Source organism: Ixodes scapularis, unplaced genomic scaffold (assembly GCF_016920785.2).
Source record: "Ixodes scapularis isolate PalLabHiFi unplaced genomic scaffold, ASM1692078v2 PGA_scaffold3__209_contigs__length_174095766, whole genome shotgun sequence".
Classification (NCBI taxonomy): Eukaryota; Metazoa; Arthropoda; class Arachnida; order Ixodida; family Ixodidae; genus Ixodes; species Ixodes scapularis.
In genome coordinates, this window is record NW_024609868.1 from 43777869 (window position 1) to 43849651 (window position 71783).

At 45.6% G+C, this 71783-nt stretch overlaps 2 protein-coding genes across 2 annotated transcripts in view; one reads left to right on the top strand and one right to left on the bottom strand.

The window, feature by feature from the left end:
- The first annotated feature begins 7442 nt into the window (after positions 1–7442).
- Positions 7443–54221, top strand: LOC8029674 (O-acyltransferase like protein-like). The gene is made up of 15 exons (XM_029993183.2): positions 7443–8737; positions 23999–24225; positions 24804–24915; positions 28916–29006; positions 29489–29583; positions 30505–30675; positions 30911–31007; positions 31179–31256; positions 34043–34208; positions 34822–34901; positions 41205–41324; positions 42795–42915; positions 43786–43969; positions 50358–50500; positions 51403–54221. Exons 1-15 carry the CDS (start codon positions 8437–8439, stop codon positions 51760–51762), a joined length of 2346 nt encoding a protein of 781 aa, XP_029849043.2. The 5' UTR covers positions 7443–8436; the 3' UTR covers positions 51763–54221.
- Positions 54222–56495: 2274 nt separating this feature from the next.
- Positions 56496–71783, bottom strand: part of LOC8029676 (nose resistant to fluoxetine protein 6) — a 67379-nt gene continuing 52091 nt past the window's right edge. The window contains exons 7-15 of the mRNA XM_040219270.3: positions 70373–70466; positions 68192–68290; positions 66182–66347; positions 63557–63636; positions 61392–61514; positions 60556–60676; positions 59743–59929; positions 57977–58119; positions 56496–56831 (exon numbers count right to left, since the gene is read on the bottom strand). Coding sequence (XP_040075204.2) covers positions 56586–56831; positions 57977–58119; positions 59743–59929; positions 60556–60676; positions 61392–61514; positions 63557–63636; positions 66182–66347; positions 68192–68290; positions 70373–70466 — 1259 coding nt within the window. The 3' untranslated portion in view covers positions 56496–56585. The remainder of the gene's footprint in view (positions 56832–57976; positions 58120–59742; positions 59930–60555; positions 60677–61391; positions 61515–63556; positions 63637–66181; positions 66348–68191; positions 68291–70372; positions 70467–71783) is intronic.

Genomic DNA, 71783 nt, shown 5'->3' on the forward strand with positions numbered 1-71783 from the left:
CGCGTCTGCCACTTCCTAATCTCGTCTCTGTTAACCCGTCACGAGAACACGCGTCTTTCTCAGTAACGACTCCCGACTCCGAGGTGATCAGACATTCCCGCGCAAAATGGAGTACGCGTATCCCCGTCTTTTTTCGTGGTTTTGTTCCCGCAGCGTCCAGAGAGTTCTTCGATCAGGGGCATAGACAACGTTCTCGTTTCTGCGGCAGACGACCCAAGAGTACGAAACTAACCCACATAAAGGAAGGCAGCGCCGCCGCACGAATGCAGTTAAAAAAACGTATCTCAGGTGCGGGGTGAGGGACCCGTTTGAGCAAACCGCTCATCGGGTCCCTCGATCTCGAGAAAGAATTCCGCTCGGGCGGCTTGCGACTACTTCTAGCGTCGAGGTCAGTTAACCGGAGACCATGTTTTTTCTTTGCCATCGTTTGACCTTCGTTTGATCTTCGTTTGACCCCGGCTTGACCCTTGCCGCGGATATTGGTCAGGTCAGGCGCGTAAGTAACGCGTTGCAAGCAACTCCTTACCATATTTTTGTTTGTTTGTTTTGCAAACGGGAAGGACAAACGAATTTTAGTTGCGTTTTGACCCAGTAACGATGAAAGATAATTAGTTAACATTTTTTTTTGTTGTTTTTGCGAGGAGCGTGTACAACAACAATCTATCTTCACCCCCATCTCCGATTGTATTTGCATTACGACCCAGAAACATTATATGAGGGCAAACGATGGCATACACATCCTGTTTTGCTTTTAGATCGACAGTGTTTTTTTTTGTTTTTGTTTTTTTTTTTACTTTGTGATGATCACAATGACTTCATTTAATTGTTCTCAATCATTGACCTTCGCAAGTCTGAGAGCAGGCAAACTCAGCGAGGCTTGTTCTTAATTGTCGACCTTTCAGCAATTCATTTCGTTCTACGTACCTTCAAATACTTCAAGTTAAAAAAAAGTAAGGAAAAAAATAGAAAAATAACGGGGAAAGTAACGCGTCACGATTATTTTAAACTAACGCGGTTCTTACAGACTCGGTAACGACTAACGTTGCTATTTAAGCGAGTAACGAGTAAAATTACTTAAATATTTTTCTCGAGTAAGTTCATTTACGCAGCCTGAAGCAAGACAAATCTATTTCTTAATAACAACTCACATTCCCTATAGCCCTCCCTTGAAGGTTCTCTAACAGTCATCGAAACATTGAATTTCCGAGTATGCCGTTTTGTAAGATTCAGCTTAGTCACTCTTCCGGTACTAGTTTATTTTTACGGACATGCTTCTTTTGCATTCGTGCCATATCTTGTAAATTAACTGCGAAAATATTTACCCAGACTTTTTAACTAAAAAACTGCATTTCCCAAGAACACACAGGCTCATTCATATAGCTATATGGCAGTCCCCTATTAAAGCAATCGATATAAACAACCTTCTGGACGTATATATCCTGTTTTGTTAGGAAGCCTCACAATTTACGAGGGTATCGGTTAGGAGGATCAACGGCAAACAAAACGTCTTAAAGGTCGAGCAACAACCTACAATTTCTGCGGAGAAGATCATCCTCTCACTGCTCCCCCTCTCCTAAGCTGCGAAAAGAGCCAAGTTGGAGCAAGGAGAAAAAAATGGACTGGATATAGGAAAGGAGGGGGTAGGCAAAATTGAAAGCGCGAAGTGTACGTTGGCTCTTAAGTTGATCTTCGAGTTGTAAACTTAGAAAGTTAGGAAATGTGCATGTGCATCATTGAAACAAAGCCCACAAATTTTTCTTGAGCCTCATTTTAAACTGAATCCCGAGCAACACGTATGAAGAAACAAAAAGTGTGATATAGCTATTTGTGCCCATTCTAAAGACCATACAAAGCAGACTGATATCAAAACCGCGGTTGCGGCAAAATGCAAGTTACATGTCTGCGCGCTCTTTCATGCCTCTCGCTCGATCCCCCTCTCCCGATTTTCGGATGTCTGCGCTCAAGTGACCCTATTTCCAGAGTCGCCGGCGGCAGGAGGTATGTGCGGCAACGGCGATTCTCGCCGTTTCCTCTTCAGCCCGCCGAGAAGGGGATACAGCGGCCGACCTGAGCAGGCGGAGAGATTTTTTTATGGGTCGGTCCCAATAGGAAAGCATCGCTCGCCGCTTCTCGTCCTTGCTCTGGGATGCCTTCCTCTCTCCCTCTTTGTTTTCACAACCGGCTCCTTCGTCCCTCTCCCCTAATTCATTCTCATCTCACTTTGTTTCAACCGTACCGCGGTTTGCCGCAATGCTGCAGTGCAATGTAAAATACAAGGCCTGCGCCCCCCCCCCCCCCCCCCCCCCCTCTTAACGTCATAACTAGTAGATCCACTCAGCGCCGCTTAGCTCGCGTCAGCGTCGCCGCGAACGCGTCTTGCAGCGTCTCACAACGGGCGAGACGTTAGCACACGGCGACGGCAAGACGGCGCCTTCGCCGCATTGCGGCGACGCTCGTCGAGCTTCGGCGCGTTTGCCGCTCGGGACGGGTCGGAGGTCCACGGACGATGACGTCGTGCGCAGGACTTATCTTATAGGTGGCACTGACTGCTGCGAGAGAGGTTTGCACGAACAGCGGGCGAGCAGATCACTCGCGATAATCCGCGGCGGCGTGTACGAAACCTTGGCCGTGAAGTCTTCGGCCGCATTCGACCCGCGCGCGTGAGCGAGCGTGAAACGGTCGTCTGCTTCCTTTTACGGGAAGTGTGGTTAACTGTTCGGCTATATTTTTTAATATTTTCATTTGAAAGGAATCGAGCGCGCTTATATTGGGTTCCTCCAACCAGTGTGTTCATTTATGGACGTGTATAAAGGCAGAATGACCGCTTTGGTCTCGATCAGTTTTCCAATATTCCACACGTCGTCTGCTCTCCAGATATAGCAGATTATTCTCCTATATATATATTTTTTTTTCTTTCAATTTAAAACCGTGTAGATTTATCTGGTTCTTAAAAGTGGCAGTCGCACCACCAATTCATCATAAAAACGACACGGTGTTGGCTGCAAGCATTACGACAGAATTATCTAAGGACCCGCCTTATGCATGCTCGAAATGTTCTGTATTCATACACACGTATGCTTCGTATACATAATTTGTGTTTGACCACTATGATTGGGACGTAAGAAACTCGACTCAGAGAGCGTCAGCACACTTGTCTTTTATAGAGTGTTTTCGGTAACCCGTTACAAGCAGCGACGTTACCGATAACGCGTTTATTTTTTGGTAACGCGTAACGAACGCGCTACGTTTTTAAAACATTAACGGGTAACGTACTTACGTAGCTTATTTCGAGTAATGGGTAACGGAGTTACGTTACTCGTTAATTTTTCTTCCCAAAACGATAAAAAAAAAAGTTAAATTTAATTTTCTTTTTTTTAAGTGCCAAGCCGTGTTAGTTTTTGAATCTTCTGCGTTTTGTCTTGTGAGTATTTAGGTGAAACCGTAAAAAAAGATAGAGTAATTATGTTCAGTTTCTGCATGGTTGAAATATGGCGCTTATACATACCTCCAACGTCAAAACGGTAAAACCTGTTAATTCACAATTTAAAAAGAAACGCGCGTTACTTTTTATCAGTAATGGTAATGGTAACGCGTTCTTTTTATCTCTAGCTGACGTAGGACGGTAACGCGTTACTTTTATTTGTAAGTAACGGGTAACGTATTTTGTTACTTTTTTTCGGCAACGCCTACAAGACTGTTTTCATGTAATGCTATTAGTAGTGAGACCACGGCTTTGCGATCGCCTGTTATTGAAACTTACGTACATATGCGAAACAACGGGCACATCGCTTGAAATCGGTGAACACATTCAGTTTTGCGTGCCGTCAATGGTCATGTTCCAAAATTTACTCGATCTTACTCCAGGGCAAGGGTTTTTGTACCCTTGGCGTTCTAAAACCTTCCCGCGTCCAGCGCTTTGCAATCTGTGCTGTCACGTGACACGACCCGCCGGAGTAACTCGGATCCATTTCGGTAAGATTTGGAACACAGCCAATGTCTGCTTCCCAAAGAGAGCAGACGATTCTACGTTCGTCGTCTGCTTTTTACCCGTAGGAACCATTTCGCGGAAATCCGGCTCGCACGCGAGTAGGGCTGTATGTACCCTACGTACATTTTTCAGTTCGTGCCCGCCACTTTGCGTATCAAGGTCAGGTGACGCTCAAGGTGACAAACGTTTAAATTCTCATAAAAAAAAAAAAAAGAGGAAGGCTAGGTCAACGCAAATAAGCAGCACTAAAAAGGTACGAACCGGAGACCTCCGAACGGAAAGATGACCATGACGGAGTCAGCTTCACGGTCACTGACACGACAGGAGAGTCTTTGAAATGCTACGTGCGCCGTTTCATTCCCCACGCCTATCTTGAGAGAAAAACGTTCGGCTGAGAAGGCGCGCAGGGTGGTTTCCTAGAGCAGCGCTTTTATGTCCGCTTCGCGGTCCGAACTGATTCGGAAGAAGAACACGGCCGCGTTACGATTGCGAGTTTCATGCCGCGTCCAGGATGTTACGAAAGGACCCGAAAACTGTGTCGCTCTTTGAACCCAAAGTCTCCGCCTCTTTTTTCTTTTTTCTGTTTTCGCGTTGTTTTGAGATAAACCTAGACAGATTTATGTGCTTGTAGTTGCCGTTTTTTTTTTCCTTCTTTTTAGAACTTCGTTCAGGCGGCTCTAAGATGCAAAATGTAAGCACCATATGTAGGGAGGAATTAACTTTTCGCACCCAAAAGGCATAAAGCCAAATGTCTATTTCAAACAAGCTAAAAAAAAAAAGCTGAATAAACTTTAAAGTTATTGGGAAATAAATTACAAGAAAAACAATGGTGTCTGTTGATGAATAATAATTGTGTTGTGTGTATGCTTAGACATTCGGAGGTTAGTCAGCCTCAGCGGGCGTCGAGTGTATCAGCTGTTGATGAGAAATTTAGCCAGTGCGTTACGCAAGCCTGGGGTCTTTAACGTGCATCACTCAGTACTGATAGACGACCTCACGCCAGTATTATGCTCATCCAGATCGAAACGAGCAAGGGTGGGAATTTAACCCAGGATCCCTGGCTTCTGCAACGCGAGCTTGCGCTCCACGTGCTCCGAGCTGTGGTAAGTTGACACAGTCGGCAAAGTCACTTAGGTGCTTCAGTTTTTCATTTATTGCGCGTCTTACGTTACATCGTACAAGTTTTAATTAACGCGCAGATACACACATGTGGAAAAAGTGTCTCACATTCCTTAACTCAAGAGTGCCTCCTCCCCCTCCCCCCCTTCCACTGCAGGTTTTTTTTTTTTTTTTTGCCGCAAAAGTAAACTATGCAGCACCGAATGCTCATTCTCTGGCAAAATGTAGCCCTAGCGGACCGATCTAGATGCCAAAGTTTCATAACTCTCCGTTATCTCAGAACAAAGTTAAGGTCATTTTCTGAACATTTCAATGGGAAACGGGCCCGTTTTCGGCCGTTTCCGGCCGTTTTCGGTAACTGGCGCCATTGAGCAGCATGTATTATAAGAGGTCCGTCGGCCGCCATTTTTCCATTGAAAACTTAATAAAATTAGTATAACTTTTGACTAAAAAAAAACAAAAAAAAAACGATGAGTTCAGAAACTTTGACATCTGGTTCGCACCGCAAGGGCTACACATTTGGGCGGAAAATGAGCGTTCGGTGACGCGTAACTTCATTTTAACAATATTTTTTTTTGGAGGGGGGGGGGGGGGTTGGGGGGTTATTTCTACTCTCGTTTTTGATACTTCAAAAAGCAAAGAAAGCAAAATACTGACTAAAGCCTATTTCATTTCATTTTTTTTTTTTTTTTTTTTTTGTCTCGACTACGTATTTGCGGTCAGCGAAAACCGCCAAGGCGTAAATATAGCGGCGCGGATCGCAGCCTTCCTTTGTTAACGTAACAGAGCTAGCCTCGTCCCACGTTTCCCAGGTTCGCGGACGAAAAGAAAGCGGTCATTTCGTGGAATGCTCTCTTCTTTTTGCTGTCTTTCCGAGGGGGGTTCCTAGGGCCCTCCAACGATCTAGAGAACAGATGCAAACTTAGCTCCAGATCTTTCCAAGAAAGCGTGCCGAGACAACGACGCAAATATAGCCCGAAAACGACGAATTTTTCGCACCATAGTCACCTTTCCCCCTCGCCTCTCCCAAATTCACATTACACGGAGACCCTCCGTGTAATATCACCACAGCCGCCTATTGCCGCCTGCCATTTGGGAACGTATGGATGTGAACGGCATACACTATCGCATTTATATAGAGGTCTCTCTTTCTCTCTCTCTCTCTTTATATATATTTATCTAACGCTCTCACGGGTGTTTCATCGTTGCAATTGAAATAGATTGTAAGGTCATTGCATCTTCTTATCGTGAAATATTATTTATTTTTGTAAAGGAAATCATTCCTACTTTTTGAGGTACATCACGCTCTGCAGTTGTATATTTTTTTTAATAGACAGGAATAATACATTCTGGCCTGATGGAACCCACCTTAAACAAATATATAACCCTCCATAGTAAAAATTTAAACTTTCTGCCAAATATTAGGAAGTATCCGGGGCAGATTGTTTCTAGGGAATATTGTGTATGGGGGTCCCGGTACGTCCTTGTGGACTCTCTTATTTTATGCTCAAATTTGACAAATCATGCTTGCGCAACGATGCATATAAGCGATTTTTGAATCCAGGTGTTTAACAGTTCTTGTGAACACCCTATGTTTCTCGAGTTTAATTTTTATACGTATTCCATACTGGGGTCTAATTTGTTAAAGGGATACTGAACCGAAATTTCGAGCTCACTGAACAAGGCCGGGCGGATAGGCGGGAAGCTGCAAAACCGATAAATATCACTCATACATCGATATATCTAACGGATCGCCGTATTTTTTAAAAAGTGCTCGATTGAACCCAGCCGACGAGGCCGGCGAGACAAGGTACGTCACGATTCCCATTCTCTCTCCTCCGCGCTACGTCCCGTCAAGCTGGTGAACCGAAGCGAGGAGGAGAGAAGCGAGGCCGCTTATCCTCATTCTCAAATTCTCCCGGGGGACAGTTACGTCAAAGAACTCACTTGATCGCGCCCTTTTTTTTCCAAAAGTACGGCCATCGTTTGATATATCAATGTACGAGTGATGTTTTGGAGTTCGTAGCGTCCCGTTCAACACTTCTGCAGCCTAACTTTGCGAAATCCAAATTTCGGTTCAGTATCCCTTTAACGCGAGGCGTTCGGTACTGTCCCCCCTCCCCCCCCCCCCCCTTTCTTTTCACTTTCCCTGAATATAATAAAATTCCTCAGCTGCGAATTTGCGATCGTCCAAATACAATCCTACTCCGTATACAACAAGCACGACCCTGCCCCTTCCCCTCCTTCTTCTTTATCTTACCAACGCGCGTGCTCTCCAAAATTTTTCGAAATCTGCTAAGTTAAAAAAAACAAAAACACAGGCCCTTCAATTTAAAGTTTTTTTTCTAACGTGCGAACAACAAACAATGTCCCCCAGATACAGTCACAATACGGTCATTTTCGCACGCTGATGTCACGCCAATAATCAAGGGTCGCGAGTACATGCGCGCCGAAACGTCGTATCGCCACTCCACAGGCACGGCGCGGTCTCTGCGCCGTTACGGCCTACAGTCCGTCGGTCGTGCAGCGTAACGGCGCTCGAAAAGTAAAAGAAAGAAATATAGAAATCCATCTGCAACACCACCATTAGGAGCGGTGCTCTCCTCAGCCGGTCCGCTTTGGAGCGGGAAAAAAAAAAAATAATCAAAGGCCCCCCTCGAAAACGGCCGCGTCTTGGCGAGGCGCAAGAGCGCGCAAGAGCGAGCGGTGCACGTAGCGAAAGTCCTCCCAGGAACCAGGTCAATAATTGGGGCCACGGCGCCGGTGAGGAGAAGACCAGGACGATGCTTCCAGAGCCGCTCCGGCCGTCGGCGCTCGCTGAACGTCCTGCAGAAACAGGGAGTTGCTCCGCTGTACGGCCCTGTGACACAACGAGCCGGCGTAGTGCACGCCTTCGAGCCGCTGTCTTCGAATGGTCGTTCTGAAGCCGCTTGCCTCAAGCTGCTTGCTCCAAGGCACCGTCTTCAGACTCTCGTCTCCAAGCCTTGTCTCCAAGCTGTAGTGTCATCAAGTGGCTCTCACCAGGCGTCTGGCTTCAGGCCGTAGTTTCGCGCAGGTGTTCTCAGGTTGCTGTCCTCGAGCCACTATCTTCAGACAGTTGTCTTCAAAGCGACATCGGTTCGAACGACAGTCTTGAAGCAGTTCTCTCTCAGGCCTCTTGTTCCAAGTTGGTGTACTCAACTTGCGGTCTTTAAGTTACGGTCTTCAAGCAGGTGTCATTGAGTTGCTGTCCTCAAGCTCCGCCATCTTCGGACGGTTGCCGCCAAGGCACCGTCTTCAAGAGACAACCTTCTCCAAGCCGCTCTGCTGCAGTAGCGGTCGCAGGCGTCATGGCACGAAGGCAACAATTTTTTAACTTGGTCCTTGTGGCGGTAATAGGGTTCGCGTTCCTGCTGGTTTACAGTGACGCAGGGCAGTCGCAGGGGCCCTTTCAAGGTCCTCAGGAGATCAGCAACACAAGCTGGGAGGATCAGGTCAACAAGTCTAAGGTGAACATTGACGCCGTCGCCAACGAGATTTTCCCGTATGTCGTGGAGGGCTCTTCGGAACTGGATGTCTCCGTGGACTGCATGACGGCGTTGCTGAAGACTTTCAAGGCCTTCAGGGATCTGAAAGGATGGGCCGTAAGGCGTGAGTAAACATTTTGTTTTTTGCATGGATGGGGGAGGGGGTGGTTCTTTTGTGTTCTTTTAGCTGGTTGGTGGTGGCTTTCGATCGATTGAACTTCTTTTCCCATCTGTGCTATAATGTTATTCCTGGCGTTCTCGTCACGTACATGCAAACAGGAATACCATAATGCATAACTGCCACGACGTTTTGCTATAGTTAGCACAGTTTCAGGTAATATTATTTTCATTATCAGCAGCTTCACCCAAGTATAAAAATATTACGACATAAAAGAGTAATCATAAGCCAAAGCCTGGACTACCTGGTTCGTCACCAACATATTTGGGTAGTATTACGATTACAGTAATTGAATTACTGCAATTTAATTACTTTTCTTGGTAATTTGTAATTGTAATTAATTGCTTTCTGCTAAAAAGAATTGTAATTTAATTACTTTCTAGCGCGAGTAATTGCACAATTTCCGGCACAATAACAATTACTTTTGTAAAACTTTGAGGCGCCAACAGAACCTCCTTGAAAGCCTCAGCGCTCGCACAAGCGGCCTAGCTCTAGGTGAACAACAAGCATAAAGAAACACACTCACGCACACATGCACAACAGAAATTGTGTCGCATTGCTTTTTTTTTTTTTTTTTTTTTTTTGCTTGCGGGCTGAGAAACAATCCTCTTTGGAGCCTACCTCAACGGCGCCGTGTGGCGCCGTCTGCTGTGCGAGCAGAAAACAATAGCGTAAACATGGCAAAATATTGAAAGGAAAAAAAAATGGAGCTTCAGCTTTCAGCCGAGGTTGGGAATTGTAATTGTATATCAAATTGCTTTTCTATTTCTTGCCAGTTTTTTTACGTCTCTTTTCCAGTACTGTCGCATATTTTAATCTTTTATTATCTTCAAGTTTATTTTTTGTTTGTTCTACTTTGGATATTATTTGCATAACATCCAACATTTAGCATAACATTTGGACACTCACCTCGCACCTGTGAACATTGTCACCAATGATTCGGGAGTCCCGATTCGGTTCTTATGTATTTCTGAGCCATTATAATTTCAACTCAATGTAAATAATTTACGATACCATGATGTTTGTAAGGGAATGCAGTCGTTACAGCGCGTGCGGACTTTATTTTATATAAACACTTGTAAAATATTCATATATAACTAATTGTCGTATTTTATTTGCCTGCATGGCTAACAAAAGTCTGTCAACCCACTTTTTTTTTTTGCGTACTGGCGTTTTTCAGGATTTGAAGTGATTTATTATTATTTATTAAAGATATCAGAATGTAGCATTTCGCTGCCCCAAACTGTCAAATTCCATCATGAACTTAACAAAATGTATAAAAAAAAATATACAACATTTATGCAGCGATGCTTAAGTAAGCCTCCTCAAACATTGGGGCAAGGAATGAACAAATATGTTTCATTCCATGGAAATTGTTTAGTTACATGGCCCAAGTCGGGTCGCTCTCAGAAATAAGTATTTGTAAAGTAATATCATTACTTTTTAAAAGTAATTTGTAATTGTAATAATTACTGTTCACGTAGTAGTAATTGTAATTTTTGATAAACTACTTTTGAAGCAAAGTAATTGTAATTGTAATTAAACTAGTTTTGAAGCAAACTAATTGTAATTGTAATTAAATTACATTTTGAAAGTAATTTACCCATGTATGGTCAACAAGGGCGGAGGGCACATCACACCACAGTGTATAGCGGTTCACAACTTTTCTGGGGCGGAAACCGTCCTGATAGTGGATTCAAGTGGATTTGAACACTTTTGTTGCGAGTTAATTTCTATAGCTTGACTGTGAAGACGTATCGCTACATTGTCATGGCGCCGTAAACACAACTCACCACCTCCATTGTTTAAGCCTTAACAGAACCTATTTTTTTTGTTACTCGGTTATCATTAGTATAAATTGCTCGCACTCTCTAAAGTTCCTACACTTACCGCTCATTCACACTGGAAGCGCGGATCCGCGTTCGCGAAGCGGTTGCGAACGCGGTTGTATAAAGATCCAGTACAATGGCACGCTCACTCGATGACATCGAGTGCGCGTGCAATTGTACTCGACCCTTATACAAACGCGTTCGCAACCGCTTCGCAAACGCGGATCCGCTTCCAGTGTAAATGAGCGGTTATACTGCCTCGTGGTGCGCTTTATACGACAGCAGTCGGTGTTCCTTTCACTCGTGTTGCCAGTGAGGAGGGCGATTGGTATCGCATCCCAATACAAATGGCATCTGAGGGATAAAAAGAAGACGCCCACCGATTTTTCCGCCGATACCGTACGGTCATTGAGGCATATCATTTATGATCAACCCGTCTCTCAGATTAAACTGATCAAAGAAAGACAAACGACACAGTGCCAAGCAAATCCAAATGCAGCATATCAGTACGTTTTCGAACTTCAAAGGCGGTGCCTCGTAACCATGCAATGAAGAAAAACTCAAAACTTACAGGTATTTATTTCGAATAAACTTATAATGTATTACTCTTTTTACGTATTCCTTATACGTATTCCTTCCTCGTATGACAATCCTGTTACATTGGTCAAAGAAGCGCTGTCTGCAGGATGCATGTTCCAAGTATACGTATATCCGAAGCAAACATACTTGGAACGTGCTTGAGGTATATCGGGAAATAATCCTGTCATCTTGTCCGGAGCGAATGCCCCGTGTCTTTGGTATTACGTGCTTGTATAGTGTGTGGGCGGCTTAAGTGAAACAGTTCAGGGACAGATGACATGATTCATCTATATAGAGCTTCGCAAAAATCGCCTTCTGCGTTCTGCAATCTTCGTCTGCTGGGCTGTGGAACGCCTTCTGAGCGTGCACTGTTGCTCTGCTGTGCGGTATATCAGACGCTGCGTACGCGTCTACAGTTCAGTGACTGAGCATTTTTCGCCCGGGTGATATGCGATGCAAAGGTCTGTTCGCCGTTCCAAAGAACACATTCCCGCCTGTATAGCATCGCACCGACGTTAAGAGTCTAAACACCAGCACTTGGCGCGGAGAAGTAGGTCAGTGGATTAGCGCAGGAACCTTGTTGCCGGCGTTGATGATCCGCTGGGCGTGACTTGGGGTCCGCCATCGCGGGACTCTGTAATCATCCCCGACGCCGGCGTCGGCGAGAAGCAGCGATGCCGCCTAGAAGACAAGGCCTGCGCATGACGTCGTCGTCGGTGGATTCCCGACTCGCCGAGCGAAACACGTAACAGCCAGGCTTGTACATAAGGCGCTATTTTGTACCTAATTGCTTTTTCTTTTCTTTTCTTTTTTTTTGTAAGGAAGCAACGATTTGGGCACTTTTTTAAGAGAAAGAACATTTTCGTTACTTTTTGATGAAATAACGTATAATGGTATTTGTTACTATACTGGAGGAGGAGCGTGTACGACACGAGTAGACAACCAAGAGTTCTTACCCCCAGCTCGAAACTGTAAATTTGAACGAAAAGAAAACGCTAGATAGACCGTAAGAAGATGTGCAGGAGGTATATGTCAGTATAGCCACAGCTATTCCCGAATGAACCCGTTAAAAAAACGAGGAATTACGAACAACGACAAATATTGGAAGCCGCTACTTCTTTATAAAAAACGCCGCCTTCGGGGTAACGAAAACCCAACGCGTTAGATCCAAGCTGAGGTAACGCTTTTCTTTTGAATCGCTGTAACGAGTAGCCTATGCTTAGTAGTTACTTTTTTGAGTGAGTAACGTGCAACGGTATTTAGTTACTTTATTTCAGTAACGTGTAGACACCTGGCGACAGCTGTCGGCAGGAGGAGAGTGCTCCGACTATACGTTGTTCGTCTGTCTCGCTCCGACCCGCTGACTGACTCTCTGGAGACGCACGTGCAGCCTTCGCCGTTTGCCGAGTAGTGGGGAAGTGTAGGAGGAGGTCTGGACTTCCCACTCAGGTCGTGGCGACGTAAGGAGACCCATTTGTGCGGTTGCTGTAAGTGCGCCGCTGGTTACCCCCTCACGTTCCAGAAGCCCCCCTGGGCGCATACTGCGCCTACATGCGTCCCTAATGTACCAAGCATCAAAAGTCCTTTGACCGGTTTGATTAGTGAAAAGGGCGAGCGACGTATCGCGCTCCAGTAGGTTCGTACTATTTGTGGCAAAAAACAACAGCATCCGAATGCCTTTATATTTCTAATCGTTTATATTTTACGCAACAAAAGCCGGATCATGCTCGCAGAAATTGAAGAATTCAAGCGTGAAACAGATATTTTCACATGTTCGTATTCTTCACGTACAAGCATGTAAAAAATCAGCCAGCCAGTCATAATGCTTACGCTATTTCGGAATAATTGTTCTGGTTTTATGTTTGCTGAGCCAGCGTCATCATTGAATGATGTTTCTTCTGTCTCTCGGGGATCTAATATATTGTTGGCTACGAACTGATGAAAATAAATGCCGGTGATTGGTTGAAGATAGAGTGAGTAGGCAGGCGAGCTGTTTGATGTTACACATTTTTGAAAAACCGAAGACGTCGGACCACGAAAAAGAGGACATCCCACAAAACGTCTCAATTGAGACGTTTTGTGTGTTGTCCCCTTTTTTGTCGTCGGTCGTCTCCGGTTTTTCAAAAATGCGGTGATTAGTATTTGGAATGCAACACGGAGCGGTATTCTTGCAGTACCATATAAAACGGTATCTCAGTAGTTCACTGAGTACATTTCTTTTTATGCAATTCTCACCAGAATAAATATTACAGAAGAGACAAAGCACAAACACAACTTGCCATAAGGTAACAGCGCAAGATCAATCATACAAAATGGCACAAAGAAGTCCATACAGCTGACTTACAACTCTTTGTATTCTGCTACTTCTTTGTTCTCTTCATTGTGGTAAATCTCGAAGTCTCCATGACCAGCAATGTAGAACGAATACAGGAAACACTTCTAAATAACCTTGTCAGTCCTCATCGCAATTTTCAAGATAAACATTCAACCTTTTCTTGAGACGGTGTTATGGATGGACGACTAACAAACTTGTCATCGAGAAGCGCAATTTTTTTGCTTCCATTATCTCTCTGATCAGTTGGTCCCAATCTCCTTTCAATTACAGAACACCGTTATACAAATGCTCTCTTAATCTATCATTTAAACACCTGCCGGTTTGTCCTACGCATGCAGTGATATACTCTACCTCATGAGAGTGGAATAGAATAGACTACTCCCTCAACGCAAGTAGCAAAGCTGTTCTGGAGCTATTTTGTGCAACCAACTTTACGGTGTACTGACACATTGACCCTTAAGATATGAATCACCAACTCGCCCAACTTCCCATTTCAACAACAATATATATACAGTATATACACTATAAAAAACGCCCGTTTGTTTCCTTTTCCGCACAACACTCGGAGAGCCAATCACCGCAACTTGCGGAGGCAGCTCAGTGAATGACAATGCCCCGAAACATCTGCTTAGACTAAAAAACGCAGTCTGAGTTGTGACATTAAGCAATGCAAGCGTGACGTTTTGCATTGCTTAATGTCACAACTCAGACTGCGTTTTTTGGTCTAAACAGAGGTTTCGGCATCATCATTCGCTGAGCTGCCTCCGTAAGTTGCGCTGATTGGGTCTCCGAGTGTTGTGCGGCAAAGGAGACTCACGGGCTTTTTTTAGAGCGATAAGGCCGGCTCCAGTGTTTGTTCAATGTCAAGGTCGGCTCTCATGGTATCTCTAAAAGTAATTGTGATGTGAGTCTGTATAACCAGCGGGAAGCTAAACAGTTCCAATGGGCGTCTGGTCCTGCTTGCTAGAACAGCGTCTCAGCTGAGACTGGGAGATAAAGCGCAGCAAAAGCTGGGGCGCTCGAGCGTCTTGAGGCGCTTCTTGAGTCCAGCTCAGCTCTTGCGTTTGCTTTGGATGGATGGATGGATAGATAGATAGATGAAAACGTTAATTGAAAGAAAAAAAAATCCAAAAGAAGTATACGATGACCGAAGTCATCGCAATGCGGTGACCTTGTGGCCTGGTGTCGTCTTCTGGGGAAATTAAGGAAGATGCCAGGCTGCCTGTAGAAATATACTCTAGCAGCGATCTGAGCACTCGAGTTGCTTTCTTATCCTTAGTCTCACCTGAGACGCTGTTTCTAGCAAGTCGACCCTGGTGTCTCAACAGTGTTGTTGGCTTTACCGAGAAAAAGTGACGAAATACGTTACTCGTTACTTGCAAAGAAAGGTAAACGCGTCACCGACCTGCGTTACTTTGAAATAAAAGAAACGCGTCACCGTTACCGTAAAAGAGTAACGCACGTTACTTAGGCGTTACTTTCTTAAAGTGTGAATTAACACATTTTATTCTTTTGACGTTACAGGTATGCATAAGCGTCCCATTTCAAGAAACATTATGTTAATTTATGTTCATCCAGGAACTGAACAGAATTACCTTGTCTTTTTTACGATTCCACTTTACAAAACCAAAAAAATAAAAAAAGAAAAAACACCCGCAAAGAACTCAAAAATTTATATGGCTTGGCGTACACTCTAAAAAAAGCCCGTGCGTCTACTTTCACGCACACCACACAGAGACCCAATCACCGCAACTTACGGAGGCAGATCAGCGAATGACGATGCCGAAACATAAGTTTAGACCAAAAAACGCGGTCTGAGTTGTGACATTAAGCAATGCAAGCGTGACGTTTTGCATTGCTTAATGTCACAACTCAGACTGCGTTTTTTAGTCTAAACATATGTTTCCGCATCGTCATTCGCTGAGCTGCCTCCGTAAGTTGCGGTGATTGGCTCTCCGAGTGTTGTGCGGGAAAGTAGACGTAAGGACATTTTTTAGAGTGTATAGAAACAATAAATAAATTCAATGGTAATATTTAAGTCTTGAAAAGAATGTGTAACGATTAACGTAATTACCTTACCCTTTACTCGAAATAAGTAACGTAAGTACGTTACTTATTACCGTCTTAAAAATTCAAGAGTAAATTACACCGTTACCAGATAAAGTAACGTAACGCCGTTACTTCTAACGCTTTACCGCCAAAAGTGCGTCCCAGCTAGGGACGAGACATTTAGCCTGCAGAGAACGACGGCTATAGCCTGTGTCTTTAACGTGCATCACGCAGGAGTGATACACAACAGAACGCCGATACTGTGCTCACTCAGATCTAAATGGGCAGGGGTGAGGGCTAAACTCCGGAGGTTCCTCAGCGCAGGCTTTCACTCCGCTTGCTCCGAGCTGCGATGCGTCGACGCTCTCGGCCACCGACCCCTTTCGTGATATCTCTGTAAACAACGAATCGGTCTCAATTCAGACCTTGTGTCATCTTAATCGTGGACACTCGCTCACGGTCTCATGGGAAGCGAATCGAGTCATCGACGTCGGGTTCTCTCATTATTGGTCAGAGCTATTATGCCGGTCATTACGGCGCAGGGCACTTATTTTCGCGTCGAACTACTTTTCGTGTGCCGACAGCGCTAGAAAAATAGACAGGTTCCGTTCACACGCACCAAGGTGATCTGACACGAGCGAGTGCGGTCGACCTCCTTCTGTGCTTTGATTACGAAGGGATTTATTCGGTGTACATCGTAGAGTCGATACGCGTTAGGATTGCGTATAAGGAAGAATGAGGTGAGATGCTACAATTATTGACGCGAAAAAAAAAAGTAAACGTATAGTAAGATCCCTGTCTCACGAGCATTTAAAGCGGCGCTTACGTCGAAGGATTTACCGTCATTGCTCGAGTAAAGCGCGAAACACATGTACGACGAAACCGTCCGATCCGACGTCCGATCAGGCAATACGACGGTCGGAGGCGAGGGTTTTCAACGCTTTCCGGTGTTAACAAAACCCTCGCCCCCGAAGGTCATTCCGGCAGTTCCCACGTCAGATCGGACGGTTTCGTCGTACATGTGTTTCGCGCTTAATAGCCGCACTGTTTATGAGCAAGGCCCTTGAGTCTGCTTTACCGCAGAGCACATACCCAGCCAATCATCGCGTTGCGCAAAAATAACATAGCGAATAACCAAACAGAGAACACGATTCTCCATACAAATGCATTCTTCATAGACTCCAAAAAAAAAAAAAAAAATCTGTGCGTCTGCTTTTCCGCACAACACTCGGAAAGCCAATCAGCGCAACCGTACCGCGGCAGCTCAGCGAATTACGCTCCGGAAACATATGCTTAGACCAAAAAACGCAATCTGAGTTGTGACATAAAGCAATGCAAAACGTCACGCTTGCATTGCTTAATGTCACAACTCAGACTGCCTTTTTTGGTCTAAACATATGTTTCGGCATCCTCATTCGCTAAACTGCCTTCGTAAGTTGCTATGATTGGCTCTCCGAGTGTTGTGCGGGAAAGTAGACGTATGGGCTTTTTTCAGAGTGTATGCGCTGCTTCGCCGGTCCTCGAAATACCTCCGGCATAAATGCCTTGATTCCTCTTTTTTTATCTTTTCATTCCAAAAAGACACTGAAGACGAATTCAGATATTTCTGTAATTATCGTGTTTCAGGCTTGCCAAAAAAACATTAGAAAAAAAAAAAGCGGCTTGAGTATATTTAAAGGAAAAATAGAATAGCATTTTATAGGATTCTGGGCTGAAAAAGGTGTTCCTAACCGATTATACTGTGACCATCTCATTGACTTGTAAATCTGTTAATGGTTCTGGTGTGGAAGCTTGATCTGATTGCGGAAGTAATGCGATATTAATAATAATATACATAATAGATGTGATGAATAAAGTTGCTTAGTTTCATAAACTTATGCAGAAGCAGTGCGTTTTAATGAAATTGTTCATTTTAATGTCTCGTTTTGTTTTGCTTACAATTAAAATGCCGTGGACTGGTAACAGAAGTACACCGAGGGTCCAGAAAGAAGTTCACTCAAATTTTTACTGAAGTCAAGTTGTCAGCTCCTAAGTACTATTTGAGCGACTGAAAGGTGTTTCTGTGTATGTTTGTACAACCTAAAGCTAGTCTGCTTCAACAGGGGACTTGTCTCTCAGCTGTAGGTGAGCAATTTACCCAGTGCAGTGCAACCGCTAGCCTGGGGTCTTTAACGTGCGCCACACGCAGTATATTTATAGCTACCTATAAAAAAGAAATCCTCATCAAATATTTTTTTTTTTTATTTTTTTGTCAAGGCTAGAGTAGCTTCCAGAGTGTTGCAGCTCAGCACTAGACTATCTGCGAAGGCGACGCCAAGCGAAGCGGCGTGCTCCCGCAAGTGTCTTTGAGAGAGTTACAGCACTGCGGAAGCTGCGCTAGCTTTGACAGCGTAGCGCAAGATAGTTAACGCCAGGCAGCGTTCCGGGCAAATGGCTGCCATACGTTCTTCCTCAATTAGAGTAATCCTGTCCACTTTTGAGCGCAGAAAGAGGGTGATCAGGCTTGAAGTGTTAGTTAAATAAATCATATTCGTGTGCTTTAAGAGCGACATCTAAAGGTACTTCTTGGGGAGTTCGAGTGGAGCGAGAATTGAAGAAAACGATAGGAATGGGTTTCCGTCCGCAGAATGGAATCAGCTGGAACGCTAGGCACTTTTTCCCTCTACGGAAAAGGACAAGTGACTTCGAAGTCTCTCGTAGCCACCGAGATTAAAACCAGCGTTCGCCCTGCTGAAGTGGAAAGAGGTAGAGGAGCTTCCTCTTTACTTTTAACCTGTCACCGACCTAATAGCAAACCGCCCCTGGTGGGAGCAAACACCGACTTGTTTATAAACAGCGCTTTGGATTATAGAATGTTCTCCAGCAGCAGGCGACGGATTGAGCAAGCCACGATGTAGCTTATGGTTCACAGAACTTCTCAAAGCTGCACGCCCTAGTTTTGCATTTTGTCGCATTCACATTTCGACGATGTGACAGTGATATTTTTACTTTCCACATTACTGTTACCGGCACTGTACCTCTAAAGCTTTCTTTGTTGGTTTCTGACGCTATGAAGACCGTCACAGGCTCATGACAGTCAGTAGTTCTTGAATACCGTCAACAAATCTTCCTCTGCAAACTCCAAACTCAAAAAAAGCGCATCAACATGCCATTAAAAAAACAAAAAAAAAAAAAAAAAAAAAAAACAGAAAGTTTAGTACCGAAGTTGTTTGAGCAACATGTGAGTAACAGCCTCAGAGGGGTTATATACTATACAATGCTCTTTTATTGTGTGTTTGTTTCGTTGTACTTTTTAACTGCGCAGACGAACGAGTAAGCGTGCGGAGAAACAGAAAAGAAGAAAGCAGGAACGAGTTGACGACACTTTCCTCTTGGGCATTTTCTTTCCTGTAGCCATTTTCGAGCCCCCCCAAAATCTGGAACGCCATTTTTCTCTTCTTTTTCTTTCTGAGTGGGCAGGCACGAACGTATACCTGCCTGCACGTGTAAGAGGCGACCGACCGCTCGTCGTTCGATGTGCAGAGACGAGCCGCTGCCCCCTAGCGATGACGCAGACTTTGTTTCCTCTTTCCTCCACACTTCTGCCTGTCGTGCTGGGCTTCTCTTTTTTTCTTTTTTTCTTCGTCTTTTCTTTTGCGTCACACACTGCACGGGGCCAGATCACCGGGTGGCAATGACCGCCGGTGGAGCCTACACTCAGAATCTCCTACGTGCACACTGCTCCGCGATACACTATGAACGCCAATCACCTGTCTTTTCTTGCTCGAACTAGTCAACAAGAAAGGCCAACGGTGTTCCCAGCAGTTATAAGACCTAAGTGCCCCCCCCCCCCCTCCCCGATCTCTTTTGTCGCAGCGCTCACGTGGCCAATCATTGGGCATAGATAGATCCAATCACCCTTCTGATTGATTGAGCTGATTACAGAAAGAAGAACTTTTATGTTTGAGCCAATCACGATGAAATATACACTCAGAAACTCGTGACAGTGTTGCATTCTGCCGTTTAACTTCAAAAAATATGTCGCGAAGTTCTATTGGTCTATGCAAAGCGAACAGTGGGAAGTTTGAGTAGATTGTTCTTGTGACTTACATGCATTTGTAGCGCAAAAACTCCCGGATATCAATATATTGTGACTTCAAACACATCGCATAATCACAACGCGGTTGCGCGTACAGGTCCCAAACGGGGCAGGCTTCGATTAACTGATACAGAAAAGGTGTAAAACGAAGTATAGAGAAAAGACAAACACAGACATATGCAACTTTTGTTTATCGTCCAATTTGGTCAGTCTGCGCGTAAAGTTTCCTCAAAAGAAACCGGGATTTAGCCTAAAAGGAAAAAAGGGGAAAGGGGTTGAGATCAAGCGGCAGATCAAACGGTGCTTTACTTACTTTCTTTTTGTTTATATAGCGTGAAAACTTGTTTTTAGAACGTGTTGCAAGTCACCAGCTCGCGATGGTCGTCGAAGACTGGATGCCGACAGCGACGTCTGGGTTCACTGGGTCACTGCAATGGCGTCGCGGAAGAAAACGTCCTCGTCGAGATGCGGAGGAGACGCGATCCTTCGTGCTTTACGGTGGTTCGCCTTCTCGGCGACGAAATGCGGACCTGTGTACGACTGGCTTTTTCTCGTTACTCCTGTTGCTTTCCTCGTTTAAAAGGTTAGAGAATAAAACGTGCAACGCTTAAGCGGATTAGAGGAAACGTCGGCGACGCTTCGAGTCATTGCTCTCGAATTGCCGTTATCATCTTGTTGAAAGAAGCGGTGCAGCACCGAAGGCCAAACTGTAGTGGAGGAAAACAGAAACGGTTAAAGTAGCCGTAAATGTTTTCTGAACGAAACGCAAAGAGGCTCGTCTGAACACTTGTCTTCGCCGACTCCTCTGGTGTCAATGGAAGTGTGAGTGTGTGTGCTTGGGGGGGGGGACGATGAGAATAAACTACAATGAGGTCATTGTAATATATATTAAAAAAGGTGATAGGTGTGGTGCTAGAACTAAAAGGAAACTCCCATTCCTTGCCGTGTCCTCCAATAAACTGCGGCGCAACTAAGACGCTATAAACTCTGCTGCACACAGACTACACACAGTCACGCTGCACACTAACCGTGATGTCACGTGGCGTAATCGTATTACGGGCCGTGACATCATTATGTCAGTCAAGGCATCACGTAATATGAGCGTTACGCGACATCGCAACGGCAGTCAGGACGACCTGACAAGAAAAACACTCCTGGATCCGCTGCGAAACCTCGCCTATAACAAATTTTGCCGTAAAACATTTAAAGACTAGTTGAGAGTCCCGTTCTATAGCCTGTTACAACATAACGTCTGCATTAAAAGATCCGCCTCCAGCGCGTGTTCAGTGCCCTCCGTCGTGCTGGGGATGAGCGTGCGCCGAAGTGTTATCAAAACTGGAAAGCTCGCGTTAGAGGCGCACCTACTGCTGCACATGCTACGTTGCGACAGATTATAGTGAGAAGGAGCATCGCAGCGTCTTTCCACATTCATCCCTCGTGTTTCAGGCACAAAACACTTCATACTAAACGGTGGCGTATCTATTCGTTCCGACGCATAACGTAGAGCTTGCCGCGTGACGATTAATTCCCTGTGGTCTTCGAAGGCATGGTCGCGCTTACAGGCACGGACAAGGGTAAAGAACGAGACGACACACTCCACTTAGTTGGACCGTTTAATCCTCAGATACGGGAATATATGCGCAACGCTATAGCCCCACTCTCCCTATACGGTTCTAGCGAGGCAGTCAGAGCGCCGGAGCAAAACACGTGACAAGACCAAATATGCGCTGAGCGGAACAGCGCGCACACGACAGCGCCGGTATCGGGGATTTTCGCCTGGACAGCTTATTTGCACGCACAATATTTTATTCATGGATGAAGAAAGAATAAAACAATTAAAACAGGGACAACACAACCACATCTTTCATGAAAGATGTGGTTGCGTTGTCCCTGTTTTAATTGTTTTATTCTTTCTTCATTCATGACTTAAACCAACACGCTCTTCTCCCAAGCACAATATTTTAGCGCCTGATCTGTTTCGCATAATGAACGCATTGTACTACACTAATAGGTTTTATGACAGCTTTGAAGTGGCGAGAAAAAATTGCGAAGAACTGCGGATCGCTTATTCGTGCTATCTACGTCACGCCATCCGCGTTCACTCCATCCGTGAAAATCTGTCACGTATAGTGCTAATGCCAAATTATGCTGGAGTAAACTATTGTAGATGGTACGGTTTGCAATTTTATAACATGGTATTAAGAGTCAACCTTGGCCCATATTTTAAAGTCTCAGTTCAAAAATAACTCTAAGATGGCGTAAAATAGGCGTAAAAAAAAATCTGGAGATTATTTTGTCATAAGCGTTAGGATTACGTTGTTTAATTATATTTATTGTTGTAGAATGTTGTGGATGTGTCACAACATTCTACGGAAATTTCATTTTAGCCCTAATGCAGCGCACTTTTGTGTCACTATAAGTTTACTGCAGTATTCGAGACCTTCAAAGGAAAAGACATGTGGCTGTGTGACCAAAAGTACTTGCCTTTTCTTGCGATGTAGCTGTCTTGTGAATTTTGAGGCAAGTGCTCCAAAGGGCCGTCGAGTCGACACGAGTTCCGGCGTAAATGAATACGCTTCTAATTTGCTGTTAGAGACCAACATGTTGACTTCGGTGAACAAAACAGAAAATAATCATCAATATTCTCGCAATCCCGAATGCTCTTCCGCGGTGCAACGCGAGAGAGGCTACAAATACTTGAAAATATTTGGGACATCCTGCCTGCCCTCAAACGCTGCAGGCAGCTTTTCTGGCACAAGATCTCGCCTCACCTTCGAACAAAACATTCTTTATTTTTTTACATAGATTATTATCCTGACCAATAGCAGGACCTGAATACTCTAGCGATAGTGGACCAATAAGAAAACTGCAATCAGGGATTCAGTGCCTTTTTTTTTTTCGCTCGCAAAAATGGCGACAATAATGGGCCACGCATTTGTTGAGCAAACGTGCGAATGACACTTTATTTGGAATGGAGTTGAGAAGAAACTCGTCGTTTCAACGTAATACTAAATCCTACATGAATGTACCCCCAATTAAGGTTTATGTCACTAGCGATGAAGCAAGATTTAATTCCTCACGCACTTTTAAAACATCTTTTTTGTTTTTACTGGCTACAAATGTTTTTACTAACTCTACGCTAATAATCCTACGTTTTTACTAACCCAGCTCTAAGTACGTGTCCTTCTGCTTCTCGTCCCTCGTTGTTTGCGCTGTTTAAACCTTTTAAAGTTTTTATTAACCCCCTTCGAATATTGTGCTCCGGCTTTATTTTATTTTCCGTTCTTCCTGACTCTACCTCGACCGTTCGCCTCCTTTCTTCTCTTGACAATGTTCTTTCAATCTTGCCTTGGCCGCCATTACTAGAGTGTGCTAAAATAGGCAACGCCAACAGATAGTTGAGGTGCCTTACGTGGACACGTAAGGCACAAAACTCCAGTGACGCCAATTTCCGCGTCTACTTGCAGACAGTCATTTTCTTGATGATATCGCACAAATGAGCACACAGCGGCACACGAGGAGAGTATCTTGTTCCTAAGGTACCCTCTATTGAGTAGGACATCAAACTGTCGCGCCACTAGTGGCTAAGTTGAGAATTAAACCTGTGGGGAGACGAAACAACGTGAAACGATGGCTCATGTTTCTGACGCCGCGCTTGGCTGAGTTAGCCGAACGCTGCGCAGGTGTTCGCCTGGTGCTTGTGTTCGGTCAGTAAAGCACCAATTGAACACTATCGTCCCAGCCGAGCGCTGACACAGCACTCGCACCCAATCCGTGCCCAGCGCTCGATCGAGGAAGATAACATAAATTATCCAGTCCACAGGCCTTGTGTCGGGTAAACACCGAGCGCCGTGGAAAGCAAACTGGACAAAGTGCGTCCAATACAGTTTGATGTCCTCGTTAATGCAAAAATTAAATCAGACAATCAATCGAACGATCGATCATTCGATAGATCAATCAATCGACCACTCAATCAGTCAATCGATCAACTTAGCCGATCAATCAGTCGATCGGTCAAGCAACAAATATATAGATTAATCAATAAATCATTAATTTATTAACTTATTTACCTACTTAGGCAATGAACTTGTCGATTGAATTATGAGTCAGTCTATCGACCAATTAATGAATGAATGAATCCATCAATCGATTTACGGCCTTGAAGCCAACGGAGCACCCACAGACAAAAAGCTGCCCGGAGCAACTTTTTGTCTGTAAGTCCGTCTCAAATTTGTGAGCAAAACGTTTATTTTAAGACACAAAAACAAACTGCGAACAAAACGAAAGCCGCGCTGAATAATCGCCCACTTGACTGATCGGCCGTTTCTCGCACGCAGTGATGGACGCGTCGGGCAAGCTTCCCGAGGGCCTGCTCGAAGGCCGCATGGCGTCCATCGGCTCGTACGACGAGTGCATGGACCTGGTGGCCGAGTACAAGACCAAGGAGCTGTACCGGGGCAAGTACTGCACCGTCATGCTCTCCTCGGGACACGACGTCCAGGAGATGTTCAACAACGAGAGCGACGCCGCCGCACACCTGTCCACGCTTCTCAGGCACCCCAAGGTGTGCACACTGCGCTCGACGCTGTTAGCACGAATACATACGGGAAGCCCGCTTACGATGTATCCAGTCCCATTGTGTACGATTGAGCACTGCTGGTGACTCTGGTACAGGGTCGCATCTGACCACCATGACGAGTACCGTCATCGGAAGTTACATCTTTTAAGAATCTAGAGATTTCGATCAAGGGCGTCCCTTCTAAGCGCCTTAAATGATATACCCCTGTTTCTCGGGCAATTTAGATTACTTCGCAACAAACTCGTTAAAGAAAATCTCCGAACCAGCGCCTGTTGAAGGACAGGCGCAGCGTCGATATCGGGAGCTCATATGCTGGTTCTAAATGCATTTAATTTGCTCCTTGGAAACAGGCGTACCAATAATGACTGAGCATTCTTGGTGAATGACTACAAAAACGTGACGATAAGGAGCGCGTTTGAAGAAGAGAAACTATGAGTGTGTGCCATTTAAGATACCTCATAGTTCACACCCTGAGTGGAAAAATAAATAAATAAAAACAAACGTGGACATCACGGGCGCGAATAATCCCATCGCGTGTTGCTTCGTTCTTTGGTGCATCGCAGCGCATGACCAAGATCGTGTACCGGGTGGCTGCGGCAAGCCGCAAGTTCCGGCTAGGCATCTGCGTGCCTTCCGTCTGTTCCCTGGAAGACGTGCAGAACGTCGTCGCACACAGTGAGTGCACCCGAGGTCCGCCGATCGGACTTGCAGAGTGGACACTCACACGTCGACCCGTCTACGTCTGACTCCGCGTAAGCAGAACGACGCTGTGTCTACACTCCCAGATATCTCTGAGTCCGCATCCAGTAACACTTAGCTGGTGCATGGGAGTGAACTTTAGCGAAGAAAAACACTAAAGCATATAAGAGCACTCGGGCATAATTATGTGAACGCAAGATTTAGCTTAGATGTAATGAGACGCGAAAAAGACAAATAATTCGACGCGCTTGTAGTACTAAAGCGCCTATGCATGGAAAAACTCAAAACTATAGCCAAGAGTTGGCTTAGCGTTCGCTTTAGTCAAAAATTGATACTGCATATCTATAAATGAATATATGCTTTTTTCTGCTAGTAGCCAATCATTGCAAATCACAAATAACAAATCACAATTTTTTATGAGTATAACCTTGTCCTTGTATACAAAGCCGCATTAAACAACCCGCATAGCACTCTTCTTTGTCTTTCTTCTTTACACTTTACACTCCACGAGTACTTCATGTGCCATCCGTCATGCCGGTGCCTGGACTCTCCCGCGCTCCAGGACAAGCTACGGGAACCAGACTGTTAAATTCCAGCCCCCAAAGTATTCCGTAGTATGATATCATCGGGTATCAAACTTAGAATAGGCCCAATAAATTCATACGTTATCTCTTCGTCTCGATCCCCAAGGTCATTTTAACAGATTAATTATGTGCGCGAAATATTGTTCTTCTATAGCTGTGGTTTTTAATATTGCTGTAAATAAGATTCGCTGCTGTTGCTGCTGGGGGAGTCTCTGTTAAGCAGTTATTGTACTGCTTTTTCCCCTCCTTCCTCTCTTCTTCTGTAAAGAGAAATAAATAAACTTGAATTTGAATTTGAATTCGAAAGAGTGCACCACCTAGGAAATCGCCAGCGTACGGTTAGACCCGAAAATATAATATACACGGAGACAGTGAGCAAATAGAACATCATGCTCAGTGTCAATGCACACATCTCGATTTTCACGTCTAATAGTGTTCCGAGCTTTCGGATTCGCTCGTTTCGTTGTAAACGGTGATATACTGCCGGTTCTGCGGGAAAGTGGGTACAAATGCTCTAGAGTATATTGTTGTATTGTACCGTAAAATGAACCGACAGTTATTAGCCTAGTCACTGTGCGTGACGTACCTCTTTTATTTGATCTCTACTTCTTCCTCCTTTTCTCCCGCCCAATCCATCCAGTCCTAACTTCTTCTGTCTCAGTCAACACGACATACTCCCCCACAAGGTAAAATTATATGTTACGGAGAGTAACGATCTGGTGGCCGCTTATTTCTCTTAGGCCTGGACCGGATGGATGCTTCATCTTCCGGTATAATTGTTGTTGCAGCGGGAACAGTTGGTGCAACAGCTTTTGTTAACTTAGAAGCGTTCCAGCAGTTTCCTTCTTCTGTTAGAAAGGTTGCAGGTCCGAGGGACTCCTTAATCCTCACTGCAGAACTGAACGATGAAGAACCTCTTGTTGCGTGTCCCGGAAGTCGGACACGTACGTAGTCTCCTCCTCTGAACTTTGGATTCTTTACCCCTCGGCGTTGGTCAGCGTAGTTTTTGAAGTTATCCTGATATTTCTTCACCCTGTCACGAAGTTCATTTATCGCGCTCCTAGCATCTTCTGAAATATCTGGATGCGGGAGCCCCAGAATGTCCAGTCTCGTTCGCATTGGTCGTCCATGTGGTAACATTGAGGGTGACAGAGTTGTAGCTGCTTTCGGTGTACACCGATAAACTCCCAAAAAGTCTACCAGGTCAGTCTGGATGTTGCCTTTCTGTAACAAGATGCTTTTTATGTAGTCTTTGAGCACCCTGTTGAAACGCTCTACTTGTCCATTCGCCTGTGGGTAGTAGATAGACGATTTTGAGTGTATGATTCCTCTGTCTTGCCTGAAGTTTTTGAACTGCGAGTACATGAACTGTGAACCGTGGTCGGACACCAGCACTTCGGGGTAGCCTTCCCTACTGAAGATTTTTTGTAGGAAGCTTATCACGGCATCTGTCGTTGGGTGTGTACAGAATTCGGCCTCCAGCCACTTGCTGGATTAATCGACAGCGGTGATGGCGTATCGCCAGTTTCCTGGGAAACTAGTAAATGGCCCGACGAAGTCTAATCCTGTCTGCTTCTATGCACCTGTTGGAAAACGTACTGGCTGCATCGGAGCAGGTGCGGTTTTTACGGTCTTGTCATGTTGTTGGCTGACCATGCAGCTTGTGATGTAGTCATTGACCTCACCGTTCATTCTCGGCCACCAATAGTGGTCTCGGAGTCTCTGCATTGTTCGTACAATCCCAGGATGAGATTCGTGCGCGATGTCCGTGATGCGACGACGAAGTGTGGTCGGTGGGATGATCTTCTGTTCACGCAAAACCAGGCCTTGCACCATAGAGAGTTCGTCCTTAAGTTTGTAGAAGGGTAACAAGGTAGGTTGTGCCTGTAACTCAGAAGGGTTTGAAGAAGTGATGATATCGCTCACTTTTGTTAGTGTAGCATCTTTCAAAGTCTCCTTCTGAAGCTCATCCAAGGTGACGCTTCGCAGGTGGGCTCGAACTGCGCATATTATTTCGGCATCCTCTGCGTCGCTTGACGCGTCTTGTTTGGTGACAACCGGAAGTCTCGAAAGTGCATCCGCAATCACATTCTCTTCGCCCCGCCGGTACTGCACTTCGTAGTTAAACTGCAGTAGCGTTGCAGACCAGCGGGCGACGCGCATGGGTTGCCTTCCCGATCCTTGTGTGGCAAGTAATGTTACAAGGGCCTGGTGATCTGTACGTAGTATGAAACGTCTTCCGAGAAGGAATGTTGTTCACTTTTCACAAGCCCAAAGGCAAGCCAGAGCTTCTCGTTCTCCTACGGGGTACCTTCGTTCGGTCTCAGGCAATGTCCTTGACGCGAACGCCACTGTCCTGACGCCTTCTCGATGGAGCTGCTGTAGGACAGCTCCTAGTCCGTAGTTGGAAACATTTGTCGTCACCATCGTTTGTAGCGCAGGATCGAAAATGGCTAGAGTAGCACAGTTCTCTATCAGACTCTTCACCTCTTTCAATGCATGTTCATGTTCAGCTGTCCACAAAAAAGCAACACCTTTGCGTAGCAAGGCACGGAGCGGATCAACCACTGTTGCGTAGTGTGGAACAAACTTAAAGTAATACGATGCAAGTCCGAGGAAGGAATGCTAAGACTTGACATCTGTAGGGGATGGCGCTTTGCTGATAGCGTCGAGCGTTCCTTCAGCTGGTTTTATACCTTCTTTGGATATTTGGTGTCCAAGATATCCCAACTCCGTGACCGAAAAGGTGCACTTTTGCTTGTTGAGCGTCAACCCACTTTTCTCTAGGCGTGCTAGAACTCGCTTTAAGTTTTCATAGAGGTCTTTTTGAGATGACCCTGCGACAAGGATGTCATCAAGGTAGTGAGCTGTGCCTTGGCATCCCTTCAGCACTGTTGACAGCATCTTTTGAAAGGCTGCAGCTGCCGAAGCTAGTCCAAAGCAAACCCTCTTGTAACGGTAAAGACCTTCATGCGTCATAAACGCTGTAATGTCTCTGCTCTGCTCTGCCAGTTCAATTTGGCGGTAAGCTGATGAGAGGTCCAGCTTGGAGAAGATCGTCATACCTGTCAGCCGGTGAAATATTTCTTCCGGATGTGGAAGCGGATGACCGTCAATGACGATTGCTTCGTTACTCTCCGTAACACATAATTTTACCTTGTAGGGGAGTATGTCGTGTTGACTGAGAAAGAAGAAATTAGGACTGGATGGATTTGGCGGGAGAAAAGGAGGAAGAAGTAGAGATAGAATAAAAGATGTACATCACGCACAGTGACTGGGCTAATCACTGTCGGTTCATTTTACGGTACAATACAACATATATCCAAGCCGCACTATGGTCCAGTACCAATTATTTGTTTTCATGTGTCTCGTTTGTTTTTCTTCCTCTTTAGCATCTGCCAAGTCCATCGGCGCGAGGACCCAGGTGACACGCTGTGAGGTCAAGCAGGCCGCCCACGTGTCCGGTCTGCAGGGCTTTCTTATGTGAGTTGGCGCTTCGTTGGGATTTCATAGTGTGAGCACGCGGGTGACAGCAATGCCATACTGAAAAAAGTCCAAGATGATGTGTAAAACACCGGCCGCCGAGATTATTCATACTGTCTAGTGAAGACACTGCTGTCGCTCCACCAAAGTGCTCTTGATCGTTCTGCTACGTTTGTAAGTGGAAAAGCACGCGGTGAACCTCAAGAAGCATGAGGTGAATCCCAGAAAGCTCGCGGAGAACCCTCGGTGGTTTGCCGAGTAGCGAAGTAGCGTTAATAATTTGCATCAACTCACTGATAAGCTCAGTTGTCCAAACGTGTCTGATTAAGAAAATATAATTTCATTAACCCCTGATGTATTTAATCAGGTGGCTTGCATCCCAATAAAAGTACGGAGGATCCAGTTGCGGAATAGAATGACCTCAGAATGAACCCTGTTCGGCTAAATTGAATAGTATTGTTTTTCTTTCTTGGTTCGTCCAGATTTTCGCTGTGCCTGCTCGTCTGTTTGGTCCTGGTAGCGACCGTGCTTGACGTGAGATCGGAAGACAACGCCCAGAAGGCGCTGCCCGGAGCCGGTATGATAAATTGCTTCAGTTACTCGTTGAAGTCGAATATTGAAACTCCTGTTACGTTCGTTCATTAAGTGAAACGATTTTTGAGCAGGAATCGTAAATGTACCATTGAGCATACTCATACATCGTCTCTCAGCAAAAGCTTAACATTTTAAACCCGATTCGAAAAAAAACGAATATATGCCTAATTTCCCCTCTAACATAATCCCAAAATTATGATTGTGCTGCAAATGTTATGTAAACTTCAGGGTGCGTCCGTAAGGACCAGCACATTTGGCGCGCTTTGTAAACATCTAATATTAATCGTACGTACCTGAAATTGGGCACACAAACTTCATTTCACGAAAACGTTTTGTCACTATTTTTAGAGCTCAACTCAGGCTGATATAAGACAGAAAATAGACGGCCGCCGCTTTTGCTTTATTTTCAACGTTTACTGCTTCTAAGTTGAGCTCTAAAAGAAAAATAAATATAAAACCTTTTACAAAACGACGTTCGCGTGCACAGTTTTGGGTAAGTATGTTTAAAATTTGAATTTTGCGAGGCGTGCCAAGCATGCTGGTCCTTACGGCCGCGCCCTGTATACCATGCACGTAACCACTGTAGCTGAGTTTGTTGCTTTTGAACGCGTGCTGACGGCGAGCATTCACAACATACCTGTAATGTTAATTCCATACCATCGAGATTGTTCTGGTCGAATCAGAGCCCGGTATAAGAAAGTTCAAGAAACATCAACTCGGGCATTTGACGAATACCACGAGAGATACGTGGTCCTTCGTGTCCGGAACAATTAGCAGCTTCGGCGGTGCGGATAGAATATATGGCGTAAACTCGTTGTCGCCACGGGCAACTCGCACAACCTTCGCGGTCAGTGAACATTCCCCGAAAGTGGATATCGACGCGAATACTTTCGACCGTCCCCAGGTTTCCTGACCAACTGCCTGCTGTCCTTCTCGTTCACAAGAAACCTGGGTCGTTTGACGTCTCCCCAGGAGCCCGAGGCCCTGGGGGCGGCCCAAGGGGTGCAGGCCATCAGCATGGCCTGGCTCATCTGTGGCCACACCTACTTCCTCACCGAGAACACGCACATGTTCAGTAAGCGCATCACGCCCCCCCTCCCCATTCCAATCGATTACCTTACGACACCGCCTCCGTTGCACTTTCTGACTTTATGAACTTCTGAGACGAACCACTGTAGATTACAGCGTTTCTGAAAGCGGATCATAAGACTTTCAGGAAGTCTCGAAGTAAGTCTTGCGCGGGCGAATCTGCGTTAGAAGAGTCGTATCGGAGACATTAACCTTATTTTTTCTGCTTCTTTTCTTTTCAGGCGGGTTGTTGAGGGCTTACGACAGCATCTCCGGTGACATCCTTTTTTCCCCTTTTGTCAACTTCACCCTGGCTGCGAACACCTTTTTCTTGACAGCGTACGTGACAGCGTTTGGCACAGCGTGTCATATTCTATTGTGAAGTATGACGATTTGTTCAAAAAGCATGAGGGGCGAATTAATATCGAACGTTTCGTATACCATATATGCCTCCGAAGAAGTATGACGGCGGGCAAGAATGATTTTTATGTCTTCTGCTTTCTTTTTCAGTGGGCTCTTTATAGCCTACAAAGCCGAACTGAGCTCGTACATGTCTGTCGCCGCTTTTCTAGTGCAAAAGTATTTCAGGTGAGGAAAGGTTTCTTTCTTTCCACTCTTTGTGCTTCGTTTTCGTCATTTATATGTCTTTTCGTGTTTCTTTCTATTTAATCTCAGCGTTTTGTTTCTTTTTTTAGTACACACAAAAGGGTTCGGTTTTCTAGATGCATTTTACGTGCAGCTAGCCAGAGTGATTGTCAAACTATGAAACGAATTAGCAAAAACGTGCACTTGCTGCATTTTATAATTAACGCTTAATCTTCCGCTATGACTTTTGTCTTTCCAATTGCATTTCCACACTACACAATACAAGTTTAAAATATTCCGGTTCATTAATCACAGCTATAAAAATCTTTTGATGCACATTTGGCGATGTCTCCTACGAAGTAAATGTTATTTTGCTCTCGTCATAGTGGCCATTGGGGTATTTGAGCTGCATTTTGGAAAGTGTCCGAGTGTATATACTGATTTGTTTAAATCAGATTAGACGAACAGAAGAGCGACCGATATCTCACATCCAATAATCATGTATTCTCGGTGGAAAAAGGGCGACCACCAGACCACCCCTCTTCGCAGCTGAAACCACGACAGTGTTAAAGGCATAACACCATTTGTCCTTATTTTCAGAACAAATAAAATCAACGAAAAAGAAACTATGACACACGTTTTAGCGGATTGTGGTGCAGTTTATCAAATAACACAAACACGCAAGTATTCAGAGCGTAGACCTACATTACGCATTGCGATAATCAATAATGCCTACTCGTGCCTTTTGAGATACAGTGTACGCACATTTTTGGCGACTTCCGGTTTTCTCTCATCCGGGCACCTCGTTGCCTAAATAATTTCCGGTTTCGGAATGAACGCGTTCTTGCTTATGTGATTTTACTCTTGTGTCAGAATGCTTTTGGTGCTGCTGCGCGTACGTAAATTCCGCCGAAACGCCTGGTAATGTGTTTATGGAAGCACTTTGCGATTGCGAGAAGTTGTAAACCAAGCCTCGAAAGTAAATTCGTTTTTTTTTTTTTTTTTTTTTTCTGGAAGGCCAAGAGGTTTTTATTAGCACGCGAAAGGTATTTACTTCTTTAACATAAGAACTTATCAGGTAATAACCGCCTTGTTGTCTTTTTCAAGGAGATATGCGCGCATTATAATCCTATTCAATCATAAATTACGACAAAAAAAAATATACTCTTCGAAAGTTAACTAACCCTGCACCGGCTTACGGGGTATGTAGTGCCCGGAAAGGACAGGGCAGCAGACCGGCCAGTGTTTCACAAACATTAAAATACCCTATACGTCTCATTCTCTCTTTCTGTCCTGCATGTAGTTACGCGACCTGAAAACACTCGCTGGCTCCACCCGTTTCTCGGCTAGCACACCTCAACTCACACAGTGTGTCTGAACTTTGACTACGTGTGATAACGTTACGTCGAGACAATATACCGGGACATCCGTGCTTCGTATGTCGCGTGACAAACGAATCACTGAATTCGTTGTTGTGTCCCTGCTGCTTAGCATGAATTTAGGCGCGGCAATTAGTTCGAGGAGCGGCCTCGCGCGCGATAGGCGATCCACACGTGCTTCGCGAACTCGCTATCGTTACCTGTTACAGCGCAGTCAAGCGGAACTGTATGAATCTGTGTTCACTCGCGGTCGTGTCGATGTAGATAGCTCGTCTCAGGTCAGGTCACTTACGGGTACACACGTCGCTCTTCGTTCATTCAGCATTCCTGAAGTCGTTGGGTCGAACGTTGCAAACGGGTCGATGAGCGTTGACACATTAACTTTTGCTCGTAAAAAGCTTGATCGTTCGGAGCCAAAAATAAAATAATACGCGCTCATCATTGCGCGAGCCCCATTACAAAAACACACACAACACCCGGCAACCGGAAATGGATATGGCTAGGGTGCCTTCATGTGTGCTTTGCTTAGGGTGGTGGCATCTCGCCATTTTGTCCCACAAGTTTACTTTATTTTATTTTATTTTTATTTATTTTTTTTCTGAAGCGCGTGAAAGATCGCGTCCCTGCACGCGTTTGTGGCACTGACTTTGCTATGGCGACATTTTGTTTTTTTGATTTCTTCGTATTTTCCCCGTGAGCGCGTACTCTCGGCATCGGGTACTACAAAAGGTGGCATCACCCTAAACAGGAGGACTCTATAGGGCACCCTAGATATGGTAACAGGAAGCCGACGTCTTGTTTGTTATCGTTTACCTTGTAAATGGGTGCATAGTTTGCAATGCGAGCCCCGATGAATTAAAACAAAATGATGCAGGGCGTGGTGAGTTCTGTGCATCTTATTATGGCTCCGCTGCCAATGAGACTGCGTGCGGTAATTGCCGGTAAAAGCAACCAAGAACAACTCACGAACCGAGATGCATGATTATAATATTTGGCCACACCCTCCGGTTCTTAAGCTTCCAGGGACTACACACTTACTGATTACCAGCTGAACGTTAGGAAAGCGACGAAGAGAGAAAGAAACACACTGCTGGACTATCAACCCTTTTTTTATATACACTTCCTTTTCCTCAGCTGGTAATCAGTAAGCATGGATAACCAACCGGCTCAGCTACAGGCCATCACTACACACTTATTCGTAGCATGTTTTATCTTTTTTACTGCTGTTTTATTCCTTTTTTTATTGCATTCCTACATTGCACCCCTGAGAAAGGGAATTGCCCGTATTGTCCTCGAAGGTGATAATCTGAGGTCCTTGAAGAAGCGACGGGGAAACTGAAACGTGTACATGTCTTCTCGAATTCTTTGTGTGGCCCTTCCCACTCGGCCGTCGCCATTGCGCGGCGTCAGGATGACTCCTCCGTTCCTGCTGGTGCTGAGCCTGCTGCTGCTGGTGCCGCTGACGAGCGACGGCCCCTTCTGGAAGGACTACGCGGGAGTGGAGATCGAGCGCTGCTCGTCCGTCTGGTGGACGAACCTCTTCTACGTCAGCAACTTCTGGAGCGCCGAGCAGATGGTGCGTGGGCGCAGAGTTGGTCCCCTCAGCGGCGTATCGCGTTCGGTTTCTACTGCCACGCCGTTATGGCCTTTGAGGTCTCCGGTGCGCGATTCTTTTTTCATCGTTAATCTCGGAGGTCGCGTGCTTTAACCTTAGTTGTGAAGCAGCCTACGCAGTTTCAGAGAACGATTTGTAAAAGATGCTATTCTGTAGACACTTGTGCGGTTGGAACGGGCTTTCCTCGCTCGCCGCAATGTCAAGCTCACCCTGCTCCCCCTGCTGAACGTTCTGTAAGCAGTAGCTTGCGACCAGCTTTTAGTATGAGCGCCTTTTTACGACGATCTTTAAGTACACTCTGCAACGCACCATACCCTAAGACATTTAGGACGGTCTGTTTGGGCAGACAATAAGTGGGAGCTGTACTGCGCATATAATGTGAAAAAAACGCGGTCAAATATGACGGCGCTGACGATTCCCACCAGGCAGGTTATAAACATCGTCTGTGATGAGGAATGCCATAAAAGCATTTACTTGCCATCACATACCAGTTATACCTTTCTCTCACTGTCTTTTTCTCAGACCATCTATACTAAACGAAAGTAACCAACCACACACGCAATTCGCTTTGCAGTGCCTGTTCGTGACCTGGTTCCCCTCTACCGTGATGCAGTACTCCGTTGTGGGGCTGCTCTTGCTCATCCTCATCAAGAAGTAAGCGCTCGGGTTGGGAAGATGCCAAGCATAAACCTAAATAACCCTGTTAGTGTGCAACTGGGCGAATGTTTCACTGTCAGATATATAGAAGGGTATACACTGTTTCGTGTTGGGAATTCTTGAGAACCTAACACGCAGTGCCTTTCTGTGTGAACGCAAGCAACATACTCCTGTAGGAACACACGTATCAGATACGCACTGTAAGCAGACGACGGTTGGTACCCAATTTCGGGAATCTCTGCGTGTGTACTGCACCGTCTGCATCGTAAGGAAGTATATAGTCTACACGCAGGAGCTTCTAAAATCGTACGAGCTAGCATTTTGGAATAACGAGGGGCGACTATAGTACTAAAAACGAAGTTGGATAACTGCTTCATATTAGGGAGTTTTAGCGAGTCGTTTTTCAAGCACACGGTTCTGAAATCACGAACGTTACTGCTGGTCCGTTCCGTGAAACCGTACGTCAAATTTGACATACCTTAGCGGATCGTGAAAGTGGCGCGACCGTGTAAACGATGATGATGATCGTGCTTAACGGTGGCGCCATCTTCTAGTACACATGTGAAACATTCTGCGACGTGTAAACGCGTGGCGACGGTGGCGGACACTGTGGTGGCGGCTCGTGTTTCCGGCGTACGACTGATGTAAACAAGACGGCCGACGTAACATTTGCCGGTCGGAATTTCAAGAACTGCGAAGGTAGATAGAGTAAAAAAAATGAAAGTCGTTTACAATTCCCTGTAACGCCGGTTAGAGCGCAGCTCTTGAGGAGGAAGATGGAAGCGTACAGAGGGATAGGTGACTCCTTGAGGTGACGTAACCTCAGGGGGTCACGTGACCTCAGGGGCACGTGACCTTTGGGGGTCACGTGACCCGAAGCGGTCACATGACCTTAGGGGGTCACGTGACCTAGGGGTGTCACGTGACCTGGGTGGGTCACGTGACCCCCTGAGGTCACGTGACCAGGGTGGGTCGCGTGACCTCGCGGTTACGCCGACGGCGACGCCGACGCCGCTCAAGCCGGAAACGGGCCCCTAAGAGCTGCGCTCTAAAAGTGTCTGAACGACCGTAAAGGTATGAGGTCTGTCTCCGCCATCGTGAACTTGAACGATTGTTCACGTTGTGTGCCGTCGAACCAAATCATTTCGTCTGCTCGCGCTCGCCACGGCAGCTAGTCTGCCCGCAGATCGCAAAAATTTACTAGCATCAATCAATCAATCAATCATTTTATTTTTTCAAGTCAAATACAAATTCGACTTGAACGGTCCGCTGGCACAAAAGGCAAACAGGTTGCCTGACGAGGTGCCAGCGGCCGGCAGGGGACGGCAAAATCCAGTGGCAAATACAAAAAAAAAAGCAAAAAGCAAAAAACAAAAAAAAAAGAGAATCCGTGCATGCAGAAACCCACAGTAACACAACATCGTGATAACACCCAGACATCATACAAAGCAAAAAAAATACATATGCGTACAAACAACATCAGGAAGCACAATAAATCAACACCGCCCGCCATTAGACATTGTTAGGGAGTGATAGAGAAGAAACACAATATGTAAATAAGACAGAAAAAAAAAAGGCCTATAAAATATACTATGTAAAAATAAGTATACGCATGAATTACATAGTACAAAGTGCATAGTGTAAAAAATAAGTATAATGCTTGTGTATGGAAAGCATTCCACGATTAAAAAGTACCATATATTTTACGGTCGTCAGTCAAAAAGACAATCTAAAACAGTAACAAATAAAAAATGGTCAGGAAAAAAACTCCTTTCCCATAATTCACCTTTAAAACAATAAAAACATATGCAGGCAAAAGTAAAAACCATTAGTATATTTATATTTACACAATACGTATCTCATGTTCGACCAAGAAGGAGCGAAGCTGCTTTTTAAATGCCCCTGTGGTGCCGGCAAGCAATACGTTGTTGCCTAGAGCGTTTAAGAGTTGGGGTATCTGGAAGTTGATCTTTTGGTTGCCGTAATTCGTCCTAGTTCGTGGGAGTTTGTAAGCTGACTTTGCCCTTAGGTTATAGTCCGTTAGATGTGAGGGAATTAAATCAAAGCTATTTATTCCTTTTGCATGAACTAGCTGTCCAAGTTTATAGTGGTATAGCCTATTGAGCGGTAAGATGTTAAGTTTTCCAAGTAATTCATTAGCATTGCTATCGTATTTTGCGCTGGCTACAATTCGTATTATGCGTTGTTGTAAACGAATGAGCCCATTATAGTTTGTTTTGCAAGTGGTACCCCATACTAGAAAGCAATAATACAGTTTTTGATAAAACAAAGTATAATATAGTTGTACTTTTAGCCAGGTAGGCAAGATATCCCTTGTTTTATAAATGGCTCCTATAGCTCTAGATAACTCTTTCTTGATGTTCATGATCTGTGTAGTCCAAGATAATTGGTCATTGAACCATACACCTAAAAACTTGCAGTCAGATATTTGTTCTATAGTGCAGTCATTTATTTTCAAGCGCGTTTGTCTGGCAATCTTTTTATTTTTTGCCCTGAATAGCATATATTTTGTCTTCTTAGTGTTTAGTTGCATTTTATTTGCCTCCAGCCAGCTGTTTAAAGTTCGTAAATAATTATATGCATCGCGTTCAATGACGTCAACAGTAGTGCCAGAAAAAAGGAGACTGGTATCATCTGCGTACATAATTAAACTTGGAGAGTTTGCGATGTTGACTATGTCGTTAAGGTAGATAATAAAAAGTAACGGTCCTAAAATGGAACCCTGCGGAACCCCATACTTAAGTGTCATGTGGTCGGAACAAATACCATTGTTTTGTACATATTGTTCGCGATTTCGCAGAAAGCTACTTATTAGATCTAGGGCCTTTCCCCTAATGCCATAGTGAGGCAGTTTGTGTAATAAGACGTCATGATTGATGCTATCGAACGCTTTTCGGAAATCCAAGTATACTCCAAGTGTAAGCAACTTGTTTTCAAAATTATTTAGAATCTTATCTTTGATGTGCAATAGTGCATGCTCAGTTGATTTGCCTTTTTGAAACCCGTATTGTGCTGGCGAGAGTGCCGAGAAAGATGTTAGAAAATTTCGTACTCTGTTATTTATTAGATTTTCAAAAACCTTGGATAGAATTGGGAGTATAGAAATCGGACGATAGTTACTGATGTTATCTTTGTCGCCACTTTTATGTATTACAGTTACTCTCGCAGTTTTTAACGGACTTGGGAAAGTACCACTTTCAAACATAAGGTTTGCTATGTGTTCTAGTGGCTTACTTATCAAGGAAGACACGTGTTTAATTGGTGCAACTTTTATATTATCATCTCCACAGGAGCCCTTATTTTTCAAAGTCCTTATTATCGCTTCAACTTCAGTGGAAGTAACAGGATAGAGCATAATTGTATGCTTCAGGTGCGTTTGCACGAAGGTCTCAGGTCCGGTAGTATTTTTACCATTGTGGGCACCAACGTTTATAAAATATTCATTTATTGCATTAGCCATGTCACGTCCTCTGTAGACATCGGTCCCCATTCGCAGTTCATTTATAGTGGCAGACTTAGAATTTGGCATTATAATAGATTTTAGGGCACTCCAGGTACGTTTTGGATCATTTCGAAGATTGTCGAATTTACTAATATGATACTGCGCTTTCGCCTTCTTAATGTCACGGTTCAGTGCATTCCTGTACTGCTTATATTCTTTAAATATGCTGTTATCGCGAGTCTTCTGAAATTTTTGAAAGATCCTATTTTTTTTTATTTATACGTTTTACCAAGTCACTCGACAACCATGGTTTTCTGCATTTTTTGCGTCCTACTCTAAATTTCTGTAAAGGAAATGCTGCGTCATAGCACTTTTGCAGTTCTGCAAAGAAAACAGCATAAGATTCTTCGACATTTTGACAAGACATCACGTCTTCCCAGTTTACTTCAGATATTAGATTATAAAAAGTTTCTAAACTGTGGTGATCAATTTTTTGAAAAAAATTAATACTTGATTGCGGTAAACTGCGGGAGGGTTTAAGGTGCGAAAGGAAGCAGAACAAAGGGAAATGGTCACTCATATCCGCCAAGAACACCCCAGGAACGGCGTCCAGTGGGTTTATATTTGTAATGCAGACATCGATAAGGGTGCTACTCCGTGACGTCACTCTTGTTGGAATATTTATCAAGTTCGCACAGCCGTAGGACTGTATTAGGTCGTGAAATTGCTGCTGATTAGTTGTATCACAAAGTAGATCGATGTTGATGTCTCCCATTATTACAATATTTTCGTTTTTATACAAGAGGTTCGTTAGTATAGATTCAAGGTAGGAGCAAAACTTTCCGAAATTTCCGGATGGGGGGCGGTATAACACTACAAAAAAAGTGTCACGGTGCTGGGCAACAAGGCATTCAACATCAGTAGTTATTACCGAGCAACTCTCGATTACAGTCATTGAAAGTGCATATTTGTGATAGATAGCTACGCCACCTCCAGATTTGCTAGTTCTATCAATATGCAAGCACGTATATTCTGGAAATTTTATGGGTGATGCCTTGGCTGAATACCATGTTTCTGTGAACATTAACACATCAAATTTTGTGTTTAAAGGTGTAAGAAATATTTCTATGTCATCTATTTTATTTTGCAGGCTCCTTGCGTTCATATGAAAAACCGAAAAGCCAGGTTTGGCAACCACATCAAGTTTGTTAAAGGTATCAGCGGTATAATAGTCGCAGGAAACCTCCGGTTCAGGAATGGTGAACTGTGTTTCTGCCATGATAGTTTACACGATTTTTTCTATGTCTGACATGTTTTGTATGTTTACGACCCTAGAGTTTTCGGTTTTCCTGGCGTACACTTTTCCATTCTTCGTCCACACAAACTTCCAACTTTTGCCTTTCTTTGCCTTGATTGTTTCACTTAGGAGCAGCTTGTTCGCCAGGGTGAGATGCTCATTAACAAATATAGGAGACGTTTGTCCGGGGATGCCGATCATTCCAGTGGTTAGTCGCTTCTTCTTGGCCGCGTACAAGACCGCGTCTCTCTTTTGGCGTGTTGTAAACTGCACAACAATGTGCTGTTGACTGGGCTGTTTAGTCGGTACCCTATGACAAACGTCTACGTCTTGCATCTCGAGAGGAACCGACAGTGTTTCGGTTATCTGTTTTATGACATCCTGCACGTTTTCGTTGGTGTTGACAGGGACGCCCTTTATTTCTAAGTTCTTTAGCCTGCTGTATTGTTCCAATTCAGCAATTCGGTTCACTGAATTTTCTAGGCTGCTGCGCAGTTCTTTATTCTCACTCCTCAACTGCTCATTTGCAGCATTCAGTTGGCCTAGTTGTGCCTTGAAATGTTTTAACTCGTTCAGGGCAGTCTTGAACTCGTCGACTGACTTCGAACAGAAATCTGTGCTCTCTTTTAGCTCAGCAATTTCAGATTTTAGTTCCTTCTTTAGTTCTTCAATAGCGGACAGTACCGGGAGCGTGTCCATTTTTAGGTTTCGCCTATAATGCCCTCTCCGACTACGAACTACAACAAATATGCATAAACAAGTAATGAAAAGAAAACAACAATAGTAAAACAGTTTGCTGTAGTTGTGCAGTCCAGCGGTTACATAAATAAGGCCATAGAACATTCATGCCACTTCTACATACCTGACAAAAAAAGTGCAGTGTTAGCGCTGCTGCGCGGGCCGCTGGACTGCGCCGTTCCGTCGCTGGGTAGCCGCTTATATGCCTTGAATGTCAGCAGATGTCGTTGCGGTGGGTCACATGGGTGTTGGCCGTGCCCTCCATAATCGGCGAGTCACGCTGTGTTGGCAGAGATGGGCCACGTCAGCTCTTGCCTGTGACGATCAGACAGGAACGGGCCGTGCTTTGTGTCCTGACAAAAAAAGTGCAGTGTTAGCGCTGCTGCGCGGGCCGCTGGACTGCGCCGTTCCGTCGCTGGGTAGCCGCTTATATGCCTTGAGTTTACAGCATTCACGATCGTTTACCATTGTGAGCAGTCCTCGAAATGGTTTGGTTCAACTTTTCAAATGAAGCAGACTAATAGGACGGCAAATCGCCTCCCACTGTCCTAAGCATAACGCTCGGTTCGGCCGCCATCTTTTTTTTACCCGAGTCGTGAACGGTGCTGGCTGCGTTGCGGTGACGACTCCAGCGGCCGGAATGGGAGAAACGAACGAGAAGAGCCTCCCGACTCCCCGAACGACTCGCGCACGCATGCGCAGTGGCGTCGCGGATGCGTTCGAGGCCGAACCGTTTGTGTGGATTGCGGAAACGACCTGCTAAAACTCCCTATTATATTCGGTTCTTTCTTCGAACCCCCAGAAACTTCAAGGTGGGCTACGCGAGCTTGCTTGGCTTTGCGGTCGCCGGGTGCGTCGTCACGGGAGCCGTCACTTTCGCCAAGGACCTTCCGCCGGGGAGCATCTTCGAGCCAAACTACAGGTACGTTTGGGTAGACCGGTGGAAAGAAGCGCGCGCCTCGATCAATAGCGGGGTACCTTCCTCTGTCTCTTCGTAAGGGTATACATCAGGCAATGTAAGTATACGTAGATTTCGAGTAATCGGTAATCTTTCTGACTAATTTGACAACACTGTTGGGCAATGAGCTCTGCTCCTGTCGCGTTTCAATATACAAAAAGGAATACAGCCAGTTCCGATATTCGCGTGCCATGATTTCCGATTTCAAGTATTTCACCTTTTTTTTTTCTTTTTAACGTGAATGAATTAGTTATATATCGATTTTTCTCGTTTGGCGATTAGAAGACTATATACTACCTGCCATCAACTTCCTCAAAGATGGCAGAAGAAGCAACAGCCAGTGCCTCGACTTCATCACCGCCAAAAAAGAAATGAGCTAGTCGCACATTTTAGGAACTATTATATCTCCGAGATGTTTCGATGGCGTCCTCTTATGATTTCTGTTCGTGACGTCACGACTAGTATTTGCCCCATTGTGATTGGCAGGTATTGTTTCGCCGTGAATCGGCGATTGAGCAGGCATTATCATTATACAGGAAGCTATGGTTTGGCCATTCGCGAATGCCGACTACGGCGACGCTTTTGATCGCGCACGTCGCTAAGAGGAGTTGAGCGACGGCGCCTGTCTCTTAACCCCAGCGTCCGCTGTCTTTGTGAGCTGGAAAGAAGTACTATCTTGGTCATTTTGGCCGGTCCAGTATTTTCGAAAAAGATTGCCAAGCTGGTCATAATAAGCGTCTCAAGTAGAGCAAAGATAATAGGGCCACTGCTCTGGAAACTGGCTAGGAAACACCTTCTGCAAGCGCCGATAGATGGCGGCTGGGTGCATATTTCGAGAGGATAGGCGATAGGACGCCTAGTACGCGAAAACGTTTGCTTCTATTGGCTAATATAAAAAAAAAAGAAAAGAAGAAGACAAGTTTGTTGCGTTGAAACACCAGTCTCGTTGGCCCCTTAGTATAACTCGCTTCAAAATCGTGATATTGCTCGAGAACGAGCAGAGCACCGATTGTCCAAACTATAGTCAACTCACGGCTTAAGAAACGCGATGCGACGATTCTAGTTCCGAACATCTCATTATCGCTGCGCAGCCAATAAAATTAGGACATAAGCCGATAACAATTTTAAAGGACAAATCATGGAGCAAAGAACGTGAACTTAATAAGCCCCTCTCGGCGTTTTTGAAGACCCAGTCGCGCTGCTCCAACATCGTAAAAAAGACACGCAGTTCACTCCAAACATGGTAAGAAAATTACTTGCGGACAAGACTCGAGCGAGTCCGCAAACTGTCCGCAGGCAGTGTCCGCAGATGGTCTTTTGTATTATGTGTTAGCAGTGTCACTGTGGTCAGTTACTGTACGCCCTCCACTTTGTGCAAACGCTCTCTGTGTGCACATGAATGGGTGTCGGTTGATATGATTCCGGTGCGTGCAGCGAAGTGGAGCGGCTGTCGACCTGGGTGTACCACAAGCCTTACACCCACCTGGGCTCCTTCTGCGTCGGCATCGGGCTCGGCTGCGCGCTCGCTCAGTTCGGAAAGAGCAGACTCTCCAAGGTAAGCAGTCGGCGAACCCACGAAGCTTTCAACCGCGTCGTCAAGACAGCGAAGCCCGACTGTCAGAGCGAACGAACGTTTTAATCTTTTGTCTTTCTGCTATACTTTTGTGTGTGTTTTTGGTGTGTGTGTGGCTGAAAAAAAAAAAAAAAAAAACTGAATCATGTATCTGCGTCACTTGCAGTTAAGATCGACGAAAACTGATGTTCTACCCAAGTGTATAAAACTATAGCGGTTGGGGCTAAAGATACCAAAGTTTAAAATTTTCATGTTATAAACACTAATGTAAGAATTGTCTTCGACTTCAGCCATCTTATTGCTTAGAGTTGTTGCTACCGGCCATCTAAAGTTGAGTCTGCAGTCGCAGGAAACAATTGTTTGTCCTCCAGCAACGGTAGAACAGACCCGCTACAGAGAAAAGAGATATCGCCTAAGCTCCGTGACAGAGTAGAGAGTTTTAGGGAGCCGTTTTTGCACGTCCGATACTATACAACGGGCCCTCCGGTACGAATTGCGTATGTGCGAGAGGCTGCTGCAGTAGCAAATGCGCAGTTCGTACCGGAGGACCCATCGTACGCCGTATCGGATGTGAGAAAACGGTCCCCTAAAACTCCCTTGCCTAAAGCTCAGTATGCCGCATTTACCAAAAATCGCCAATTTCGCTCGCTCTGCACTCGGCAACAAAATGGCCGCGTCTACAAGAACACCGTGTTTAGTGGCTCTAGGAATAACCACCCACGTACCGTACGAGCCATGCATTTACATAAAATTGAAGGTGCCTATAAATCTTCGCCTCTCAATACGTTTATTGCTGTGGTGTGTAGTTATAATTTCTCGAGTCTACTAGGTCACGTGCCTCTCCCCTTGCAGCTGGCGTACGTGCTGGGCTGGGTGGCGTGCGTGACGACCACGAGCGTGCTCTTCCACTGCGGCTTCGGCTGGAGCCTGGACCATGCCAGTCCGGCCGGGGCCGCCCTCTACGCCGCCCTGCATAGGACCCTGTGGGCGCTGGCCGTGGCCTGGGTACTCTACGCGTGCGCCACGAGGCACGCCCGTAAGGAACGCTGCCCCCTCCTTTCGACGTTTCCCGTTTCTGCGGAAGTATCTCCCTTTTTTATATTTTGTCGCAAATACATTTTTATTTCTGACCCCCTTTTTGCGGCGTTAGCCCATAAGAAATCCGAAGGACAAACCACGAGGCAAGAATCATGAACGCAAAAACGTTACGCCCTGCGTTTCTTAAATTGTAAATTACTCAAAGTCATCGTAATCATGATCATCTTCGTCGTCATCATCCTTACGATCATCATCACCAAAAAGACGACTTTCTTATAGGCTGATGTCGCAGTCTCGCTGGTTGCGAAGCGACATTCAGATGCTTTGAAGTGCCCGCCATGTCCAGCGTTTCTTGTATTGCAATTTAAAAAAAAAAAGCCTGTGCGTCTACTTTCACCCACAACAGTCGGAGAATCAATCAGCACAACTTACGGAGGCAATTCAGCGAATGACAATGCAGAAACATATGTTTCGACCAAAAAACGCAGACCGAGCTGTGATATTAAGCAATGCAAGCGTGATGTTTTGCATTGCTTAATGTCACAACTCAGACTGCGTTTTTGAGTCTAAACATATGTTTCGGCATCGTCGTTCGCTGAGCTGCCTCCACAAGTTCACTCTACAAAATGTTTGTGCGTCTACTTTCACGCACATTACTCGGAGAGCCAATCGCCGCAACTTACGGAGGCAGCTCAGCGAATGACGATGCCGAAACGTATGTTTAGACCAAAAAACGCAGTCTGAGTTGTGACATTAAGCAATGCAAAACGTCACGCTTGAATTGCTTAATGTTACAACTCAGACTGCGCTTTTTGGTCTAAACATTTGTTTCGGCATCGTCATTCGCTGAGCTGCCTCCGTAAGTTGCGGTGATTGGCTCTCCGAGTGCTGTGCGGGAAAGCAGACTCACGGGCTTTTTTTAGAGTGTTGCGCTGATTGGCTCTCCGAGTGTTGCGTGTGAAAGTAGACGCACAGTCTTTTTCTGAGTGTGGGAGCGATTATAGTGTGAACGACAGTCAGGGGTGCGAATACCGTACCGCAATTCAACGCAATAAACTCCCTGGTACTACACTCAGTTCAGCCAGTAAGAATTGCAATCTGTATCGTAAGCCAGCGGCAATGCGGTTCGAGGGACACACAAGGTGGACTCCCTTTTTGTCCTTACGACTACATGGCAATGGAATACGCCGTACCTCTCTCGCCTGTTTTTATTGGTCAAGCTGATAATCTGCCAAGGAGACGGCCGCCTGGGGCCCTAAACTCGTGAAACACGAAGTTGGGGCCGAAGTTGAGGGAGCGCACCAATTGGACTATAACGACGATGACTCGGCGTTTTTGTCGCCAACATCCAATCGGCGCGCTCCGCCAACTTTCGGCTCCAACTTTGTGTTTCACGAGTTTAGGACCCCTGGGGCCCTAAACTCGTCAAATACAAAGTTGGAGGCAAAGTTGACGGAGCGCGCCGATTGGACAATCACGACAATGACTTCGCGTTTTTCTCGTCGACATCCAATCGGCGCGCTCTGCGAACTTTCGGCTACAACTTTGTATTTGACGAGTTTAGGGCCCCAGGTATACAAGTGGAAGCTTTTCGGGCATATTTCGCTCGCACAGCTTCGATCGAGTTTTCGTTCTTTTTTATTATTATTACGGATATAAGAATTTGGGCGTGGGGCTTTACGTAGAAGATACGGGTGCTTCAGAGTTTTCCTAGATATTTTCATACCCCAAAGGACAGTGTTTGTGCCTCTTGCCTCGTTCATTTGGCATTACACGTCGTCTTAATTGCAAACTACACGTGATAAAAATAGAAAACGAATGTTTTTTTTTTAAATATTTTTCGGACTTATTCTATAAACTCGCTATGTAAGCATTTTAAGAAAAATATACTAAATAAATAGTACGTCCCACTTTAATGAGAACAAAAATACACTTGACGTATACTTTGTAGAGTGCACTAAAAGTTGGTGTCATTATCCGTAAAGATATTTTTTATGTGTCTACTACACTTTTAGTTCGAAGATGTATGGTTTATTCATTCCCAGGACGCTCTTCGCAACCCGCTACGATATCTGCAAATCTGCAGTCAAGGCCAGTGACGCGCATGCCAGTTAGCGGCGTCTGCGCATGCGCGCCGCCAGCCTTGTCTGCATAGTTCAAGGTCTTGTGGCGGATTACGGAGCTCTATCCGGGTGCTTAACGGGCTGCGAGAACGGTCTACTACAATTTCCGTTCCTACGGAAACTCTCCACTGTTTTATTGAGGAGGAGGCCCAGTGTAACTAAGCTTCGTTTGCACGCGAAAAGATTTCCATGTAGTTGAAATTATTCCTCAGTCCGTCGCTGCAGGGGCATGCCAGGCACGTAAACCATAACATTTACTTTAACTGCGCGCCCGCTCTCCGATCCCGTTTACAGCCGGCAAGGTCTACATCCACGCTTAGATTTCTGGCAAAGTTAAACGCAGCCGCAAAATGTATTTCTTATTAAGAAAGTGTAGTCAACCAAGCAAATTATTAGAACGTAAAATTAAAAAAAAAAAAAAAAAAAAAAAACTTCAGCAGTGGTTTGGCGCGTGTTCAGGCCCTCCAGAGGCTGCTTCCAACTACTTCCATCAGGTCGCTTTCGCAAAACTCTCCGTGATGTAACGAAATCTAAAAGAATCATACCTGACCAATTCGTTTCGAGCCTCGAACACACTTAAAAGGTATGTAAAGTATGCTTTGCCTGGGTTTTTGTTCGATAAAAGCGTGCAGTTAATTTACATAGAATGCACCGTGTTTTCCCCAAGAGATTGGTACGCATCTTGTAATTGGACACCGCATCCCACAACTATCGTAAAACGCGATATCGGTGCTTTTTAGAAGTTTACACGGACAAGGTGTTTCCGATCGCTGATTTTTACTGCCGAAGCCAGTGCTTCGAATACAGCATTTTCACCACACCACGCTTCATTCCACGCGTGGGGCCGTAGCCGAAGCTACGAACCGACGGATCAAATCAAGCAGTACGAAAAGTGCATCGTCACGGTGCTTCTCGTCTTTGCGCGTTTGCAATCGTGTATGTTTGTAATCAAATGAACCCTGCAATTGCGCGCGATTACATAAATTTTGGTATTGTACTATACGTTACGGGATCCTTCTAGGAGGGTGCGTCCGATGGCTCACGACTTCGCAAAGGGATATCCTGCTTCTTAAAAAGAGTTTGAGCTATGGCCACACAAATTCCGGGAACGCTTATTCCAAAAAACCTTGCCAAGTGATTCATCAAGATACGGCCACGTCTCACCGCCAGGCACCACAGCGCTCCGCGAAATTGCAGCGAGGCTTTTTATAGCGCTGCATATGCGACGCTTTTCCTGGAGTTTGAGCTAGCGTCAGTGTTCGCGGTTTATTATAACCCAAATATTCTTGCCTCAATTTATACGTTGGCGTTTTCTTTAGAGACGCTAAATCATCCTCACCTTTTTTTTTTTTTTTTTTTTTGTCTTTTTGTTTTGAGACGCAGAAAGGCAAAACAGGAACAATGGTGGCACATACAGGCTATGCACGTGCAAAAAGTACAAGAACTCTGCAATCGTTTAACGTCTCGCTATCTGTCTTCTTCAACGTAATGTTTTTTTTTTTTTTTTGCAACTGATCAACCTCTCTGGAGCGTGTCTTCTCGCAAACAAAAGATTTCGAATCATCTGATGATGCTTAAAGGGGCGGTGCAACAATTTGCGGACTTTGGCTAATTAATTGCGGGAATTGATCCCGGCCACATATAAAACGAAGGACAAAAACTATTCTTTTCTGCTTGCCCTAGTTTTCATTAAAAAAAATAAAAGAAATTGGTATCTCTGGCACTCCTCAACTTAACATTGAAGCGGCACCAGCTTCGCCTGTGACGTCATTCGGAGTGGCGTTGGTTTCCGGTTGGGTTCTTCTGGCTTCCGTTTCCCCAGCGCTCGCCGGCTCGCCCGGCTCGCCGCTCTCCCGCTCTCCCGCTCTCCCGCCGATTCCCGACCAACATGGCGGCATGGGCGGACGGCCTGAGCGACGTCGAGCGCATGATGCTTGCGTATAGTAAGTCAGTTGGACTTGTGCGGCGGGCAGTGGAAGTCGAGGTCGAGACACCAGGAACAATAATGGTACCACGATACTACGGACCATGACCAACGCACTCCGTCGAGCGAGGGAAAGACAAAATGTCCGGGTTGCTCGTGTAGCCGCCGTAGGCGCCTCGGGCGTCGACGGATGACGGCGACGGCAGGTTTGGTTGACTTGCAGTAGATGGCGCCACAAATATTTTAGCGCCAATATTAGGCTTTTGAAGCGTTTCTGCATGCCTAAACAACAAGCTTTTTTAAACTTAACCTTAATTCAAGCTTACAATTGCCTAACACTGTCACTTACAAAAACCACTCCGAATGACGTCACACCACAGGTTCCATATGCGGCCACTATGTGGCCGCAGGTTGTGAAAAAAAGCGTTTTTTATTTTGCGATTACGCAGCGAAATAGAGGTATTTTGGGGTAGGATGGCACTTTTTCTCTTACTTTTGCCGAAGTAAACAATATAAAAAATACAAGCTGCACATTCGTTCAGTGTTAAAATCATTGCACCGCCCCTTTAAACACGGTCGCGTGCCCTTGGATTTTTTTTTTTTTTTGCTTTTGTTGTCGTTTAGCTGTTCATAACTTACTTAAATCACGCCGTTCTAAAGTTAATTATTTAAAAGATAAGATATTTTCAAATGCAAACAAAAGAAAACAACGGTGTTGCGTTTTTTGTTGGTGTTTTTCGTAATATGTTTGCAGTGGTACTAGAGGTAAACCAAACTTCAGTCACTCTAAGAGTCTAGGTAAAGTTCTTTTGTTCTGAAATCGCGAAACGTCTATTAAGGCTGCGAGACGGAGCACTTACTCTGGTTCCAAAATTTTGTAATCCTTTTATTTCAAGCCTGCTAAAAGAAAACTCGTTTTTAATTTTGGACACAAAACAATGATATAAATGTGCACGCCACTTTCTTTTTTTTTTTTTTTTTTTGCGAACCTCGCGTTCTTGGCACAAAGTTGCGGTCACACTGCTAACATATCATACAATACACGGCCTGCAGACAGCGTCTGAGACGTATTTCTTTAGCACAATAATTCGTTGGCCTAGTCGGTTAAGCAACACGAAAATAGAAAGCGCGGAAGACAAGGACAACTGCAATACTACCCAGGGCAAGTGCTGGACCCGTGTTATCTTCCACTTGTCCTTGTCTTTCGCGCTTTCTATTCTCGTGACGTGTTTCTTCCTCGCATGGCGGGTCTCGCCATATTGGTCGTACAAAATCTATCCTGAAGGCACGTTCGAAGCACACATGTGTAGGAAGCATACCTGCGTCGAACAGGCTTGAGATGCGTTCAATGTTCGCTTTCGTCATGATGACTGAAGCGAACAGCGTACGTCTTTTGCCAGTGTGACGGCAGTTTACATCTGATCGTGCTTCTGCGAGGCTCGTGGACTCTCCTTTGACGTCGCGTCCGCAGTCGTCATTGGCCAGTCCGGCCGGAGAGCTGCAGACACCTGCACATTACTGAAATAGAGTAACTAAATGCCCTTACTCATTACTCACTCAAAAAAGTAACCAAGTATGTTACTCGTTACTGCGATTCAAAAGGGAACTCGTTACCTCAATTTGAGACTAACGCCCTTATATTGTATTTACTTTGAATGTGTCGTTTTTATGAAGCAACAGCGGATCTTAATATTTGTCGTCGTTAATAATTCCTCGCTTTTAAATGCTTTCATTCGGGAACAACTGGTTATACTTACATACCTCGTGCACATCCTTGTATGGTCTTTATATCTAAAGGCTACAATCTTGCATTTTCTCGTCGTGGAAATTACAGCCGCGAGCTGGAGTGAGAACTAGGTTAAGTACTTGTGTTGCACTCGTTCTCCTCCAGAAATAACTAAATATCGGTTATGAACTGGTTACTTCATCAAAGAGTAAAGAAAATATACGTTACTTGTTCATTCCCTCAAAAGAGTAACTAGGTCGTTTCTTCGTTACCAGAAAATAAGTAACTGTACTTCGTCTCACCTTACGTCAAGAGGCAGCCGGCGTTACGAGCCGATCGGACCAATCAAACGGGCGTCAAAAATACAACGTCATGGTGTTCGTCAAGTGTCGTGCGTGTAGCATCGTCGCTGAACCAATCGTGTACAGGAAAGACTTAGTGACTTGCACTTTTCGCGATGTTTTGATTGGTCCCATCAACTCGTAGCGTCCGCTACGTCTGGACTAAAAGTAAATCAAAGTATAGGTACAAGTGATGCGTTACTTGTAACGCGCTATGTACCAGTCCGGGGAGCTGCTACCACGTTCCCGATAGCTTTGAGTGTCCCACTCAGGCTTGCTGAACGACTGGCTGTCGTGGGGACCCCTGAAGGTCGTCGGCCGCCTGAGCTACTCCATGCTGCTCGTCCACCCGCTGGTCATCATCTCCCAGAAGGCTCAGAACCGCCACATCACCTTCTTCTCGCACTTTGATATGGTGAGTGGGGGAGGGGTGGGGACCGCTTGCCCCTGGGACATTACGCCACGCAATGGTTCCTTCTTTTCTGCGCACTGTGACCCGTAAAAACGAGTCTTCAGTCTAAAGTTAGAAACTTTGACCGGTGCTTTCCCTCCATGTTGACAGATGATCTGTATTGTTTTTAAATGCCTAAAGGGTCGCATTTTGTCCGAATCGGATACAAACCAGTTTTGTGACACTTATGTGCGGCGTAACAATGATTGGGGCGTTGTGAAATTTTTACTTCACAAATAAACATTGAGATAAATACAATAATAAGCCTAGTTAATCATAAGTCGTCGTCCTGTTGTCGATAGCTTTTCGTGCGACTTTTTGCACGTGACCGCTCGTTTCTCCGCCAGTGATCCAGAACTTGGGCGTCCAAACTCGGTTTAGAGAACGAGTCAATAAAGCAGCAGACCGTCTGTTTCTGTCTTCGATCAGTAACAGTGCCAAATCAAAATTTGACCGATCAGCGTTATCTTTACAACGTTAAGCCCCAGTAAATGTGCGTTTATACTTCAACATAACGTTGACAGGCGCGGCCTATAGCGCAGCGCACACTGATACTGATTGGTCGCAGATATCGAGTTCCTGGTCGCCGGCAAATGAAAGGCGCGCGTTTTGCGCTACGCTGCGTTTACTGCGCTCAACCTCGGAGTATAATAACACTGCTCGTACGTCACACAAAAGACATGGTGTTCGCCACAGATTTGATGACAGAATTACCAAGCCTCAAGAAGTTTCGAAGTATGTTTTCTTTATACATATATGTACGCGACGAACATGTCTAAATATAGTCTTTGTCAAATGTACCAAATCAAGAGCGACTCTGGCTATTCGGCAGAACCGAACCCCACTTGTCCCGTCCTCCCACGCAGATGCACCTGTTCTTCGGCCACTACAGCATCTCCCTGGTTCTCTCGTTCTTCGTCTACCTGGCCGTAGAGGAACCGTTCGCGCAGCTGGGCGAGATCTTCAGCTCGTGCGAGCTGTGCTGCCCGCCCAGGCTGAAGCAGCTCACGCAAGACGTGTACGCCGGCATCGCTTCCCGCCTGCCGGTCAAGAAGGAAAACGCAGACCCGGTCAAGGCCAAGGCCGACGGGAGGGACCCGGAGAACGGCGTCATCGAAGACGTGCGACAGGAGCCGGCCGTGACGACCACGACTCCGGCGACGACCGAAGATCGGGACAGGGCCGAAAAGGACCACCGTAACGATGCTCAGGAGGCTCGCGTCTGAGCCGAACTTGGCTGATGTAACGTGGACCACACTCGGAAGTTGTATACACCTTTTCCGGCGCTTATCGTCCGGGCAAAAGATGCGGACTCACGGTGTTCTGGACGCATGCGCGGCATATGGTATTTCGCGGAAGAGAGCTACCGCGCATGCTCGGAACCTGTTCCACAGCCCAGTCGAAAAAGATGGCGGCGCGCAAAAAGCGGTGATTGGAGTGGTGCATGCCCCTACCCACAGACAGAGTACGTGGCGGGAGAGAAGAGTAAATTAAGGTGCAAGTTAAACTCCGTTCTCTGTTAAACTGCGACTACACTTCTCGTACATCATACAAAGGACACGGTGCTCGCCGCTGACACGACGACGGAGTAGGCTGTCTCCAAAAATCTGTGCATGCAACACTGTGCTCGCTGCATCAGGGAACCTGGTTGGCCATGGAAGGAGTGGCGTAGTTTCGGTTTCGATCGCCCCGCTGACAAAGTGTAGTGTATCTCGGCACTGCACAAAAATTAGTTCGGCGCTCCTTCGCATCGCACCCATTCACCTTGGTAAAAGCATCACCTAAGACACTGACCACCAGCGGCCGTAAGGGCATGCCTTGGGCTTAGCGAGGAGTCCGGTCGCGTCCCATCTCTCTCTGGCGGCCTGGCAACCACTCCAGAGTTGCGGCACGTCCCTCTCCGTTTCACGGATAATTTAAGAAGTCCAGGGTACCGAGGAGCCGATGATACAGGATGACCGGCACAGTATACTTCTTCCATGTGCCATCTTCAATCTGTGTTTACCTACGTATACAAGCTCCGGCACGTTGGAAGCCCATAAAAATGCACCCCAGTCTTCCATCGGTATCGGTAGGGTAACGCCTCAGATATTATAAATTTTAAAGGAAAGTCGCACAGTTGAAAATGCAAGCGCTGTATTTGGTCTTGACGTGACGTCGTGAAGTGACCTTTGCCAATCGAAATCGAAACCTAGTGGCTCAACGGGTTCCCAAAATCTTTTTGCGCGGCATTTCGCCGCTAGTACCAAATTCTGTTCAAGAATGAGTATTTGATCTGTGGACACGGTCTCGAGCATTTTCGAAGCATGTTAGCGTCATACATATTTATGCATCAAACACGACTGCGGACGGTTTTTTGCATGATGTGTCAGCAATGTGACCATGACTTTCAGTTGACAGGACGGTGGGACCAACGGATCTGTTGAACCTAACGCTCCTCAATGAAACCCAAGCTGAACGTTTCTTAGAAGTCCCGACAACTAGGGTTGCGCGAAAAAGCGAGACTCGTGCCAGGAGTGAGTCCTCGGCCGCAATTTTTTTTGCTTCCGAGAGTGGCTCGTTTCAGTGCTGCGCCGCCATTTGCTTCCCAGGGTGGTATACGAGGCACGTACCTGGTGTGCGTTCGCGTATCTGTATACCTGAGAGACAAGCACGAGCGCGTCGATAGGCTTTAGTTGGACCAGTCAGCCGCCAGTTTTCACCTGGTCAGGCTTTATGGGCACACTCATGCGGAGAGAGTGGGGACGGACGATAAAAGACGGGCGATTGTTTGGTACGGCAAGCACCTATATAGCTTCGACCGTTTTGTCGGCTTAGCCTTAAACCGAGTGTGGCTGGTGAAACGTCGTAACGCGTTTCCCGAGTTTAAAGTTGTTTCCACGTTGAGAGATACGAGTCAAGGCTGAGGGCGTTGGACTTAAAATGCCTTCGGGAAAGGCTCTGAATGTAGTTTTGTCTGAAATCCGAGAGCTCAAAACTATAGCATCGCTGGGAAGATCAAAATACCGGAGGAACTTCTGCTGGCAGGGATTTCAAACAAGAACGAGCACGGAACAAAGGTCCCGAAGTGACGATTTAGAAGCTTCGGTTGCATTTCCTAATAGAGGATTTGCCTAGCCGTAACTTGCCGCTTGTTGATTTTTTTTTTCTTTTTTTAAGCAAGAAGGCTTCATTACGACGTTTATTGATAACCTGACGAATGATAATACTTTCTTTCAGAAAATATCAGTGCATCGTAGTGGCCGTTCTTAGGGAAGAAATGGCACTCTGTTCCCTCTCGCGAGGTTTGTCACGTTTGCGGGTAATGATTGGGCAAGATGGCCGACTTTCGAGCCTTCTTTTTTTCTTTTTCTGTGAAGTGTGTTTTATATGATATCGTCGTTAGAGCTTGCACTATAAAGAAATCTGGAGCCCCGTCATTTGCAGAGCGCCCTCTGCAGATCGCCGAGATTGGATCTCCCGAATGCTTCGCGGGAGAGCACAAGCTCCAGATTACATAGAACGGGGTACGCGTGTACGCGTGCAAAACCACAAATCGTATGGCGGACAGAAAGAATGTTCACGAGGTAAAGAACACTTTTATTCTTCCACTGTATGATACTGTACATATCGGTCTGTACTCTTTGAAGGTGATATTTGTGTAAATAAAGCATGATATATACTTTGCAAATTCAAAGTCGGCGAAGAATGTTTCCGATTTCTTTTCTTTTAATGAATGCACGCGTTTTGATGCACGGTCACACAATTCGCGCTGAACATTGTTGGTGTAAATTGCTGTCCAGTAAGAACAAAAAAGATCACTTAATACTTTTTTTTTTCAACATTTGAGCGTTTAAATTTTTTTGATTCTAAATTACTATTTTAATACTACAAAACCTTTCAGTTCAGGAGTTTTTTTGTCACTAATCGTCTTTTTAGGGTTATATAGATTATAAGCTTAACTAACATTTAGGAGCTGTATTGTTAGGAAGAAATCTACAATGAAAATCTCTCGGTTCTATTTATTCTGATGGATATCGTGAAGACAAAATATACAAAAAAAGTGTTGCTACAACGACCAAGAGGCAATTTTTCATTATTTATACACAGTAAACAAGTAGACGGATTGATTAGCACGCAAAAATGTACATTTGGCAATTCATCTAACTGACCTCGAAGTGTCTACAATATGGCTCCACACAAAGCGCTTCACTGTTGTTTCACGTCATTCAAACGTCCGCATTCCGACAGGTTGCAGCTGGCAACACACCTTGTCTTTCAGGCGGTCTTCATCTGACTGAGTGGGGACACGGCAAATCTGCCCAGTCGATGCGCCGCGTCACTGTGACGTTTGTGAATTTGCGCTGACGCCATCATGGTGGGTATACATTAACACACTGTTTACATACAAGTCCCCGTTTGCCCACACCGGGTGTGGGCATTGCGCGTGTGCAGAAACTAGATCTGCGTGAGGCGAAGCATCTGCGCACACGCAGTGCCAACAGCAGCGCCACCGCAGTGCAGTGACGTCAGAGAGCTGACCGAACTTTGTTTGCAGCATGGTGTTATCGTAATGCCGTTACCATGACGGCCACCGGAAGCGTACCACGAAGGAAACGTTATGAGCCTACCATTAAGCTACACCGCCCTGACAAAAAAAAAAAAAAAAGCATGATGACGTTAAAAGTTACCGCGGTACGTTCTTGGCCTGGATCTGGCATGGCAGTAACGGTAGCGGTATTACGGCAACGCTAGGCTGAAACGTTTTAAAGAACATGAGCAAATACTTCGTTTCACCTTATGTCCGGACGAAGCCGAGATTACAAGCCCTGATGGAACCCAATATACAGACTCAAAAGCACAACGTCATGATGTTCATCACTCTCCTGTATGCGTCCTATCATTGCTAAACCAATCATGTACAGGAGAGGCCCAGTGACTTGCGTTTTTGGTAAGTGTGCTTGTGGTTGTATGTGCTCCTGGCTTCGACTGCGCTCCGACATAGTATGAAACGAAGTATACCTTTCTTTTTCTCCATGGGCCCTAAACTCGTCAAACACAAAGTTGGAGCCGAAAGTTTGCGGGGCGCGCCGATTGGGCGCCGGCCAAAAAAGAGCGAAGTCATCATCGTGATAGGCCAATCGGTGTGCTCCGTGAACTTCGGCCCCAACTTTGTGTTTGACGAGTTTAGAGCCCCAGAGATGATGATAGCCGTTACAGGGTTTCGCAGCTGGTCAAACTAGATCCCGAGACTTTCTCGAACTATTTTTTTTAGGAATCCTAGACCTCCCGTACAGTGCAGGCTCGAAATGGCGGCAAGTGGCATCATAGAAGCTGCCGATTAATGTGACGGATTGTCCCGACCTCGGAGATTGGTTGTAGAAGAATGGGCGAAACAAAAAGAACGACCGGAAGGCATTGATGTCATTGTGGCGTCCCAACCCGTGAATGCCGGAGTTTCCATCGACTGAACGGCCGCAGAGCGAGCTCCAGCCGAACAGACGTCTGCCAGCTCCACCTCCGCTCCTGTGACACCTCCAAGATCGCGGCGAACCGTAGCATTACAAAGTCGCGACATCGTCAGGCCTAAATTGGGAGGTCACAATAAAAATGCAGTGAACACACTTGTCTTAAACACGTTCCAGAGACCATGGTTCTCACTTTTTTTACGGCAAAGTTTTTCAGAACACTGGTCCATCTCGTCACTTAGCTCTATGCGAAATGTTACATGTTGCGACTCTCTAACCGCGTATTACTTCTCGTATGTAACCTCTTAAATCCTGTTGAAATATTTTGGTACTTTTTTCTGCCCACCAAGCTGACAAATGTAGGTGACAGGGGCTCTGTCAGGCTGTATCACTCCAGCTTTTTACTCCTGATTCCTTACCCCCCTTTTGTACACTGAATGTAAAACATAATTGAAATTGAAATTGACTTATACCGATCCCACCGCGGCGCAAAAATTAATCACTAATGTGGATCACTCCACGGGCATTTTTATCGTCACACTCTGAGGTACAATTTGACTCAGTCCCGGTGTGCGGAAAAACACGAGCTTCCCTTTTCCTTTTCAAAGTCGACTGGACTCGTTAAGTTTGGCCTGAGTCGGCGCACTCAGCGCCGGGCCTCTGGAAGCGGCGGCACCGTTCCTCTTGAGCTCTTCCTTGCACAGGCTCAATGGCAGCGCGGGCTTGGACGTCTCGGCCGGGGACGACGTCAGAATAGCCTCGAGGGACGCGAAGGGCAGCTCGACAGTCACGTAGGCCAGGTACGCCAGTATGATGGACGTCGTCAGAATGCCCAGGTAGAGGGTGCACTGACAGAAACCGGAAGAAACACACTGGTTGGCGAATGCGTTCTCAGCAGCAGTACACGTATATATTCATTAAAACTTTGGTTTGGGCTAGTTGGTCCATGGTAGGTATAAGGTTTAAAAGCGCAAACAGACAGGGACAATAAAAAATAACACAAACGACAGGGACAAGGTACTCTCCTTGTCCCTGTCGTTTGTGTTATTTTCTATTCTCTCTGTCTGTTTGCGCTTTTAAACCTTATACGTATATATTGTTACGAAGCTGCCATGGTGCGGAGCCAAAGCAGGCACGTGCAAGTAACCTAGAGGCTGATTTAATGGGGAAGGGACCGCGCCCCTAAACACTGCAAAACCTTTTTTTAACGGTATACATTAGTTTTTTATATGAGAAAATATTTAGGTTTTGTAGAAATAACATATATTAGGTCAACAAGATAGGCCTGGAGATCCCGTCACCCGTAATGTCAAATCTCTTTCAATAACCCTTCCCTCCTTCTTCACCCTCGGCCTGACTCATAAGTCCGCCCCTGAAGGGATCTTACTGAACAAAAATGCTGCATGCAATTTAAGCAGCTGGTTCAGGTGGACAATACAAAAAATCCTCGTTCCTGTCGCTTTCCTCATATCTTTGAATAAAACCCGCAGGCGGTTGTCGAAGCTAGTAGAACGAACTTAGAAAGGAATCCGCTGGAGGCTTCACGGTGGCAGCCGGTGTTACGCTATGAAACTTGGCTTCTTCTGGGCCTTTGTCGACTGCCAGGAGACTTGACACGCATGGGACTACGCAATCATCGCGTACCAATCGTTGTAGAAGCGACGTGGCATCATGAAGAAGCCAAGTCTCTTAGCAAACGTCGGCTGCCACTCGAGGCTTCCGGAAGACACAAGTACAAGCTCACTACGTAGTCGTCGCGCACGTGTAGGGTAATCACGTAATCATCGCACAAATCACCGCAGAAGAGACGTTTGGCGATACGCCGGCTGGCCTACTGAGGTTTCCAAAAGACTTTTCACGCGTGTGGTTTAGTTTTTCTACGTCATCAATATCCGCGTGTTGCGCAGGAACCCAGGGCTCCAGGGCGCTAACTCCAGGCACTCGTAATAATAACTCGGCCGGCTTCTAGTAATTCGCCCGACCAGAAGCGTACCATGTAGTAGTGGTCGAGCTGGAAGGCCTCCTTCGTCGACGCCACGTGGACGTAGATGGGGATGGGATGGAGCAGGTACGTCAGGTAGCTCAGCCTGCTCAGCGGCGTCAGTGAGCTTGACGACAGCGCCGAACCGACCAGTCCTACAACATGGAGAAGGCGGCGGATCTACAACACCGTCGCAAACTTTTTTCTATTGCTGAGTATTCGCCGAGTCTTGCAACTTGCAAGAGTATACTCGAGCGGAGCTGAGGGCTGCGATGAAGTTTAGAATAGGCGGTGTCTTAGCAGCAATATTATCGGTCTATAATATTATATATAGAGAGAGAAAGAGCGAGTGAGAGAGAGAGAGAGTCATGTTGGCTCGGAGGCCGAAGGCGTAGAAGACAGAGATGCAGGTTACAAACCAGGAGGATTTTATTCGACTTTTCGACCTGAAGAAGGTCCTCTTCAGGAATCATTCCTAACGATGACCTGCCTCAGGTCGAAACGTCGAATAAAATCTTCCTCCTTCTTTCCTTTTCCCCCTCTAAAGCTTCCCTCCTCCTCCTCCTTCTTTCCTTTTCCACCTCCTTTCCCTCCTCCTCCCCCATACCCTCCCCTCCTCCCAGTTCCCCCCTAAGTTTAGCTGAAAAATTGACATTACGTGAATTCAACACCCAACTCAGTTTCCCCGCTAAATATAGCGGGGAAAATTACGTCACATGAGTTGGTGTGACGTCACCTATGAACAAATTCAGTTCCTCCGCTAGATTCAGCGGGAAAATTCACGTCACGTGACCTCAACACCAGTTCCATTCCCCTCTAAATTTAGCGGGAAAATTCAGTTTCTCAGCTAGATTTAGCGGGAAAATTAACGCCGTGTGACCACAACACCAATTAAATTCTCCGAATTTAGCCGGGAATTTTCCCGCTATATCTAGCGGAGAAACTGAATTTGTCCAATAAATCTAGTAGAGAAACTGAATTTTCTCGCTAAATTTAGCGAGAATGTGGATTGGTGTTGAAGTCACGTGACCTCAATTTTCCCGCTAAATTTAGCGTGGTTACACCGACGCCTACACCGCGAAACACGCTTAAGAGCTGCGCTCTAAAACAGTTTCGGTTCACACTGATATTTAAATATCACAAATATAAAGCTCTGATATTTTAAACGATGAGAAAATGACAGCCTCAAGAATATGCACTGGAAGAACGTCACGTCACAAAACTGCACTGGAAGAACGTCCCTTTTCAGAAAATACGCACACAAAAAAGAAATAGTCACTAAGAGCGCGCTTTATCTTTTTAAATTAAATTTAACAATACTTGTTCTTGAGTGTAGTCACGGTGTCTGGAATGCGCCTCGGACTGAAGCACCCCCCCCCCCCTCCCCCCCCCTAAATGGCAGCGTGATACGTCATTGAAACCGCCGGGTAATGCATGAACTGCCGCAATCCTGACAGTTTATCGCTGAAGAGCCGCGCACATGGGTCCGAGCAGACGAGAGTGTCGCTGCCGTCGCGGTGACCCCACTTGTGGCTGCTGGGACCTCCGTCAATTGACTGGCTGCGAGGCAAACTACAACAACGGTACAATAAGCATCCGCCGCGTCCACTTCCTGTGCTGTGCACCGTCAGAATCGCAACAATTCTCAGCGTTCCACAGTTGTGACGTCGAGGAGACCATATAAAGAAATGCGAGACAAACCAGTCGGAGACGCGTTCCAGGCACCATATGTACTGATGCGCACTTCTCCCCGAGGCATCGGAGAGCAGATATCTCACCGGCCTGGTTGCTGCTGCAGAGGAGGGTCAACCAGGCGACCCCTAGCGTCCACAGCGTCCGGTGGCAGCCCGCGTAGACGGCTGAGAAGACCGGACTGAAGGCGTCTCCCTTACGGAACGGGTACGGGGCGAACAGAGAAGCCCCCAGCATCGACAGCGAGGTCAGCCAACCGGCCACCAGCGTTGCCTGCGACCATGGGCACCACCTCAATGGCGCACTTTTCTTGTACTCGAGTGCCTTCATTATAGAAAATGAACCTTTTGCAAGTCGCAGACTGGCAGCAGACATTCCGAACTCTTCGGGGACCCCGAAGAAAATATCCCTTTACGAAACGTTGACGGACAGTCTAAGGCTGCCAGGAAATACAGTTTCTGAGGGCTCTGAAGAGGCTAATCGTCTAAGCTAAACGCCCGCTGCCTTCTTAATGCCCTATAGGAGCTAAGACAGCTTTTTGAGGCTTTTGAAGGAGCCAAGAACGAAACGTCATTTGTACCTCTGAAGCTTTCAGGTTTCTTTTCGAGTTCTTCCCACCAGTCTTGAATACCTTCGTGCTTTTGTTTCTTTGCACTCTTTGTTATGTATGAAAAACGCTGCACGCATGCGAGCAGACTATTGACAAGAAAAATGACAGCGACGACAGACGGGGAAGATACAGGCAGCATCTAGGCGTCTTGATATGTCCGTCTCACCCCTACCTGTCGTCTTTTTCTAGTAACATTATTGCATCAATATTTTTTTTTATTTGTGGCTAGTATTCCGGAACTTCAGATTAGTTTGCGCCAGGGTAAGTCTTATGGTGTGAAAAGACGTACCGTGCCAAACCTGGGTGCTTTCTTGACGGAAAGGATGTAGCCGAGGCAGAGCCCCACAGCGAACGGGCCAAAGTGCGTGAACGGCTGGTAGTAGACCATGTTGAGGTTCTGCTTCGCCTTGCTTTAAGAGAAAAAAGAAAAAAAAAATGAAAGCCGTTTACAACTCCCTCTAACGCCGGATTAGAGCGCAGCTCTTGAGGAGGAGGATAGAAGGGTAATGAGGGGTAGGTGACTTCCTGAGGTCACGTGGCCTCAGGGGGGTCACGTGGCCTCAGGGAGGGGTCACGTGACCTCAAGGGCCGTCACGTGACTCATGGGGGTCACGTGACCTCATGGGGGGTCACGTGACCTCAGGGGGGGGGGGGGGGGGGGCGTGAGGGTAACTCTTATAATCCTCGTGACCCTCGTGAGAGTAGCTCTCGTTACCCTCGTGAGGGTAACCCTTTTAAGGGTAACTAACCCTCGCAACCCTCGGGAGGGTAACCCTCGTAACCCTCGTGAGAGTAACCCTCGTAACGCACGTAACCCTCACGGCGGTAACCCTCGTGACATCATTATGGGAAACTTGCCATAATGCAACGCGCGGTTACGCCGACGCCGAAGGCGACGCCACTCAAGCCGGAAACGGGCGCCTAAGAGCTGCGCTCTAAAAAAAAATGCAGCATTTTCTATTTATTTAGGTAGTCAAGGCTTGAAACTTAATTAAGGCGTAAGTCTACTTGCAGATCAATGCACTATGGTGGAGTGTCCGGCAATGTGAGGCTGATTTGTATGGTGCACAAAACAAGGTTTCCTTTTTTTCTGCGAAACATGCTCGTATTTTTAATTTTTCTCACCTCCAGTCCGAGGTCATCATGAGCATGGTAGGGGGCAAGTTGTTGAGGTAGGCCACCGTGCTCGTGGCCGCGGAACATGCTAAGGTCAGGGCTAGGATGACGACGGACGTCGCTCCCGGGTTTCTGGAAGGACGGAGCCCACACAACCATGGGGTGAGTAGGAAGTCTTAGCTAGGGTTACCAAATTTTCCCAGAAAGTGCCGCATTTATAGCGCCTGCTTGAAGTGGAGAAACAAGAAAATTGAGCTTTCTGGTTGACTGATGTGAATATGTTAACGTCGGTATAAAAAAAAGAACTGTAAAATCTGTTTTTACGGCATTTCTAAAAGCGATCAGAAGTAGCAGATGTGTCGATTTTTACCATGGTCTTCTACATACACCAAGTAGTTCATAATGAATGGGGTGTTTTGGAGAAAAGGTCTGTAACCCTGTTGTTTGTTTACCAGAAAACACACACTACGCTTTCCCGAACGCTGACACTTCCAGACCTCTTAGACGAGATGCCAGCGTTTGAGAACCTACAAAAATCCATCTAAAATATTATAGGCGATTTTTACTGCGTTAGCATTAGAACGCTCGTTTTGACGAAATTTCGGCGGAGTCTTTCGTCTGTCAGTTGTCGCGTGCGACGCTCCCAGTGGTGCGAAGCGCTGACGTGAGCACGCGTCAACCTCTCCCTCTCTTCCCGGCGTCGACAAACTGACAGACACCACTAGGTTTTCGTCATACGAGCCCTTTCGTTTTCGGCGAAGTCACGTGCACAGCTGGCGCGGAGCCAGAAAGGAAAAGGCGCCGCGCAACACTTCCTAGATAAAAGAGCTTTAGTGCTGAATGAAATGGCTGAAACAGAGAAGGTCAACGCTGGACACAGATTGGAAGCGAGTGCTGCGCCAGCGCTCGGCTTCGAGTCCACTTTGAGCCTAACGTTGACGCAATCGTCGAGTCCAATCCGTGTCCAATGTTGGCCTTTTCTGATGACGCCATCTCAATTAGTGCTACGGCTTTGTTATCTAAGAGGTGTTGCACCGCGGCATGGTGGAATGCGAGCGAGCTCAGTTGCCGCTCTGCTTTCGCTGGTTGTTGTTCGCTCTGGGCTTCTGTAGTAGCGGTGCGTGGGCTGTGATGAGTGTGTGGTTAAAAGGATAGATACGGTTTGCTCCACGAGAGATATGGATGATCGTATGCAAGGGCGTCGACGTACTTTGACTGGGTTCCTGGGGAATCCGTTAGAATGACCCTTGGGAAACTCCACACACGTCGCCCATTGGAAAACCCTAACGCTGACCCGTAGCGATGCCGAAAAGAGGCAGCAAGAAAATAGGGGAAGCAAAAGCCAAAAGGAAAAAAGTGAAGGGGTCAACGTTGGCGTTCCCCAAAGTGGGATGTGTGGGGCGTTTCCAAGGGTCATCTAACGGATTCCCGAAGAATCCACCAAAAAATATTCCTGTATTTTTTTTTAAATTTCTAATGAAGAAATGATGTTTGTTTCCCACACGTAAACGCCATTTGCCTTGATGTATTTATTTATTTATTTTTATTTATTTATTTTATTTTACGTGCCCAAAAACAACCATGCAGGTCTCCTCTATGGTGCGCAAAAATATAAATATGAACAGCAAAAAACAAAACAAAAACACAATCGCAGGTTTCAACACACAACATTCAAAGTTCGGCAACAAGCACTTTCACTTGTTGCCGAACTTTAAACGCCAACTTGTTCGCGGGCTTAGTTAGTCGACACTTTCTCCCTAAAAATTACCGAAAGTTATTTTCTATTTTTTGAATGAGATAACGGTTATTTTTCTTTAAATTTTGATTGCAATCCCAATCATTAGCCCTAAATGTGGGCGAAACTTGAGGATTCAACGAAACTTTTTTTTAATGTTTGTTTTATTCTAAACAGGGAATTTTATTTCTCTTCTTACAACCCGTAGTTAGCTAAAAGAAAATTTCGGCTTGTAGATGCTTCAGGGTTCGGCTGTCTTGCTCTGATTCGAATCCATATCGTAGCATCGTACCAATCAATTCCAGCGTTGCGACGCGTCTTTGAAACAAAACTTGCAAGTTCCAGCAATCTGGAAGCGTTCAGTGTAATTATGCGGGAACTTACGTATCTATGTCAGCGTGCATTTGAACGGGAGGTGGCATCCGACGAACGCACTTACCGGAACAGCATTAGTGTGAGTGGAATGCCGATAATGAAGTACTGCATGTTCAGCGACAGGAACCAAGAGTGCAGCATACACTGGAATACATGATGCAAAAAGGAATGCCACAGTTAATACTGAAATGCGCGGTGCGACCGACTTCGTGCTGCATATGTGCACAACTGACAGATTCGTGCCTCTATCCACAGGATATTGTATAGGGCGACGCGCCCATGTTGACTCTCGCCGTTTGAGACTAAAGGCACATTAAAAGCGGACGTCTGCCGTTCTGTGTCCTTACTCAAATGTTTGCTGTGGGACTTCATTCTTCGCCTCAACATGGCCTCTATGAGTATATTCTCACAAGAACCTAAGGCACATTTCTTTTTTTATAATTACCCCTCAATGCATAGATACGTTCGAGGATAAAGGCTGGTTCACATACTTGCGCATGCTTACGACGGAGTGCGTCAAAACCTCTTGGGATATGTCACGAAGAGGTAACATACTGGCGCCGTCTATTGGGTAGCAGTGAAACACTCGTTTTTCTGTTTATTTACTACTTTTTTCGTGCGTCATTCCTTTTTTATTGGTTTAAAAAAACTGAGCAGTTCTCATGATTGTACGTACACATTTGACCTTGCATATACCGCAAGACCTTCGTTCTAGTGAACTGCAGTTCCAGGGTCACCTCATAGATGGCGCAAGCGCACCAGTGTGTTCTCTCGTAGTAAGAAATCCCGAGAGCTTGGTCGTGAGCAAAGGCAAGAGTGTAAGCCAGCCAGCCTGAGGCGAGCGCCTTCAAGTGTGGCCTGAAGTGAATATCAAGTCTGCAGTTAACGGTGACCATTTTGATTGATGATGTCGTCCCCGGAACAGCTGCATGCGACCCAGACGTCCTTCAAAGTATCCGAAACCAGCAAAACATGTCAGTAAAGTACCGGTAGGGACTACCCCTAATGGTGGGATGTGCAATGAAAACGCTTGTGTGGACACAGCCTGAATGTGGAAACAAAGATGTATAGCGTGAGAGAAATTCTGTCGAACGAGCAGACGCAAATCTCCACCCTAGAGAAGTGCACGGGACAGGGGAAACTGGAATTACCGCAAACCCTATCAACAAATAAGAAGCAACACATATACGTCCACAGTTTTTTCTGTTTTTTAAGAATAATTATGTTATCGTTTTGATCATTGTCGCATGTCCAAAATACGTAAGTTGTAAAACATTGTTTGGTAAAGACGTTAATAAGTTGCTTTAACTTATCAGACGTTGAGCGTATGACAAGGACACTGGACGCGTTCAATGTCCCTTTAACTAATTTCAAGTTCACGACAAACGTTTTTTGCGGTGCGCAACAGGGAATAACAGTGCGTTCTGTTTCGTTTGGTAGAGCACGCCGGTTTTAATGGGATAGTGTTCATAAGCTCGCATCGCAGAAAAGCCGGCGTCGGCGTCGGTGGCGTTGGGACCGGAAAATCCAGGATCGGTCGATAGGGTCATGGCGTCACATCCACATGACGTCGCGCGGGAATTTCAAACAACCCACAACGCTTACGTGAAACGTGACGTTGCACGTGGAATGACAGTGATTAAAAAGCATGACATGCGATTTGAATTAGGGCGCAGCTCTTGAGGACGAGGATGGGAGGGGGGGTATGTCCCTGCTCCCCCTTCGTACCCTCCCCTCCTTCTCTCCCGCTCCCCTCCCATTTAGCGGGAAATTTTCTCTAAATTTCCCGCTAAATTAAGCTAGAATGTTCTCGCTAAATTTAGCGGGAAATATTTCCGCTATATTTAGCGGGAAATTTACCAACATTTTCCCGTGATATTTATCGGCAAACGTAGCGAAAATTTCCCCGCTATATTTAGTGGGGAAACTGAATTGTTGTTGACGTCACGTGACGTCAATTTCCCCGCTAAGTTTAGCGGGTAAAACTTCCCCTGCTAAGTTTAGCGGGGGAAGTTTTTCGGAATATTCATCGGAAAATTTTGGCTAAATTTAGCGTGACGTCGAGTAACTTCACGAGGGTAAAATTTTCCCGCTAAATTTAGCGAAAAATTGCCCTACTAAATTTAGTGGAAAAATTCCAGCGGGCTAGGATTATCACATTCACGCTGATCACCAGGTCATCATGGACACGTACAATGCTGGCAGCGAGTGCGGTTTCGATGCTGATATATGCGAAAGGTGAGAGCCGAAACGGAAGAATCTAACGAAGAGCAGACGATGAAAGAGCGGAAAATCCGGCGGGAGGCGTGCGCGCTATCGCAAGAGCCAGTGCTGTCAGTCAGGTGACGCTCTCAAAACGGAGACAAATGTGGACTCCTCGCGTTGGGACGCCAGAACATGCGACGGCGTTCATGCAAGTTTGGTCAGGCCTTAAGAGCTGGGCTCTAAAAACGTCGCCGCATATCTCAAATCATTTCACATTATAGAGTAATTCATTCCCCTGATATGATTATTTTAGGCGGGACTCGAAGCCACGACCATGCGGTTGCGAGCCAGACACGTTACTGACTGGGCCATGCCCGCCGATACTGGCAGGAAGGATATGAGAAAGGAATGAGAAGGCGATGCAGACATGCGGCCACTCTTAAAAGCGGAGCTTAAACGTCCTCCAAATTTTTTGCGAGTGTACCATCTTGGTGTAGGACATGTAGTTGCTGAAGTAGAGCAGGTTGGACCACCAGTGAAGTCGGCAGTTCTCCGAGGGCGTGCCGAGCACCTCCCACCACATGGGACCGCTTCCGAGCGTCGGCACCAGGACGAAGAGCGCCATGGTCAGGGCGAATGGTGGTGTCATCCTTGACAAAAAAAGAAATTATAAAATTAAAGCCGGAAATGTCTCAAAACACAGCACCCACACAAATATTGAACTAGTGTGCACCCTGAAGTTACTTTATTTATCATCGCATTTAATACATTAAAAAAAAAAACATAAAGTTGTAATAAACGAGGGGAACTGCGTCTCAATAGTACCTTTCTTTGTCTGAACTAAACGTCATTTCCCTTTCTTTGACTACAACAAATCAAAATACGTTGTGGCGTTCGATAGTCGGTCTCTACACAATAGAAATTGACGTTATACGTATGTATATTAAGTATAATTGGAGCTATGCTTAAAATAGTTACGCAGACCAATATACCGGGTATTCCCGACAAAACGTAAGGTGCTTTCTGTCGCACATAAATCAACCGCGGATCAAAGAACACTGAAATTTGACCGAAAGGTAGCCACAAAGATTAAGGAAGGACCTTGAAGCTTTAGCCCAATAGGTTACCCGAATAAAAAGTTTAAAGCGATTTTCTGAAACATTTCAGCCACAGAAAAGCCTCCTCAGTCGGTAGTAATCGCATGACGGCTCTTTGACGAAGCGGCTAATAGATGGTGCTATGTTGAGAGCGATGGCTTTCAGTTCTACACTATGGGGTGTGGGCATGAAAATCATTGCAACAAATCGTCATTAACTTTTAATTTAAGTAACGTACGAGGGGCATTCATAAAGTTTGTATTATTGGCAGAAAAAATTTAAAACTGGAAGAAAAGAGGAATCAACACGAGCGCGTCCCTCTAGTTTCAGAACAGTAGAAACATTGCGTGCTATGTGTACTGCTGAACGCCATTCAACACCGTCTCAACCTACAATGGACTAGGGCCCGAAGGCTGCGGGCGGAGCACTACCTCAGAAGGGCTTGGATCCGCACTGCAAAAGAAAAGAGTGCGCGAGAGAAATTCCGATACGCAGAGTACGAAGAGCACTAATCTTCCGCATATAATTCCGTGATAGCATGCTTTTTTTGTTTACATTGGTGTAGTAAAGTTACATGGTATTTAGTTTCATTATTATTCATGCCATTTTTCGTAAAAATGTCAACTGTTTGAAGAAGTTGGAGGGCGCGCAGGCAATATTGACATAAGGTCGCTTCTTATTAGCCATAACAATCCAATCCTAGCGGCAACCGAAGCGGGTACGAGGTACGAGGCTGACGGCGGTACGGACGAAGCACATACAGATGGGTCAGCAGTCGATATTCCTTGAGTGTCGTAACCATAGGTGCCGTGCCAAGGAACAGGGAACGAAGGTGTAAGTAGAGCAAAATCGCAGGAAGCAGACGAAGCCACCGGTAGGACTCGATAAGCAGACGAAAAACTCACCTCCGCATGACGCGTTTTGACGGACTGATACGCACGACGGAGCAAATATACCGCGTGGTTTCTAAAAGCCATCAAAGTGGATGCTACCTTTTGGCTAAAAAAGCCTGAAAGAATTTCAAGGACGATGGGAAAAGTTCGCTTGGAAAAGTTCGTGACTTTGGGTCGCGAATATCTAGATTCACCGCTGAACCTCTATTCCTTCGTGACAATAATACAAACTTATTGAACGCCCCTCGTATTGCACTGAAACCCACACATACTGCCATCACAGTGGATGCTACCTTGTGGTGTCTTTTAATCTTCCTCCGACGGGCAGTTAGTTCATGCGCTGTGAAACTCTCCTGAACGTTTCCTTCGGCAGTCCATGTACGACATTATGCTCACCAATAAAAAAAAATACATCAAGGGCACTTTGAGCAAACACACTCTAGCCTTTATATAAATCATGTAAGTCGCATGTTGATCATCGCGTGCTCTTTCTCGTTGGCTTACCTCCAGTATCTGTGCGTCACCATGCGAACCGTGTCCCAGAACGAGATGGTCTGTTTCTTCGAACATTTTTTTCTCTGATTGTAGACTAAAAGAAGGCCCCTGTTAAAAAAAGAAAGCAGAAAAACTACTTAGGTTGTCAACAAGAAAACGACGGCTGCTACTTTTTGCGAATAGAGATATTGTGATATTAAGCTGTTTGTGAAACCACTTTGTAGACAATCACTCCAACAACGGTTGGCACTACTAGCTCGCATGCGCAGTATTTTATCAAGCCAGACTTGTACGTAAGCACTTACAAGTAACTGGTTTTCCGGTGATCAATTACGTCCTATTTAACTTTCGCTTTAATTATGTTTTTCTGCGGAACCTTTCGCTCTAATTTATTTTATATTTTTTTTTGTAATCAGTTATAAGAAATCAATTATATGTTTTCGAAATAGCTAAAATTATTGAGTTGAGTTTTTTTGCGTAAAATGTCGCTCCGTCTGCCAGTGCTTTACTCGTCTATGCTGCACCAAGGTTGGACACTTTTTTTTTACCCCTAAACTACTAAAAGGGATACCAAGGTACCAGATGGATAGAACGGCAACGCGCTCAGCGACGTTTTTGACTGTCGAGCTGTCGAGAGTGCCTCGTTTCCTGTGTACATGCTGTAACGAACCGGGTTTGCCGCGGCGGAGACGACTGTGTTCTGTAATGACCTCATCTAGTAACGTAAAAAGTGACGTGAAAAGAAATCAATTACTTTTTTGCATTTTTTAATTGATTTTGCGATGCAGTAACTCATAACTGTGATCAGTTACATTTTTCAATGAAGTAACTGTAATTGGTTACTTTTTTTCAGTAACGCATACAAGACTAAATCAGGCTGCTCCACAATGCGCTCTAGCGGTGCCTCATCGATCAACGTGGGAGCGATCGTCCGCATATCGGTTTCTTAAAGATATCTGGACAAAGCATTTTGCGCAATTCATTGCACAGCGGTCGATACAACTCTGCTATTGTAAGAGAAAGTGCCGCACATTTGCATGGGCTGTCTTTGAGAAGGCGTATGTCTAGTGCAGAGGTCGGCAACTTTTTGCTGCAGCGGGCCAAGTCACCGCAAAACGGAGAGACGGAGCGGGCCGTAAAGAGAAGCGATGTGCAAGAGGGGGTGGAGGTATATGTCCCCCGGCAAGACGCCATTTCTGGTGTCTTGCCAAGGGCCATATACTATATTGCCGGGCGTGCCGGACCCGGCCCACCGGTTGTTGGCCCCTGGTCGAGTGAGTTGGAACAGCTTCTTACCAATGAGGAACAGTGCTGGTAAGATGATTCACTAGAAATATCAAACAACATCTATACATTTTTTTAAGCTCCTATAAAATTATTATTATTGTGAAGATGAGGAGGTCTCCGATGTCCAAGAGTGGGTATTTTCCGGACTGCAAGTATCACTATTTCGACAACCGTTAAGTAAGACCATAAGGCTGAATTCACACTGGCGTTGGAATTTCCAGCGCGAACGCGGCGTAAGACCTCGCTTTCCTGAGATGAGAAATACAAACATATATTCATCTCAACCCTACAGTCTGAGTTATGAGCTTTCGCGTGGCGATGGCATCATCTAAGACAACGCTCTCCTCTGGATATTGATGCTGCAACCGCTGAAGTGCGCATTTAACTCTTTGAATTAGAAGAGTCCCCAGTTCGAAACACTATGAAGTATCAAAGATTTATTTGGATACTGAATGGTATTCAGATATTTTCACGTTCTCTGAAAATATTGTTTTCAGACGCTTTTTAGCATTCAAGTTAAAAAAAATGGGCGCTTGCCCCTAGAAATGGTTAACAACAAAGGCAATCGAATTTAAGTCGCATGAGAGCTCACTTTGTAATTGTATCTCCATAGAGAGCCTTAATCGGTTAGCAAGAGTGTAATATGTCACTTGTTCATAATCGCATAAATAATAACAATATTAACTAGGTCGTTTCTTAGTTATTGAAAAACAAAACGAGTAAAGCATTACTTGTAACGCTTTACCTACAAATTGGGATCCATAGCAAAACATGAGATCTATGGCTAGAGGCAGCCGTATTACGCGATCATTGCGACAGAGACGCCACTGTAAGGCACGTTGCGTTTATAAATAAATAGTAGCGTCAGTGAGCTTATAGTTGATGGGGATGACCGGCACTCACGTGATGAAAAAGAATGTATCCACGGGCAAGGTGAAGTTCTCCACAACAGTGAAAAGGAAATCTCTAAAGAGTACCTGCAACTTGGTTAGAGAGGCTGAAAAGAAAAAACGAAGACGCATTCACTATCTTCATGGGTGGGTGAGGTACTTTGAATTTGATGAAACAACAGTAACTAAAATTTCTGTACGCCAATTCATGTTTCTGGTTGAACGCTGAGACGCTACGTATTTAAAAGAATATATATATATATATATATATTCTAATTTGCCTCGATGCTTTCCAAAAAGATGACTGACGCAGAATTCATCATGTGTATCTGTCGGCCTGATTCTATCTGTTTGAATCTGTTGCATCTGTTGTGCTCGATATATTTTTGGGGCAATCTTTTAGGTAACATGACATGAACATACAACACAATCTTCATCAGTCGGTTTTACACCAAGTATATGGGTCAATAATATATATAGATTTTTTGTGTGTGTGTGGACGAGCGTTGTCTAGCTATCAAGATAAGAAATTATGATCTATATTCATGCGCTGGCGATAAGATTTGCAACGTTTGTAACCCGCCATCTTCTTAGGCGCCAGGGTGTTGATAGGGATTATGAGCCATTCGTTCAATTTACTTATATATGTTTACATTTGATAACGATTGCAACTCCTCATGGAGTTATATGTTACGCGCTCCGTTCTCATTAACCGAGCCCTTTTTCCACCGCTAACATTAACCTACAGTGCTGTAGTCACCTACGGCAATCCGCCGCTTCTGGTCAGCGGCTGCGGCTTGTTATTGCCTACGTCAGGGAGTGCGGTCTCCAACGCCATCATTGACAATGGGTCACATTATAATTTGATTTCCTCCACGAGTCACGTGGCCCCATGCTTGTTGCCACATTGGGTCACGCAAGCACACGACGTCACGCGACCATGTAAAACGACGTGAAATAACAATTCTCTACGACTCTACACTCTAAATAAAGACCGTGCGTCTACTTTCCCGCACAACACTTGAAGAGCCAATCGCCGGAGCCTACGGAGGCAGCCAAGCGAATGACGATACCGAAACATATGTTTAGACCAAAAAACGCAGTCTGAGTTGCGACATTAAGCAATGCAAAACGTCACGCTTGCATCGGCTAATGTCACAGCTCGGACTGCGTTTTTTGGTCTAAACATAAGTTTCGGCATCGCTATTCGCTGAGCTGCCTCCGTAGGCTCCGGTGAATGGCTATTCAAGTGTTGTGCGGGAAAGTACAAGCACGGGCTTTTGTTAGAGTGTACGTAATTTGCGGTGGTTACTCAATGGCATCACACGAGTAATACGGTGGTGTCCGAGTGAACTGTGGTTGAGCGCACGTTAAGGGACTTCTGAGTGCACACTTCTAAGTTGTAGATCCCTGTAAACTGCCGG

Bases quoted from the DNA above. Each gene is read 5' to 3' on its own strand.
- LOC8029674 (XM_029993183.2), top strand. From the start codon at position 8,437: ATGGCACGAAGGCAACAATTTTTTAACTTGGTCCTTGTGGCGGTAATA. The intron at 29,584-30,504 runs GTATGATAAATT...GACCGTCCCCAG, and splicing joins GAAGGCGCTGCCCGGAGCCG to GTTTCCTGACCAACTGCCTG. The intron at 41,325-42,794 runs GTACGTTTGGGT...CGGTGCGTGCAG, and splicing joins ATCTTCGAGCCAAACTACAG to CGAAGTGGAGCGGCTGTCGA.